Here is a 72,089-nt window from a genome sequence, read left to right as displayed (position 1 = left end):
TGCTGTCTCATATTTAAATAACACCTTTAAATGTGTCTTCCGCATCTTTTCAAATTTGCAACTGTTTTTTTCCTCCCACTCTCCCAAGTCCATGTTATGGAGCATACATGAAATGGTCTTGCAGCTCCATCTCTCCAAGGGAAGTCCAACAACTCACTGAATGGCAACTAGGAGGAAATATCAGGGGATAGTAAATTAATGAGAAGAAAGGAAAATGCCCAGAGACAAAAGTCAAAGCCAGCTTGTGCTTCCAATGGAAATCACTTAGTCCCATAGGCTCCCTGAAAATCTTACCCAAAGGAATCAATTCATACAACCATCTCTACTGGGCTTTCTCTCTAGCTTCTTTTAAGGTCCAGCCCAGCATCATGTAACATGCACAGCTTGCTACACCTGCATGGTGCTGCTCCCCATTCTGCCTTCCTGCAAAACACCAAAGAATTGACATTCTCTGTTAATTTTTTTCCAAGCAAGAACTATTATTTTAATTATAGGTTTTGATGTGATTTAATGTCACTCCTGTGCTTTCAAGCACCCTGCTGTGTGCTTTTGCAGAGCAACAGTAGTATCCAAGCAGCAATAAGATCTTTATAAACCCATTGTCCTTGCTAAACAAAGAGGACTTTGATTTTATAGTAAAATTGCATTTGGTGACTACTTTATTTGCAGACTATCCTTTCCCTTCAGCCTACTAGAAAATTCTACCACTGACCTTCAAAGGCTTTGGAATTCCTGTCTAGCAAAGTATTTGCAAGGTAAGCACCTGATTTTCAACCTGTTTGTCAGACCTGCCATTGCTGGCCCCACCTCAGCATGTAACCTTCAGCTGTGGAGTCCAAGCTTGCAGTCAGCACTTTTACCACCTGAGCTCTTTTAAATGCCTTTCAACTGTGTTGCAAATAGTAATACTGGTGATAGAGAGAGATTAAAGGCCAATGGGGGATGTCATAGGAACTACAGTATCTCTCTGCCAATATTTTCCAGGAGTCTATTTCCTCTTATATCAGGATATACTTTTTTTATTCTTGTTTTTAATTGATCCGCCTTATGCAAATACTTCTTATCAGCAGATAAATGCACCTGCACCACCAGGTATATGTGATTAAGGAGCCTGGGCTGAGGTGATACAGGGGTGGCACATGATACTGTGCAGAACATATGGACTCATTCCATCTAAAAAGTTATTTGTACAAACTATAAGGAATGAACTACTAAACACAAATTACCCACCTAGCAGCTTTATAGAGCACCATTGAGTGGACCCTTCAGTGTGCCAGATCAGGACTGGGGCAGGGGGCAAATGTAGCTTAATCCCTTAAACTTCTGAGGTGAACAAAATAATAGGAATGTATATAATATAAAACTTCATGTCTATGATCCAAGGTGCTATTATGTCACCCAGGAGGTCACAAGCAATGCTTCCTTTCTCCTCAGTACAGTAATTTGGGGACCAGTTTCCAAGGCTGTGAATGTTTTTTCTCAATGAAACCATGTCCAGGATTTGGACATCACTGGAAATCTTCCCATTGACTACAGCTGCCACTGAATTAGCCCCTCATTTCTGTGGATGCCAAAGGAACAAGGATACATAGTGCTCTGCAGCAGTGTTTTCTAATAAGTATTTGGATCACCCTTCCCTCTGGCAACCTTTAGTTTAGCAGATTAATCATCACGCAGGAGCAAGAGTAGCTGAAAGATCTTCCACCTTCCTGCAATGAGTTAATTTTCTCCCCTGCTGTATCCACCGTCATACATCTATATATATTGTCATTAGTTTCTTACCCTCCTCCAGATCAGAGAGCTGCTTAATCACCGCTTGTCAACTCCTGCCTTGCCATATTTCTGCCTGCTCATTTAAAATGTTATTCACTCCCTGGGCAGCCAGTAGTAAACCAGAGAGGCAATCAATAAACGTCCTTAACTGGAGCTCAGGCTGCAAGCGGAAGTGTTGTCTAAAACAACAGGGGGAGGACAAATCCTTGTTTCCTTCCCCTGGCACTGCTGACTGCACGTATGCACTGATTCACTTGTCAGCTTGCCATTAGCAGATGTGCTCTCTGGCCCAAAGCTTGTAAAGGAAGAGAGAGGAAAATCATGAACCTGGGCAAGCTGAACCTCCCCTCCAGGCAGGTCTCGGGACATCCTAAGCCTAGGGAGGGTTTGAGTGCCTGCAGTCTGTCCCCTTCCCCAGCACTGAGGAAGGCCCAGCACTGGCTGGCATGTCATGGTGCTGCAGCATCCCACAGGCAGGCTGTCACAGTGTCCCTGCTAAGGGCTGAGCCTTGTGATTGTCCTGCTCAGTGCTGAGTTCACCTCTGGTTTTTGCTGGTGCACTTCCCCACCAGCCCCTTAGAAACTGGTGCAGAGCAGCTGGGTCTTCCAAGCCAAAGCAGGTGCAGCAGACAGAGGAGCTGGGCAGGGAACATTCTTTGGCAAGTGGTGGGCAAAAGGCACAGATGTCTAAGCAGGGGCAAGGGGACAATTTCATGGACACTGTTGTAGAGTGTCTTGCCGAAGACAGAGTGAACTGAAACCAGGGTGGCCACAGCTGGCCATGAACACATGCTCATCAAAGCTGCTGTTCCTTCAGAAGCAGAGAGGAGCTGGTCTCCTTTCTATCATGACAGCCTACGTCATGTGTCCCATCTCTCCCCACCTCTTACCTGCTGTGTAGCTCATAAGCAAGAGCCAGAGATTTCCTGCTGGCCTTGCAAGGCAGTGCCTTCATGCCCATATTATTGTCAGAGTTTCAAATGCTGCTCAGATGCAATCAATGTCCCTCTTCTCCTCATGCTCTCCCAGGCCCTCTCTATTGGCATTTTCTGGATGCAAACAAACATCATTACACTCCCACTAGCCATCCTTTTGGAATTTTAGAGATTATTCTCACCAGAACTTGGACAACGCCACAAGACTAACACCACAAGACTAACACAAAACAGAAGCAAAATCGGTTCCGAGTGTTGCCTGCTGTAGTGAAACTCAAAGGCTTTGTCCAGACTGAGAAGTTCCCTTCTGTTGTAACTTGCTGATTAAGTTGAGGCATCAAATAGCTCTTCAAACGTCAGCCTAAACAAGGGTTGTTAATTCCCCTGGTAACACAACCAGTAACTGATTTGGAAAAGGGTTGATGGGTGTAGGTGATTCTGACTCATCTCTGAAGCTCCCAGCAGTCAGTGTGTGGGTCACCATGCTCTCATCAGACTTGAGCTCTTGAGCTGATACTTCCATGCCATTTAATACCATGAGGCACATCATAAAGGCATAAACCTGGGATTATGTGAGCACTGAAGACATAAATCAGAAACAGGAGGTACCCCTTCTGGGGCTGGTGAGCTGCTGGAGAGGTTTGCTGGGGTCAGGGTTGTGTGTTCAGAGATGTAAGCATCCAAGCAGCAACCTGAAACCAGGTGTTTCTGCATATCCTTGGCATGTTAAGCAAAACTGGCAAAGAAAGGTGCTGCCCAACCACAGCAAAGGGGTGAGAACCACCATGGCAACAGCCAGTCTTTGTAGGCTTGAGCCCCGTATTTAAGTGGCTACAAATGCTTCATTTTGATGTCTTGTTAAATACAGTAAAAAGGCATCCAGCCATGTGGAATAGGCTTGCATAACAGCTGTTTTATCCCAGAGGCATTTCAATAACCACTGCATTAATTGTGTCCCAGTTTGAACATTTTAGCACAGCAAAACTAAAAGCAGTATCTGTCTTATGCACTTGCATTTTAAGGCCACTTAAGCATACAATGCCACAAGAGGTGTTTTTCTTTCCTGCCCTCTCTGCCTGGGGTCCTGTGTGTGTCTACAAGTGTTTCCATGTCTTCCACTTATCACAATATTTTCTTGATACAGTAGGATAGTGAACATATTTGTTATATTTAATGCCAATCTGTAGGATGCATCTTCTCCAGTTTTATCCTCGTCTGTCTCTGTAGGCCCTCAAAAATCCATGTTCAAAACTTATTAGATGTTCCCAAGTTTCCCTATAGAGAAAAGTTAGGCAAATTAACATCATGGAATGATGTTTTCCTTATAGACACACCTTTTAGGGAAAATTTAAATTAGAAATCATCTATTATCAAACAAGCAGTATACTTCCTTTGAGTACAACAGGCACTCCATACTAGGAGCTGGGAGAGTGACAGAATTTGGGAACTGGAAAATACAGCAGGTTTTCACTCCTGATTATTCATGGAGATGGTTTAGTGGTGGACTTGGGAATGTTAGGTTTACAGTTGGACTTCATGATCTTCAAGGTATTTTCCAACCTAAATGATTCTATGGCTGCACTTCATCACAATAGCTGAAATGGCTTGGTTGCTTGGTGGGCTCTGCTTGCTTCAGTAGCCTAGTTTGTTCAGTGTTGAACTTTCTAGATGCAGATGCCACTTAGTTATTATGACTTTATTTTTAGTTTATCTCTTGTACTCTGACCATTGTTGCTGGCCCAACCTTAGCATGACAATTCTCCTACAAGCCACAGAGACAGACAAGAAGTCACTTCCAAAGAGACTCAACTGTAGAAATGTGATCCAACAGCTGCAAGAAATGGAAGAAGGGAGTATTGTAGGAAAAGAGTAAAGGAAATGGATGATTACACAGATTGCTCAAAACATGCTTTCATTCTGGCCAGGTATTAGTCTTGTCTCCAATGATTATGTGTCTTCTACTAAAGCAGCCCTAAGAAACATGGTTCTCTGTCCTCCTTCTCCAAATGTGATCTAACATCTTCTAACTTGCCACTGGAAGCTGGGAAGAGGCACCAATGCTGTCAGATTTGCAGCTGCCTAGGTGGAGAGAAAAAAAAAATAATCAAGCAATCCAAGCTGATCCATTCCTGTCTCACCATCATCATCTGTTAGCAGAGAGACACTGATTGTCAACATTGCCCTGTCCTACACACCCTGAAAGCAGAGAGCTGCACACACAGATGAATCTGGACCACACTTTTAACAAAATTTTCCTGCTGCTTCCATCCTTTCTTGCAACAAATCAGCTCCCTGGATGGCTCATGCTGCAGAAATACTCCACTGCAACAGCAACTAGATGCAACCATAGTTTGAGAGACGCTACCACAGTACTAGCTGGAAGAAAATACGTCTTCTCAACTCCATTCTCAGATGACAATGTGTCACATGAATCTTTGTCATCCCAGCCAGAGAGCACTCAGTGTCAAGGAGAATAATAAAAAAGATAAGGAGTTCAGAAGAGCATGTGCAGCCCACTCTAATTACTCCCATCTCTAACAAGTCAATGAAAAAAGTGTGAAGCTGAAGAAAGCACACTTCATTCCCTGACACAGCAAGAGGAAGGCTGTATCAGCAAAACAAAGCTTTGAAAACAGTATGAAAAGTTGAGTCTGAAGCCATGGTGGCCACACTGCACCCTTGAGTGACTTTGGATAAAGCAAATCTCTCTTCTGCAACATAGGTGTGGTGCCTCCTTTCATGTACTTTTGCCCATCTGGATTTGGTGTTGTTCAAAGTTCTGCTGGTAGATGACTGTGCTCTGCTCACTGCAGCAGAGCTCCCACCTCTAGGCAGAAATCCCCAAAACCTGAATTGCAATCTGCATGGACTATGCTGCCCTTTATTAAATGCAGCGGGAAGAAGACAAGAGGCTCTGTAGCAGGCTGGAGACTACTAGAGGTACTCTCTAGGATCAGGAGATACCTGTTAGGAGATTGAAAGTGTCCTGTTTAGTGCCCTTTCTCCAATACAATCATCACTCCTGTTCAAGAATACCACTTTTTCTATTCTTCCTTCTTGTGTCCACTTTGAAGGGCCTGTGACATTACAGCAAACTGGTAGAGAATGAGAGCATCCAGGCAGTTTTAAGTCAAACCATGCAGTTAGGGTCATTCCCCTCTCATTCTGTCAGTCAGGCATACTTATGACCATGTTCTGTTAATGCCTTCTGCTGTGGAGCAAAAGTATCATCTCAGACCCTGATTCAGGCCCTCCATGTCTGGGAAGGAAGAGGTATTTCACAGCCTGATTCAGAATCCCCTGATGCACAGGACTATGGCTTGATCCACTACTGAATCACACTGTTGGGATCTGATTCAAATTCTCCTGGTCCAGCAGGGAAGTGGGACCACGACTCATATGTTGTTCAGAGCAGGATGATTCAGGACTCCTGTGGACTACAGCTGGGGTGACTTCTCCACCTCTGCTTCTCTGCTACCTACTGGGGGACATGGCTACATGATCTGTTCTGAGATGCACCTTAAACCAGAGCAAATCAAAGAAGCTGTATATTCAGACAAGAGTAGGGCATGAGAATATTTGGGCTGAAGTTGTCTCGTGGATAGATGGATGCTAATGCACCTCTGATGATCACTGCACTTTCAACCTGTTGCAAGAACTTGCCTGGCATGGCCCCTCTTTCTGAGCTGTTACCAGGTCTTGTTCTGCAGACGCTGCTGGATAGATGCCCTTTGCATCCTCCCTTGAAGAATTCAATGAGCTTTTTCGGCATCAGCAGCTCAGGGCTGCTGGGTTTTGTACCTCGTGCTTACACTTATGGGACCTGACAGTGGCTCTTTAATTCTTAATCCCTCTGAGAAGCAGACTCTGTGTTCCTTCCAACTTGGATCAGCCTAGACCTCATTAGCTTTTCTTACCCGGATATGCCTAGACTAGGTGGCAGACATACAGACCTGGGAAAGGTTGCGGTCCTCCACTATAGTGTTACTGCATTCAAGGCCTGTGAATTTTACACTAAATTGGAACTGAACTCCTTGGTTAAACCTCTTTGGCTTCCTTGGCATTTCTGATTTCCCTTGGTATGTTTTCCTTTTTTTGTCCTTTCAGATTTCCATTTATGTTCAGCATGAAGGTTGCGGTGGACCACAGGGCTGTCCAAGGGCCCTTACTCTCAGCACTTGGGGGTGTTGACTGGGCCCCAATCCTCCATCTGGGGAGGAGCAACATGTTTCTCATCTGTATGTGCTGAGATAGAGCTGGACCACCCTTCTCTTGTGATCTCAAATCTGCAAGCCACATTTAGTTGCCCAAATATCGGGGCAAAAGATAAAACTAATTTTGTTTTAGGATTTAAAAGATGAAAAGAAAGGAAAGGGCAAAGGCAGGGGCAAAGACAAGAAGGAAAAAAAATAAAAAGAAAAGAAAAAGGAAAAAGAAAAGAAAAAAGAAAAGAAAAAAGAAAAGAAAAGAAAAAAGAAAAGGAAAGGAAAAAAAAGAAAAAAGAAAAAAAAAGAGAAAGGAGAAGAAAAGAAAAGAAAAAATATAAAAGAAAAAAAAGAAAAGAAAATAAAAGAGAAAAGAAAAGAAAAAAAAAGAGAAAGAAAAGAAAAGAAAAAGGAAAAAGAGAAAAGAAAAAAAGAAAAGACAAGAAAAGAAGAAAAAAGAAAAGAAGACAAAATAAAAGAAAATCCTTTCCTGCAGAAAGATTTCTAATTAATTTTGCAGAAAGTATTGGATCAGGGTGAGGTGGACCATGAACTTTGGGACTAATCTGGGACTATTGGGACCAGCTGGTACCAACACTCACTGTAGCTGCTGTTTGGGCTTATGGAAACTGTTAGCTAGACAGTTTCTCTAATAGAACCAATACTGATCAAACCCAAACACTCATATGACAGTCACTAAACATAGTGGCATTTGAACATTCCCCAGAAGCCTGAGAGTCAAAGAAGAGTAGGATGGATGCCTCTAGCATTGGCTGGCTCTCACTGATGGCACAGGAAAGAGTGAGGGAGTCAGCTCTCCATCTTGAAAACTTTACATCACTGACGGTGCAACCTCCTGCAAGAAGAATTGTGGCTTCGGAAGCCCAGTTCATAGCAGACACCAAGATGCAGTGAGACTGGTAAGCACTTTCAATGTGGAACTTTATACCAAGAAACGCAGTTTCCTTCTGCTGTTTAAGTTTGGTTCTATAGAGTAGTTTCTAGTGCAGAAAGGGAAAAAATGCTTGGCATGCCTGAGCACTCATCATGGAAAGAGGCAGGACCTTTCCTGGGCACCAAGGCCCTGTGATTGTTTGCCTTACTAAATGAAGTGATCCTAACTGGTTTTAACTCTGAAATCCCTGGTGTTTTCCACAGTGCACATCAGAGCAGTCTCAGAGAGCCAAAGCTGAACACTCCGCATGTTGACTGCTGGCTCAGTGGGAACAACATACTTGCTGTCTCCCAGTGTGGACAGCAGTATTCCCAGCTTAGGAAGAGAAAAATCTCAACTCTGTGGGCAACAGAAAACAGGCAGGGCCATTTGTCACAGGGATATGGGATGGGCTTTTCAAAGGAACAGGTATGGACTGGAGCCACATTCCACCAGCATCACTTCTTAAAAATCCACCTTCATTGAGATTTGAGAAACATTTCACTGCTATTTGCTAGCTTTTTCTTGGTCTTGTTATACTAAGCATGGCAGGGTCAAAGAGGAGGGGAAAGATGTTTTAAGGAGTTGAGTATGTTTTCACACCTTATCTTGGGGATCCTGCACTTATGTTACTTATACTGTGGGATTTCGAAATGCACCAGTCTTGGAGACTTAGCGCCAGCCTCCCAACAGTTAATGAAAACCAAAACTGAACCATGGTTAAGTAATTCTTTGTCACATGATGCAGCTACAATTTGTCTTTCATTTTCACTAAAGCAAAAGAAGCTGGAATATAACTGTTTTAGTTAAATCAGGACAGAGCTAAGTGACCAATAATTCCACTGCTATGTCAACCCTCAATGTTTATTTTTTTCCAGAGGCAGATTCAGGCTGAGATATTTGCATTTGCTCCCTCACTCTCATGTGATCAGCACTGCCTCACTCCCCCAGTTTTCATGGAGAGGTATGTCTGCAGATAAGCAATCTCTGCACTTAGATTACCATTCTCCTTGCTGAAGAGCAGCCTGAGCACTGCAACAGATCACTAGCACAGCCAGAGTGCAGAATCCACACCTCCACGCTGCAGCAACAGCAGAGCTAACAGCCTGACTTTGCAGTGTTGGCTCCCTCCTTCCAGGTATGTTCGGCACCCTTGGGCAACTTTGCTAACACTTCAGGTAAGGCACACCATCTACCTGAGCAACATTTAAGCCAAATGTAAGCATATGGTGGTCTGAGTCCCATGCTACTTGAGTGAGAGTGAGGTATCTCCATGTTGCCCTTTTTATAGTAAAATATTTAATGGACCATTTTTCCATCAGGGCAAAATGAGTGCATCAGACAGAACAGAAGAGAAGGATCAAGGGTGACCTCATTGCCCCCTACAACTACCTGAAGGGTGGTTGTAGCCAGGAAGGGGCTGGTCTCTTCTCCCAGGCGACCAGTACCAGAACAAGGGGACACAGTCTCAAGCTGTGCCAGGGGAGGTTTAGACTCGAAGTGAGGAAAAGTTCTTCACTGAGCGAGTCATTTGTCATTGGAATGGGCTGCCCAGGGAGGTGGTGGAGTCACCATCCCTGGAGGTGTTCAAGAGGAGATTGGACGTGGCACTTGGTGCCATGGTCTAGTCGTGAGGTCTGTGGAGACAGGTTGTACTGAATGATCCTTGGGGTCTCTTCCAACCTTAGTTATACTGTGATACTGTAATTGAGATAAGTGCAGTCCATCTGAACACAGCCAAACAAGTCACTGGTCATGGGGTTCATGCTGAATCAATAACCTGGGCGTCAGCTGATACATGAGTGTAGCTCCACTGGTTTCCATGCCCTCTGCCTGTACATGTGAACTTTATTTTTGGCCGTGCACCCAAGGCCATTTTGTTGAAAGGATGCAGCACATCACCTCTCCAACACTACTGCACCTGCACCCTGCCCTTTTCACAACCTCAACTTGAGCACAAGCCTGCTGATGCCAAGGGGCTTTGCACACTGCAGGGGCCTGCTGGCCATGAAGCCACCCAAGATCTCTTCTTTTTTAAGTTCAGAAATCAAAAGGAAATACATTCATCAGAGAAGTTACAGTTTTAGATTATTCACTGCTCATCTCTGGAAGGCGAAGTTACAAGAAAAATGCTGTTTGTGAAATAAATAATGATGTCATCATAGATTTTAGCTGGAAGAGGTTCATATTTTTGTTCCTGAATTGGAGGAATCCCATCTTGGTTATTAAAGTCATAATTATCTTCCTTCACTTCTGATTTTTTGGGTCTGATACATGCACAAGTTTCCAGTCCCTGCTTTTGCCTGACCTTTACTGAATAACCCTTTTTAGACCCAGCTATTCAGTATCATGCTGCCAGGCTTCACCTTCCTTCAGCAGCTGCATGGGAGCTGATTTACTTGCCCTTTAAAAAAAAATCACCTTCCCCTAGACATTTCTTCTTCTAATTACCCAAACCTTTGTTTCCTTTCTGCTGCCTGATAAGTGCTATTTATATCCACAGCTGCTGAAGTATCATCTTCCCGACAGCAGGTGAAGAAGATTCTTATCACAGCATATGCTCTAAAAGTCTTAATCTGCTTTTTAAAGTCATTTGATGCTACCTGTCTTTTGCCTTGTGGAAACTGCCTCTCTGTATTTTGATGGCATGCACAAAATGACAGGAATGTCCCTGTCAGGGGGGCAAAGCAATGAAAGTTAAAAGAAAGCACCAGAACAATACAGCTGACTGCAGACCTGAAAATGGTGATCCCACTTCCTCTCCCCTACAATGAAACACTCCAGCTTTGTGGAGAAACCTGCCAGCTACCCTCTTTTTCCTTGTGGGATTAGTTTTCTAATTGTCCATGTCCTTGAACCCAACTCACTCCAGTGGCATAAGAGGAAAAGTGGAATCCAGGGGAGAAGGTGGTAGAAGAAACACTTCTTCCAGCAAAAGCTATCCTATAAATCACTACAAGTATGCCTGGGTTCGCAGATCTCTGTCTTGGGGTAGTTAACTTGGTATAGTTTTAAGTCTGCCCCAGACTCAGAGGAGAGAAGTAGAATCATAGAATCAACCAGGTTGGAAGAGACCTCCCAAGATCATCTAGTCCAACCTATCACCCAGCCCTATCCAATCAACTAGACCATGGCAGTGCCTTATCCAGTCTTTTCTTGAAGATCTCTAGGGACAGCAACTCCACCATCTCCCTGGGCAGCCCATTCCAATAGCTGTGAAGAGATTCTTCCTAAGGATCCAGCCTGAACCTCCCCTGGCACAGCTTGAGACTGTGTCCCCTCATTCTGTTGCTGGTTGCCTGGGAGAACAGACCAACCCCCACCTGGCTACAACCTCCCTTCAGGTAGATGTAGAGAGCAATGAGGTCTCCCTTGAGCCTCCTCCAGGCTAAGCAACCCCAGCTCACTCAGCCTCTCCTCATAGGGCTTGTGCTCCAGGCCCCTCACCAGTTTCATCACCTTTCTCTGGACACCTTCCAGCAACTCAACATCTCTCTTGAATTGAGGGGCCCAGACCTGGCACAGGACTCAAGGTGTGGCCTAACCAGTGCTGAGTACAGGGGAAGAATAACCTCACTTGTCCTGTTGGCCACACTATTCCTGATACAGGCCAGGATGCCATTGGCATTCCTGGTCCCCTGGGCACACTGCTGGCTCATGTTCAGCCTACTACCTACCAGCACCCCCAGGTCCCTTTCTGCCTGGCTGCTCTTCAGCCACTCTGTCCCCAGCCTATAGAGCTGCTTGGGGTTGTTGTGGCCAAAGTGTAGAGCCCTGCACTTACCCTGGTTAAGTCTCATCCCATTGGCCACTGCCCACCCATCCAGCCTGTCAAGGTTGCTCTGCAGGGCCCTCCTATCCTCCAACAGATTGAGACCTGCTCCTAACTTGGTGTCATCTGCAAACTTACTGATGATGGACTCAATCCCCTTGTCCAGATCATCAATAAAGATATTGAACAGGATAGGGCCCAGCACTGATCCCTGGGGGACACCAATAGTGACTGGCTGCCAGCTGGATGTGGCACCATTCACCACCACTCTCTAGGTCCAGCCCTCCAGCCAGTTCTTGACCCATTTCAGAGTGAATCTGTCCAAGCCACGAGCTGCCAGCTTTTCCAGGAGTTTGTTGTGGCAGACGGTGTCAAAGACTTTGCTGAAGTCCAGGCCATCCTGTAAGTGCTGTGTGATTGCACTCAAGATGACCTGTTCCATAACCTTGCCTGGCACTGAGGTCAGGCTGACAGGTCTGTAATTTCCTGGTTCCTCCTTCTGGCCCTTCTTGTGGATGGACATTACGTTGGCCAGCTTCCAGTCATCTGGGACCTCTCCAGTGAGCCAGGCCTGTTGATAAATAATGGAGAGTGTCTTGGCCAGCTCATCTGCCAGCCTCTCAGCACCCTAGGATGGATCCCATCTGGTCCCATGAACTTGTGAAGATCCAAGTGTCTCAGCAGGTCGCTTACTGCTTCCTCCTGGATTACAGGGGTACTATACTGGTCCCTGGCTCCATCTGCCAGTTCAGAAGGCCACTTGTCCTGAAGACAACCTGTCCCACTATTGAAGATTGAGACAAAGAAGCTATTAAGTACCTCTGTCTTCTCCTCATCTTTTGTTACTATATTCCCCTCTGCATCCAATAAAGAGTGGAGGTTGTCCTTGCCTCTTCTTTTGCCACTAATATATTTATAGAAACATTTTTTATTCTCCTTTACAGCAATGGCCAGTCTAAGTTCTAAATGGGCTTTTGCCTCTCTAATTTTTTTCCTGCATGACCTAGCAACATCCTTAAACTCTTCCTGGGATATCTCCCTTTTTACTCAAAGGTGATATGCCCTCTTTTTTTCCCTTAATTCCTTTAGAAGCTCCTTGCCCATCCAGTCTGGCTGTCTCCCTCATTGGCTTGTCTTCTGGCACATTGGGACACCCTGTTCCTGTGCCTTCAAGAGTTCTTTGTTGAAGTAGGTCCAGCCTTCCTGAACCCCTTTGTTTTTAAGGGCTGTTTCCCAAGGAACTTTCTGAGGTAGTTCCTTAAATAAGCCAAAGTCTGCCCTTTGGAAGTCCAGGTAGAACAGTTGTACAGGAGGTTAGTTGTTTCTGGTCTTGTAGCCTGTGCTGAAAACCTCATCCTATGCTGCAAACAAACCTCAGGCCATGCTGCAAACCAGTACACACATCTACCTCCAGGCAATCAATCCCAGAGTCAGCAACACCTGCACTATCAAAGTCCAGCGTCAGTTTTTCAGCTTCTTCCCTGTGGTATCAAGAGAACCAAACCTGGGAATTTTGAGCTCTGCCATTTGGTTTTCCCACCACAGAGCAGAATTAACCCTGAACTCAAATGGGCTTTGTTCCCTTTTGTGTCTGTCAGGTTTCAAAGCAAATGTGGCTAAAACTGAAGCTTGTGTTAAAACCGATTCTGATATTATCAATTTCACTGCAACTATTGAGAACCTTTTCCATTTGACCCGGCACAACAGAGCCTTCATGACTAGTGGTTAAAATGAAATAGTCCATCCTGGACAAATGAAGAACAGTAGTATTGAATTGGTGGAGAAAGGGGAGCAAGACAAACTCTGTAGCTTACAGGATGGATTTTGCCATATGGAAATTTGCAAACCAAAGGCAGAGGCTATGCTAAAACCTACCCACTGCAGCTATACATCAGGCAACACAACTGTTATGGACTCAGTCCCACAGGTACCTCCGCAATATGCATCCAAGAGAGCCGTTGCAGGATTCAGCTTTCAAAATCTATGCTAATCACACTCTTTGGAGTGAACTGATATGCAGCAGTCTTCAGTCTTCAAAAGGTTTGCAATTGTCCTTGTGCTGGAAGAATGAACCAACCACAGCTCTGTCCAGAGAGAGGTAGTAAATTGCACCCCGGCAAATTGCCAATCTGACAATGGTCTCTGCTGGTTTCAGCTTTATTAGGCTCATTCCAGGCACCAGTGTGATACAGCAATTAGTTCTAATTCAAGCACCATCACCTTGTGCTGGAGTTTAATGTACCTGCATCTCATGTGAGACTGACAAGATATGTCACCACTGCGGGACCTTTCTTAGTAACAATCTACTGCCAAATATTTTAATGGCTGTCAATGCTAAGGAGTTGCTCTATTTGCACCAGAAGCAATTTGGTGGACCCACTGTAACATGCATGTGGGCAACACCCAAAATAATCATGAAAAGTACAGAATGTGTGATGATGTGTCACATGAAAACAAAAAGCAGACACGGCTGAGATCTCTGAGCAGTCTGCTGCAAAGAGGGACAGTAACTCCATATAAAAAGGGCTACAAAGTTATCCATGAAGGGCAAAGGGGAGGAAGTAAAAACAGAACCATGAGAAGAACTTCCTGTAAGAAACTAAGAAAAAGTCTTTGGAGTGAAATGAGCCATCACGAGCAGATCAACTCCTGTAAGGGAGCTTCAACAGCACAGCAAGAGCATTGAATAGGCTGCAACATGGCCATCTGCATCTGGACTTTGAGGGGAAAAAATGCCATCTTTTTGTCAACACCTCTACCAAGACACATTTCTTGTGGTTTTTACCTGCATGCCAGGCCAGCATGCCAGTCCCCATGCATCCCTGTCTGACATCAATTAGGCGGCTGCTGTAAAATGCTGTGCCCTGGAAATGCTGTAAACAGGCAAGCCCTCACTTGTGCTTTGGTGATGAGGAAATATCTAGTGATACTTTGTGTGTTACTTGGATCTAGTAACTTTTGCTTACGAAAGTCAGTCCAGGTTTGGACCTCTCTTCCTTGGGAAACCAAGCATAGCACACAGAGAAATGTCTTGAGAAACCACCTGGTAAAAAAAAAAACAAACCACAATCCTTGCTGTAGTTGCACTGGGCTCCTGGGAACAGGGATGCTGAGATCCACCAGCCTCATTCCCCAGTAAGCACCATGGGAGCCAGGACAAAGGATGACTCTCTCTGCAGCAGAGTCCCTCTGCCCTATGGGCTGAAAATGGCAAGGGTGAGAAAATGCCCTTTGCATTCGCCAGGATCTGTTGCCCTCCTCAGTGCAATGTCAGGGCCATTATTCACATACACTTTGTAAACAGAAGTGTTTGCTGCAGTGTGTTCCCAACTGGGCTGGTTGGAGCTGCCCTGGCAGGGCAAGAGGGAGTGGAGCACTTGACTTTCTTGCACAGCAGGATGTGTCTGGTGGCATAACACCAGCAGCAGCCCTGCCACAGGGTTAGAAGCTCTTTGTTATTCCTGGGTAAAGGTCCAAGTTCTCGAGGCAGGGCTGCAAGGGATCCCTGTCTACCCTTGCAGCCTCCATGCACATCACAGCATTACAGAATTGTCAGGGTTGGAAGGGACCTCAAAGATCATCCAGTTCCAACCCCCCTGCCACAATCACACTAGATCAGGTTGCTCAGAGCCCCATCCAGCCTGGCCTTAAAAACTTCCAGGGATGAGGCTTATACCACCTCCCTGGGCAACCTATTCCAGTGTCTCACCACCCTCATGGTGAAGAACTTCTTCCTAACCATCCAATCTGAATCTGCCCCCTTCCAGTTTTCCCTCTAGTCCTATCACTACCTGACACCCTATCAAGTCTCTCACCAGCTTTCTTCTCGGCCCCCTTAAGATATTGGAAGGCCACAATAAGGTCTCCTTGGAGCCTTCTCCAGAATGAACAGCCCCAACAGCCCTGGAAAGGTTCTCCAGCCCTCTGATCATCCTCATGGCCCTTCTCTGGACACATTCCAGCACATACATATCTTTCCTGTAATAGGGGCTCCAGAACTGGATGCAGTACTCCAAGTGGGGTCTCACCAGAGTGGAGTAGAGGGGGAGAATCACCTCCCTCAACCTGTTGGCCACCCTTCTCTTGATGCAGCCCAGGATACGGTTTGCTTTCTGGGCTGCAGGTGCACACTGGTGGCTCATGCTGGACTTCTCATCCACCAGCATCCCCAAGTCTTTTTCTTCAGGGCTGCTCTCATGCACATTAATTTGTGCTCTGAGCTCCCATGCTGGCACCTATCAACTGTGTGCTTCCCCTTCCTCTTCAAAAAATCTAATATTCACTCAAATAACCTGACCTTGTCCCAAAGGTGGCACACACAGAGACCCATGGCTGTGCCAAAGAGCCTCTGACTGGGTCCAGCCAGTGATTCTTGCCTCCCCCAGCTGCAACAGCCCTGTGCTGGGTACAAGAACCTCCCTTCCCAGGGCAGATTTGCATATTGGGTCAGGCAAGTGTTTCCAGCCACTTACTTCCAGGCCATAATATTATTCATTAAGCTATTTGCAGCCCCCAAATCCTTGGTTGCTGTTTGCTTCTTTCTTACTCCTTCTTCCCTGCTTTGTACTCCCCATTGGCTGTTTGCTAAAAAAAAGTTTCTCTTGGCTGTACTTTCAGTAGGACATTTCAAAGTCAGGCTGAGATAGTATTAAATGAGGATAGATGCCAGGTTCCTTTTCACTAAATCCAAAACTACTAGAATAGCACTGAAAGCTGTAAATTAGGTCAGCTTTGCACGAGAGTTTCCAGAGCCTTTGCTGGGAGCACAGCCTTCCGGTGACTATCACTTTAAACAGATCTGGTGCAGCTTGTCTTGGGGGACTGGTATGATGCAGTGAGACTTCTCCCAGGGCTGCCCCCTCCCCTATATAGACACAGTTTGGGACCCAGACTGGCTCCTCTGAGGGTGCACAGTCAGGAGGAGGCACAGGAACTCCATGGCACCCCATGGCTGGGGCCTGGTAGCTGAAGAGGATAGTGTGTGTGAATATGGGGCAAGATCTCAGCCTGCAGAGAGGCTGTGCACAGAAAAGATCAGCAGCAGCACCTCTTGGATGAGCAGCAACAGGCTGAGCAGCAATGCTGAGGACTGATTGCCTGGAAGAGCTTCCCATCAAGTCCTGTGTATCTTCCAGCCGGTGGCTATAGAGGCTCAGAAACACCTTTTTGGATACAGCCAGCGAACCAGGAGGATTGCTGGTGCCCAGACGATGCATCCTGTGCCTGCAGGCAGAAGAACAGGCAGCTGCCTGCCTGCGCTCTCTTGCCAGTTAAGCCACTGCCACCTTAGTACAGCATGTACAAGGTGAAGCCATTTCCTTGTTCCCTGCAGCAGAAGATTATTAGCTCGCTGGGTTTGGAAATCCGGATATGGGCAGTCTTATATTCAGAGAAATTCCTGTGGAAAAGAATGAATGGTCTTGCACAACTTTCATGACTTTGCAAGAGCACTTGCTGGTGCAACACAGGGAGGAGCAAAGAAATATGCTCCTTCCCCAGAATACTCACTCAGCTTCCTCTGCCTTACAGCTGAGGGACATCTTATTTAGGGATAATGCCTGTGTGTTTAATAGCCCTGGGCGTATTTGCCTGTGGTGAGTTTGTCTAATTGCTTTTTGAACCTGTGTAACCTTGGGGCAATGTGTTTGTCTCACCCTTCACATGTGGCACAGGCTGTCTCAGCTCACTGGGGACTTCTGCCCCATCCCATGTGGCACTCTCAGTGCTGGATCCTTGCCCAGGGCAGGACCACTTCCTCAGCCAGGGACAGGTATACTAGGAGGAGAGAAAGAGAGAGGAAAGGGTCCAAGACTTCAGCCATTAGTGGAAACACAGGAGCACGAGGAATGCAATTAGTGACTTGGCAATGTGCTTGGGAAAGTCAGAGGCACATCAGAGGGGGGAGGAGAAAGGGATCACAGGATAAGCTGGAGAGCAGAGATCATGAAAGCAGAAAGCAAAACACAGGTCCAGCATTATTAGGCTCCTGAAGCACAAAGTTGTCCTGGCTTGGGCAGCTATACTGCTCCTCTCCTGGTGGCTTCAGGCACCTACAGGGATACTGGGGGTGTAGGCAACAAAGCTGGTTATGTGAAAAGCTTCTTCAAGGACCTGCAATCCTTTTTAAACCCTTTCTAACCTGAATGCCGCTTCTGTGGTTTCTATGGAGATGTCATGAATGGGGGAGAGTGGAGGTCTGTATGTCCTGGGTGAAAGAGACTGGCAAGACCAGTCTCACTCTCTTGCACTTATTACAAGGCTAAGCAAGTAAATAGATACAAATTACCTGGGGAAATTGTCTCACTATCCTGAAACTTGCAGGAAACATAATGGATATTCACACATGGTGTCCCTTTGAGACCTTTGTGTGCTGGAGGCAGGCAATTTGAGGCAGAGAGCAAGGATGGAGAGCTCCTTACCACCTCCAAATAAGCTCCCCAGTGGCGACACGGTCTAAACCGAGAAAAATAACCACTTTCTACCCTAAAAGGCAATAGCAGACCTTCAGCAAAGCCTTGAGTTTGCTTATACTGCAAGAGCAAGCCACATCTCGGCTCATGGAAGCCACCTGTCCTTGCTCTCTGCTGAATGGTATGGCAGTCCTCACCAGCTGTCCTCCCCATAGCGTGGCCATTGCACCCTGGAATGGGGTGGTGGGGTGGCATTCTTCAAACAGGAAGGAGGGAAGGCTTGGGCCTTGTTTATTTGCAAGATGCTGTTGTATTTGGATAGAGCTCCAGGCAGGATGTGTCTGCAGTAAACACAGGAAAAAGGCTGACGCTGAACTGAGTGGAAGGGCTGGAACCGAGTGGAAGGTTTGGCAATAGTTTCAAGTTTTAATTAAAATGTCCCCTCATGAGGTAGCATGTGATTCCCAAAATGATGGTTGATAAAGGCAGGCAGACTGCTGAGGGCTCCCTCTTCAGGGTGCTCTGGAGGTGCCTTGGTCTTTTCAGGTTCCTTCTGGAACTGGCCCGAGGAGATGCCAGATACATCTGGGAAAGCACATATGTGAATTTAAACACTGAAATATCTCCCGATAATTCTCTTTAACTTCAAAATCAAGCGTGTGTCTCAGACAGCAAGCGTGTGTTTCAGCTGTGCAGTGCCAGTTGTGAGTAAGCCCTCTTCATTGCAAGTGCTGCTTCTCAGCCAGGGAAGGCACTCCAGGTTGCTGTGCCAGGCCCTGCAGTGTCACCTTTCCCTGGCTCAAAATGGCTGACAGCCTGCGCATGGATTTTCCATGGAGCAGTGCCCCCTGCTGTGGGCTCACCATTCCCTCACACTTCACCCTCCACCAACCCTCCTGCTAGAAATAGTCTGCAAAATAATGGTGGTCTTAGGGAATTCTGGGCCGTTCACTGCCTGTCTGCACCATGTCCTGCAGGTATCCCACAGAGCAGAGACTTCCTCAAAATGTGGGGAAGAAGAAATACCAAAAGAGCAAAAGGGAGGAAAGAGGAGTAGGGCATTGAGTCAGTGTATCTCTTTACCTCAATGAAATCTCTGGCTGATACCTGAGATCTGGGGGCATCTGGGCCTGCAGCAGCTGCAGCCCAGGCCTTTGACACCAGGGCTTACCCTGCCGTAGAGGCACATTGTGTGGCTAATGCAGCAGGTGGGGACAGATGGGACCAGTTGAGCACAGTTGCTGATGCCACTTGGGCAAGTCCACATTTACATGAAGGGCTTGAGCAATTTTACCACTCAACAGGCATGCAGGAAATACACATCTCAAAAGCATCACTTCTTTGTGTTTATATGGGTTGAACACTCAGCCATGATGCTCAGGGAGTTACAGTCCAGCACAGCAGTGGGAGAGACAGTCCAGGAAAGCACAGGCTGCTCACTGGGAGCACCTCTGTAGGAGAATTGTTCAATAAAATGCTTCTATCAACACTCACAAAGTTTTCCCAGGCAGTCAAGACATAAAACTGTACTCTGGTTTACAGCAACTGAACCCTCCCATGTGGCTATCTCACTTGTTGGTGCAGAGGAAGTCGATTTGACACAATGATGTGATTTTCACAATATAATATATTTTTTCTGAGCAATTGTAGGGTTAGTATTTAAAGTCTTCTCAACAATTTAGTCATGCTCAGACTAAGTCTGATAAATCAAAAGTCTAGTTTCTTGGTAACTTGATCTGTTGTTGAGTGAATGATCTGCCTGCAGCTGTGCTGCTGGATGGCCTCATTTTTACGGTGGATAATGTATTTCAAAGGTGCCCTCATGTACCATAGAGGTGATACTGCTCTTCTCATTTCTGGTAGATGAACAGAGTAACTAAAGACTTAGCCTTTCACCTGCTGAAGTCCATCACACTTTTGTCCTCATCTTCAGAAGGCGGTAGCAATTTTCAGTTAAAGAAGGAAAAAGGTAGAATGAAATAAACTCCAGTCAGCATCCAAGCTGGGGGAGGAAAAGCTGCAGATTTTGTAAACAGAGGACACAGAGAGGACAGAAAAGTTTGGAAACTGCATGTGTTCTAGATTAAATGAGCTTAGTGTGCATTTACTCTGAATAAACCATAAAATATATTCATGAATCTATCCTGCAGTAGATTGTAAAATATTATGTAGCAGATTAAAAAATGACTAATCAGAGAATACTTTGATTGGCAGATAAGAAGAGGTGGCTGCTGTAGTGTGATTCACAAAATGAAGCCTTGGAGCACTGCTATCTACAAAAACCAATTCCACCCACATCACAAAGGCACAGCTGCAAGGGAAGGGAGAGGAGAGTTTCTAATACAATTGTAATTGGGACCCTGTGGAAGCCGAGATGGAGATGGCTTTGGGAGGTATTTTTTTTAGCCAGGAAAAATAAGGTTTTTTGGTTGACATTCATACTGGGAAAATCTGTTGGTGTTGATGAACTGCCAAAGAGTGTGAGAACCACAGGCATTCCCTGTTGGTTTGAAAGACACAAGATTTTGTTCTGCTACCTGGCTTCTTATTTCTCACATCAGCACCTCACAGCAAAAAGCAGAAGATTCATCTTTATAGTAACAACCATGGCTAAGCTAGGAACTTAAATAGCAGGTACTGAGAAACACCTCTCCTGGCCCAGAAAAGTCACCAAGGCAATGCAGTGTAGGGTATATTTCTGCATCTACCATTTACTTTGCAAAGACTCCCTGAGAAAGCAGAAAGAAAAGGTTTGGGACTTTTTTTTTAAACACTTCTGCCTTTTATGTTATAACTCAGTGGTGCCATTAAATTAAATGTATCCATGTTAAAGGAGAGTGAATTTATGCAGAGATTAAAACAATCTGACATTACACCATTGAAAAATTACTTGGCTTGCTACTGAATGAAAGCTTAGTGCTGATCTGCACAAGTATTTCTGCCCAGGAACAAAAACAGGTCTAAAAGACAGAAATGAGAAGACAGCTGGCAGAATGAATTGAAGAAAGAGAGAATGTCAGCTGCCTCTCTGGGGACCAGGCATCTTTGAAATGAGCCAGGCCAGAGAAAATAGAAGTCCTGTTGCTGGGCTTTAGCAAAATATTAGCAAAGGCCAGATTCTGTATGCCTCAAGGCTGGGATATATCAATATAAGATAAAAGTTGTAAGTGGAGGTGGAATGTAAATGCTCCAGCTCAGCATTAATGCTCATGTCCCACTGATCTCTGCTCCTCAGTACACCCAAGAGAAGGGGAGCAAGTTTGCTGTGGCTCTAATACTGGTACCCTTCAAAGCTGAGGACAGTCTCTGCTGTGTCCCTTGTACTAACACCTGCAAAGTACCAGGGACAAGAAACTATGCCCAGTGCATCAGGAAGATGGCCAGAAGGATCCAGTATGGGTCTTCTCCTCACACTCCCATGATGATGTCTCAGGTTTAAATAGCGTTTCTCACTGACAAGCCACAGTGTTAGCTGATGTAGGTGGACTTCATATGAGCTGAGGAGCATATTGAAATATCCCACAACAAGAGAAAGGTTTTTTCTTTATCATGTTGGTGTGATTGAAATCTCAAAGTCAGAAGGGTTTTGAACTGAGGCAGGACCCCAGCAGCTCTGGCCATACTTATTTCAACATGGCTATTCAGATAGGACATGGGCAGTCTTTGTCCTACGTAATTGTTTTTGACAATGTATGGGGGGTTTATTGATATATCCAGGAAATAAGCCATGATAGGATGCTTTCTACTACTAGCCATGTGGGCCCATACTGTCACTGCCTCATAGGACAGATAAATAACAGACCTGCACATAGTTCTGTATGGATAAGAATATATATTCATTCCGGTATCTGGTAAATCCCATTTCAACCATTCTATATAGTTATATGATTACCTCCTTTAGTGCATAAAGGGTACTGGCATAACTGGTATATATGTTTTAGACAGGGAGACGTTCAATTTATGTGCAAGAGTGGCTATCCTGATACAGATGTATTTATATGAGCACATCTGTGCCAACTAAAAAGGAGTTTTGCCACATTAATTGTCTACACAGCCCAGCATAAGGACAACTTCCAGTCAGTAGAAGCTACCAATGAAAATGTGATCTACTGTAACATGTGCCCTCCTGCAAGACATGATGATCATCCTTCCTCCACCAACACAGTGGGGTGACTAATAAGCAGTGTTGAAAAAAAACTAAAGATAAGTGACCTCTAATATTGGGAGAGATTCTTCAAAGAAATTGTGTCTTTCCTCCTGTGGAGAAAGTAGAGTTGTTTACTCCTTTTTGTTGTCCAGAAGTAGTGGGTGTAATTAAAGGCAGCAAAAGCATGGCTTGATCTGTTTGGTTCACTGAGAACTTGAATTAGATGCCTTGTGCTTTGTTTGGCTGCACCAGAAGCCAGCCCATTTTGCAAGATGACATAAGGCCAGGGTATAATGAATGAATAGTCCCCATTCTAAGGAGCCAGTCTGTTTCCCCCAAGCCACCAGGCTCTTTCAGCATTTGACACTTCTGAAGTCTTTTCCCCATGGGTTTTCCATATTGCTGGTTTTGGGAGATTTCAAAAATGCAGCCTATTCAACTTCTCTCTGACTTTAAAAAAGCCTCCCAACACCACTAACCATCTAAGTGTTTGGTGCTAAATTATCCATCAGAGCTCCTTTGATACCAGAGGGAGTTGATTGCATCGTCTTTAGAGAGGATAAAAATAGTAAACCTCACAGGCAAGGGCAACAGGGAGGGCTGAGGCACAGCTAACAAAGGCAGAGGCACTTTTACTGTGACTGAAGTTGGTATCTTCACCTGCAGACAGCAGGGACTGATGAAAAAAATCTGGTTTCTGTAATTGAAAGGTAAACAGTGTCTGAATTCATGCTGATGACCTTCATTTGTTAGGCTTTCAGGAAACAAGACACTGGATACTGCAACTTTGCCTGCTGTAGCCTGAAAACTCCTATCTGCCAGACCAAAACCTCTGCCTGCTTCTTCAGCTGCCTTTGGAATACAACGCTGCCTTCCTTTTCAGCTCCAGCACTGAGCTGAGTTCCACGCCCCAGCATTTCAGGGGGCACAATGAGCTCCCCAGACTCTGACATCTCCTTGCTTTTTTTGCAGCTGTTAAATAAGTGGGGTGCTTGTCTACCCCACTCTGCCAACCCCCTATTTCCTGACTGTGCCCCTTCCAGCTGGTCTGCTCTTAATCTGGGCTCTGACATTATCACTCTGCCAAGGCCATCAGCATCATCCATGCATTGTGGCAGCTCTCTCTTCAGACTTGGCTGAGAACTGACAAACTCACTACTGTTACTTGTAGGCCATAAGCAAGGTTAACATGTAGAGGTAGGATTCACTTGCCAACAGTGTGTTCTGAAGCAGAGACGAGGTAGGATTTACCTCTTTTGGCCCAGACATATATGAACCTGTGGTCACCAGCGTGTCGCATGCCGCTTTCCCTGCTCCTTGCAATGGTCTGGCCCGGAAAGCACAGCCATCTGGCCACTCCTGACTGCAAATGATGCCACTAAAGAAATGAGGATTTCACATTCAGATTGCATTTTTTTTCAGAAGTGTCAATCAAACGTGTGCTACTTGGGTTGGGAAGACAGTTTAAGAAGTTTGCCACGATTAATAGAGCTTCATATCAGTTCAGTGGAAAAAAAAAAGGGCATATTTCCCTGCAAGTCCAGGTAATTTTGAGACCAGAATTCAACTTTCCTGGGGCTAAAGCTCTGCATGAGGATAGAAAGGATCCAGTTATCAGGAGCATTTCAGAAGACAGCAGAAGAATACAGTGCAGGAATTTCACCTAAGTACAGATCAACGTGCAGCTTTGAGTAGTGAGTTTGTATCCTTTATCTAAAGATGCAGATGTGCTCCAGCAGCAGATGAGAATCAGATCTTTTCACTGGTATGAAGGACCAGTGCCACAATTTTCAGGGATCTGAACCTACATCCTATAGTACAGTAAGAGCTGACAAAAATAGGTAGTGAATCCTTTACTGTTCCTTAGCACCTTGTAGGGCACTCTCAGAAGTCACACACTCCCACAGACAGCCCCCCCCCCCCCGCCCCCCCGTTCAGCAGGGATATACCAGGAACCATTTATTTATCTGTGATCACTTTCTTCCAATATTAAGCATTTATTAATCAGTAACTGGATACCTGTGTATCAGAAATGCTGATACTCTGCTATTTCAGCATGGTACATATATCCAATGGCAATTCTTCCTTAAAAAGCAGACAGTGAACCTAGTCCACCCACATGCTTTCTCGGAGCACCTGTGATCTGCTAGCTCAAGAAGTCTCTGTAATCACATCTTACACTTTCACAGAAAAAGCTGTGGATACTATTGGAAATCAGAGATAGTACTAAATTCCCCAGAATTTACTCAGGAAGGATTGATCCAAACCACCCTGGCGAAGTTTCAGCACTATAGGCCAGCTCCTGAGGCTGTGACTCATGTGAAAAGAGTTCCGTGGTCCTGCGTGGGTGCAAAGAAACAGGATTTGACACATGCAGACATCTGCACTCTCAGAAGGGACCCAAATGGTGAAGATCTGCCAAGTCCCTCCATCGTTCCAACAGCTCAAACATTTCCAAGGTGAGTGCTGAACTTCGAAGACCACAGGGTGGGGGAAGAAAATGCCCACACTTAGACTGAACTTAGTGCACAGAAACTATAAGAGCCTTCCTGTTTCTATGACTAACCACAAGTTATATATTCAGCCCTAGCAAAGTTTTTCAACTGATGGAGACACTAAGAGAGAAGAAACAGCCCAAAATGACCCTGTTTTGTTAGAAGTTACATCTGTAATTTATAAAGCAAATTGCCATGGTAAATAGTTACCAGTAAGGCTGAATCATCTCTCCATCTTCTGCACATTTTCACTTTGGCATTTTTTGTCCTTCTTCTGTTAAATGAGCAACTGAAATGTATTTGAAACTTACGGCAGTGCATTCTAGCAGTTGAAAAACTATTTTAAAGGGGGAAAAAAATAAAACTACTTAAAACTTAGCAGTGTAAAGAAAGTACATAGAATGATTCACCTGTGCTATTGTGCATTTTATTCTGGTCTCTAGAAAATCAGAAATAATACCTCTGAAGATGCAAAGCAATTATACCTCATTTTCTTTCTGCCTTTCACTGTCACCAGCTCCCCTAAATACTGATACACTGAGTTTCACTTGGGTGAACTAAGTTTTGATAATTCAGCTTTACATATTTTGTATATGAGATGTGCATTATATCTTGAGATATATATCTCAACCCCAAGATGTGTTATTTAGGGGAAAACTGAAATTTAAAGATGCTGTTAAAAAAAAAAAAAAAAGAAAGGAAGAAAGATGAGCATTTCTTATAGATGGGTTTTGTGAAGATAGCAATGTGATGCCTGGTTTCTGTGTTGCTAAGACTCTATTGGCCTTTTCCCAGACCATTACTAACATTAGGAAAAATGCATCTTTCTGAATAATCTTCTCATGGGTACAGTGTCTCCAAAATCTTCGCAAGAAAAGCAGCAAAGGTCTCCAGCCACTGGGTAAGGTAAGCCAAGCCACTTCAGTTTATATCCTTTCTGTGGACCAAATGGAAACAAATTGTTGCAGATTCAGGGGCAAAGTTATTGAAAGTGCAAATTAACAACTCTTCACTGACTTGAAGAACTTGTGTCAGAGTATGTCAGGATAAAATTGGACCTAAAGTCGGTCTGATGGCTTTAAGTCAAATTCCAAATTAGCAAAAGCCTTAAAGGGAAAAAAATCAATAATTTAAAAACCCAAACAAACAACAAAAAACACAAAACAACATCATGAAAAACAAACAAACCAACCCCCAAACTTTAAACCCAATTTTAATAAAATGTAATAACACAACATAAATCATTTGGGAAATCCAAACAGTCAATGGCTTTCTGCAAACAGACAGTAAAGCAGTGAAACCTGCTTTACTGGGAGCTGAACTTAGGAGTCTTGTGTAGAAAGTGCAGAGCAGCCCACATGTGTAACTGAAACTGCAATGGGACCTCAGACTTGGTGATCAGGGGCGGTTTGGAGCAACTACTTGTTTTGCAGAGAGGAGCTGTGCCATGACGCATAGAGCTGTAGGCTTAGTTATTTATGAATCCTTGGGAGATTGGTGGGGATCCTTGTCAGAAACTGCAGAGCATGTTGGAAATGCAAAAAAGGAGCTCTGCTTGTTACACAAAAATGAGGTCTGCTTGTTACCCAGTGATAGCAGGACCTCACCTGTCTAAGCCATTGATATGCTTCCCCAAACTCTATGAGGTGATGGTCAGAAATGTCATGGAGCATTGCACCAGTGCCAAATTAGGGGATTAATGTCACCTACTGAATGACCCATTCTGGTGCATAATGCAAGTTCATGGACTGAGGTCATCTCTGCACAGCCCTGGAGCACCTGGCCTGCAGGAGTTCATGAGACACTGAACCAGAGAGAGCACAGAGGCAGACAGGGATGCTAGTGGAAAAGAAATATGTTCCTTGTGACCACTGTCTCCAGCAACCAAGACAGCTGGACAACCAGGAATATCAACTCAAGGGAAACAAAAGTGAACATAAGCAAGGTTTAAGGAAGGGTAGACAAGGCATGGTATGAATCAGCTATGGCTGCTATTAAAGTGTGATTTTAAACAAGTGGATGCAATATTAATAAACAGAGTGCAAAGCTGGTAACTGCTCAGATATAGATGGTACTTTCTGTACAGGAAGCACAAGATGAGCTCAGGCAGTTATATCCTGAAGGGAGTCCTACAGGTAAGGTCTTTAAGTCCTTCCCTAGCTAGCTCCAAACACAGCCAGCATTCAGTTTCCTGAATGCCAGAGTCACATCAAACTCCTGACAGATCTTCATCTTGCCTGAAGCCTCCCTGGATGCCATGTCTTGTGGTTTCAGTGATACCTCAGGCCCCCTTGCACAGAAACAGCTGCTGCCTAATGAGGTAGAGGACTTGGCAATAATGGTACTTGAACTAACAGAATTTCCTTGAGCACTTTTGTTCCCCAAATTGCCTGTTTATTTACAAGGGGAAGAAGAACTTGCATTTCTCCTCACCTCAGGGGAACACTGTAGTCAGCTCTTAAACTGCTGAATAGGACAATCTGCTGATTATTCCCCTAACAGAGCTACTCTGGTCTAGCAGAGATACTCTACACAGTCATTTTCTCAATGCCTGAGGCCTCACACTTTTCCAGAGATATCAGTGCTGCCAATGAATTTAACCTAGGGCTTGTAGGGCTCTTTGTTATTCTTCATAACTCACAGGTATGAAATTTGTCCTCGTAACCTCCTGACATTTCAGACCAACACAAAATCAATAGAATACAATGAATCATCAGCTGGCTTAAAAAATCAACCCAGCTGCATGCATTGTTGTAACAGCAACAGAGGAGCAGCACTATTAAACACTCAGAAGTGTCATTTGTCCCTAGTCTGGTACATTGCTCAAGTCTTTGGGGTATTTCAGACTGATTCCTTTCCATCGTGTCACTTAAGTGGCAAAGGGGAATCTTTTATACGCTGATAAAGGGCCGCGGTAGCAGCTGACGTGATTTATGCTTAATAAAGGCCCTTTAGCGCCAGGAAAGAGGGGCCCTGCCAAATCTCAGGCATCTCACAAGCCACTGCCATTGTCCATGGGGCAGGAGCAGTTTTTAGGTTCCCTCTCCATCTCTGTAAACAAAAGGACAGCTGTACGCTTGGCTGGCTCCGGACGGGGCTCTTTGTGCACGATTAGTACCCTGCGCACATCATTCATGGTTCTTGAATAAAGATGACCTCTTGCAGGATGGGATGGGGGAAAAAAAGCCTCTTTATTCAGCAGAGCTTGAATTAGCATAAGGACAAGGAAATCATTCCTTGGAAGTCACAGGAAGAGCTAGATAAATAAATAAGCAAACCACAGGTTCCCTTCAAATAGTGCTCAAGAGTTGGCTCTGGGAACTGCAAAATCCAAGGGAAGTTGTCCCCACTCCCAGTCACTAACACCTGTGCCGCTTCTTGCTCTCCAGTGTGAGCTCTGTATGGCCTAGCCATACATCTGCAGCTGGGAAAATGCTTCATCACAGAGGATGTGGCCCAAAAGGAGCAGAAATGAAGCAAGAATGTGTCCAATGTGAACTAATTTCCACCACCTGATCTTTCCATCTCTCTGTCAGGTAGGATAATGCCTTGGTCAGTGGCTCTTGGAGTAGCAATAATGTTTGCCTTTATTGTCCCAGTGCTGTGCGCAGACCAGTGGGTCAGGCAGCGAGCTATGCACACAGACAATGGCATACTGAATTTTTTCACATGCTGGGTTTCACAGACGATGAAAGGCAATTCAGCAGCTTATCACCATGTATGCTGCTGCAATTAAGAGTCCTGGGAGCAATGGCAAATGAAGCTCTCCTCTCACAGCCCCCTCCACCTCCCATCCCTCCCCCATGCCCATAGGAACAGGCTGTCTCTTACCACCCACCACACTAGCACAACCAGAACCCCTATAGTTGTCGGTGAGCTCCACGAAATTCACTCTGACCTAGCAGACAGCGGCGCGGCAATAAGCACGAGGGTGCTCTCCAGACCAAACCTTCACATCAGATTAGTTTTCATCTGAAGTCCTGCTGTGTCAACTGTAATGGCCCTTCTTGTCCTGGAAGGCTTAGCAACAGCAGAGTTAGCTTGGACTTGAAATTAGCTAAAGGCAGCAAACAAGAATAAATTGGGGTTTAAGATTAAATTAAATTCCAAAGTTGTTTTTAATGCAGTGTTGCCACCACCTTTGGTTTCATCAGTGCTCACAGTAGTTGCTGGTTTTCTGCAGGTCTCACCTCCTAAGAATCATTTCGTTCCATGCTTTTTCCTGTTTAACTGCACTCTTTTTGCTGAAAAACAAAACAAAGCAAAACAAAACAAAACAGAAAATGTGTCCCAGGCTGTAGTTGGATGCTCCAAATGGAGAAGGCAAGCAAAAGAAAAAATAGATTTTAATGTATTATATATGATTTTCAAGTCAGTTTCATTACTGCTGACCCTCAGCAGCTGGCAGCACAATGAACAAGCCAGGGCCTGCACTGCCACTCGTGTAATCTGTGGAAGTTTCATGACTCTACAAAGAAGCTGTAGCAGAAAAATGCGTTAAGAACACAAAATAAGACTACTTACTAGGCTGGCATTGGAATCCTCTAGTGGTCTAGATAACTTTGGGGTGGAGATTAACACAGGTCAACTCCAGCCATAGGTAGCAATGTGGTTTGCACAGGTGGGCATTATCCCCCTCTTTCTTAAAAGCATGAGAGGCCAAGTGTCCTGCTCCGATGGTGTGGTTTGTCACTGGAGAACTGGAAAGTAGGACATTCCTGGTTTATGTAAACCATGCACCCGTGAAGAAGAACATGACATGCTGAAGACACCAAAATGCCCAGGAATGTTGTTGAAGTAAAAATTCCCTGTTGTGCATTAGTTTTTGGACTTCAAACAACAGAAAAAGTTATTTTATTATTTGAAAGTTATTTCCATGAAAACCACTTGCATGTTCCTCCCATTTATGCCTTCTTCCAGCTCCCTGCCCTGCATCTCATGTGTGTCTCATTTGTTTCTCTTCATCTCTGATGCGGAGAAAAGAGCATTTCATGTGTAATAGAGGAGGCTAGACTCAACATTTAGAACAGGTACCTCTGATATATGTGGTAACTACGCATCTACTCATTAACAGCCCTATTGAAACTGCAGCAAATCAATGAACAAGTCCGAGCATAATAAATATCTGAACAAGGCTGTAAGAAAGCTCAAGTGCATCAAAGTGAAAACAGTAAACCTGAATGAAGGGACTTCTGGGAAGAGTAGCCAGTGAGAAAAGGTTATTAAAAGAGCTTGTTACTTAAGAATATTATTAATATGAGGGAACTTCTGCCATCCTTACAAGTATTCTGCCTCTACTTGATTACACAAATGCTTCCTTCAGCTCCCATCTGTCTGGTTTTCTGCTGCAGATGAAGTTGACCCAAAGGGAATTTGTAACCACACATCTCCTACAACAAAGCAAGTCTTGCTGCAAATCAGGCAGCACAGCATGGTGAATGCCACCTAAAGAGGCTCCAACAAAGATGTGGGAACCAAGCCTCCACCATGAGAAAGATTCTCATGTGACAGTTTCTGCTTCCGTCTCATGCAGCTGGACATCTTGGCAGCAGGCAGGCGACTTGGGAGGATGATGTGATTCATGTAGGGTTTTGCTGGGAACATGATCCAACAGGACAAAAATCCTAGTGTATGGTTGAATCAGGTACTGTCCTGGATGCCTGTGGAACGTGAGAGATACATACAAACAGGATGCCTCTGCCAGAGAAATCAGGCTAAATACTGTGGGTTTCAATAAGAGAATATATATTTATCTCTCATCTTCCATCACTTTTCTATAAGCATTTGCAGATTCACCATCCAGTACAAGTGGGAGTACTCAGGCAAGCTCCATCAGTTAGTGTTAGAAAAACCTGGGGCATAAAATGTGAAGTACTAATGGCCAACAAGAAGCCATAGACAGACCTCCTTCTTGTTTTACAGAAAAAAAGAAAAACAAACAAAAAACCCCCACAAACAAACAAACAGAACAACAACAAATCAAAGTCAAACAAGAGTGGAATGAGGCTTTGCCAGCTTGAAAGAAAAAGAGAAAATATGTAAGGACAGACTTGCCAGTGAAAGAAAATCCTCATGTGAGACAGAGGGCTAAGACCCTCAATCTATAATAGAGCCAGGTTCCACATGACCATCAAATTTCAAATGTGTGGCAACTTTTAAATATGAGTGGATAAGATTAAATAAATAATTTCATGGTTTATATGGGTCATAAATCAGGGAGATGAGAGGTGCATAGGAGCTGTATGCCAGTCTTTGAATTTAACATTGAAGATTAGCATGGCACCAGGATTATCTGACAACCCCCATGCCAGGTACAGCTGAGCTGGGTCAAAGCAAGCACTTGAAATTAGTTTCTTGCCAAAAGACTCAGCCACATAATTGTCCGAGCATTACACGCCCATATGACTCAGGCTCCTACTATCTTCAGCTTTATTCCACAATAAAAAGAAACACAGATGTGAATGTCTACCACAGAAAGGCCGGCTGAGCCATGGCCAGCAGTATTTCTGAGAGTCAGTCATCCTGTATAGTGTCAGTCCAGCAGCTGATTGACGTCTTTGCACTAGTCCTCAGTTCTCCAGCTGAGGTAGCTAGCCTTTCAAAAAGGAGATGCTCAGTGTTTCTGAGAGACTTTGCTCTGGTCCCACTACTGGCATTTTGAGAAGATAAAGGCCTGGCAAAGGAAACATGGCATGTGCCTGCAAGTTGCCAGAAGTATTCCCAGCAGACGATGAGCTCAGTGCCTTCACTGGCAGAATGTCAGGTGAGCATCAGCCTGTGAGAGGTTTGGGGAAGGTTTCCTTCTGCTCCAAGTCACGCTTGCTCCAAGGCACGCTTGCTCCAGGCTCTGAAGCACCAGGAATTGAGAGAGGGTTGCAAAGGAATGGGGTTTGTTGCCTCTTCTCCAATGTGCAAATAGTTACCTATGTGCAGTGGTTATTTTTTTCATATATCCATGGAGCTGACTCCCTGCAATGCTGTCCTGCAGGGCACATACTGGAAGCTTGGAGAGTAGGAAGGAACATGGGAGGGAGTGAGACACTCAGAGGAGTCTCCATGGCACCAGTGTGACAGGTAGCCTGGAAATACAGGATTTCAAGGGTTGTTTTCGGCAGACTGGATTTATAAATCTTGAGGTTTATAATCTTGCAGTGGGAAAACTGTGGCACTTTGCCTGTCTCCTGCTGGTTTCATGTGGTCTTTCTTCAGTTTGAATTTGTAACCTGCTTCTTGCTTAAAAGCATTTGTTTTAGTGCGGGGCCATGAATTCAGTCTGGTCCATGGCATGAGCCACATGAAAAGCAATTGCAGAAACTCATATTTTCTATTAGGATGGCATTTGTGTGCCACCAGATGGAAAGAGATGTACAGGAGGCCAAGCGTCTCCTGCACTGCCCATGGCTGTGGCATGTCTAGCATGAAAACACAGCTCAAACCATACTTTTTGGAGTATAAACCATCCTCAAAAACCCCAGGAAAAAATAGTTGCTTCAAGCCTCAACACAGTCTTTAAAGCAATGAATGCTAGTTTTTCCTGTAGTATGGCAAATTGATGCAGTGTTTGCAAACATTTGCAAGCATAGCATGGTAAAACAAATGCCACCAGTCCTCTAGCAAAATGCACAATTTATTTTGTATTTCACACACAAATATTTGTTCTGTTCTTTGAGAGCAGCTGAGTGAGAGCAGTGAAGCAGCCTCTCCAACCATCTCCACCCAAGAGCTCTGGCTGTATCTGGTGTCTCCAGCTTTGTGCAAGCACAGAGATAAACTGAGTGGTCAAACTGGGACCCAGCTTGGCTCCTGCAGTGACAAATCGCTCTGTAAAAATTTGTTTTATACAGGCTGTTATCTTTCTGGATGAATAGAAGATTATTTTTATACTAGATAAAACCTAACAGGCTTTTTTTCTTTCTTTTTTATTTTTCCCTTTAAAGTAATACATAATTTATGGTCCATCCCTTTCCTGTGATGGACAGAAGTAGTAACAGATTCATGAGAATTCAATGAAAAGCTTGTAAGCATCTACTCTGAGACTATGAGAAGCCCCCAAAACAGTCCCATCTCATCCTTCTCCCACCTCCACTGCTGCCTTCAATCCTCTGAAAGGGTTACCCCAAGTAACAGGGTCATGGGCACAATGAACAGTCCCTCTGCCCCACAGCTTGCCAGCTTACAGCATAGGGAGAGAACATCAGCAAGGGAGTATTTCATTCCTCCTCCAACCCTCCCAGCACCAAAGCAGCTTACAGAGGATTGCTGGAGGAAACAGATTGCACAAACCATCAAACCACCAGCTAAAAAAAAAGTGCAGATAAATGCAAATATGATTTCCTTCCTGTCCATGCCTATTAGTACGGGGTTTTGAGCACAAGTGTATAGGGTAGGGATATAAATACGTTTACAGCTTGAGAGAATCTGCTGCATCACCTCTGCTGCTGCAAGCCTAACTGCATGCTCCTGGGCCCCAGGGAGGGCAGCTGCCCTTGCGAGGATAGAAATTATGTGAGAATATGGCTGTGGAGAGAGGTCAGCTTTACAGAGGCCTTACATCCTCACCCCAAAAAGGCAGCAGGAGAGACAGGGCAGTGGGACACCAGCACTAAAGAGCAGAAGCACAGCAAGGCCAACGCAGGTGAATGTAGCATCTGCAGGGATACCCCACACATGAGAGGGGCTCAGTTCCCTCAGCCTGGGGCAGCTCCCACAGCTTCTTAGGTTTCGTGCAGGCAATGAGGAATTTGCCTCTTTTTCTTCCCTAAAGCATTTTTCCACTCATTGTGGCTTCTGTATACATGCTCCCATTGTTTGTGCCAACAGCATGATCCCTGTCTGAGCAGTAACTGCTTGTATGTACTGACCAGAGCAAGCTCAGCTGGGAAGAGAGTCAAAGAATCATAGAATGGTCTGGGCTGGAAGGGACCTCTACGGTCATCTAGTCCAACCCTCTCTGCCCAGACCCTGCAGATCTCTGTTGCCCATGACACACTTCGGTTCAGCCCTCCCTTCCCCAGAGAGACCCAGGCAGCTCATGTTGGGAGGATCAATTAGCATACATGAGATGGTTACCTGAGATAGCCCAGGGCTGGATTCAGTGATTCAGGAGCTCCTTCTGTTTCTAATTTTTGCACAGACTTTTAAGACAGAAATGCTAAGCACTACTCATAATGTGTTTGCTGAGAGCCAGATGCCTACAACAAACAGGGATGCAGCTGGGGAAGACTTTGAATGGGCACAATGAGTAGTGAGGATGGGGTTGGAGTCTGGATGTTAGCAGGTGTAACAGTGCACATACAGGCTTTATTTGGTTCCCTGTGCAGAAGGTGTACATGGAGGGGGTTGCACTGCAGGGGCCCTCTGCAGCTGCAGGTGCAGCATCTCTGGATCCTAGAGCTGAATTCACCAGGCATTGGACCTGATGTTCCTTTTCCAGGGACCTTCCTGCAGCTACTCTCACCGTGCCACTCTGTTTCCTGCAGCAATGAGACATAAACATGGAGCTTCTCCAAGGGCAAGCAGGAGGAAAGGGGACATGACAGGGACATTGGCAAGAGAAAGGAGTGCCTGGGGGCTGCAGCAGCCCAGCACCCCAACACTAACCCCAGACAGGGATTGCTTGCCATAAAGATTGGGTCCCTTTGTCAGACACGGGTGGTTTTATTTCTTTTCCTGACTGAGCTGTGTCTAACTGCCAGCCCATATGTTGGCTCGCTGGCAGCTCTGGGCACCCGGGGTGCAGTGTGCTTCTGGTCAGATGGCTTCACTCATGTGGGGAACTGGCTCTGAGCTGCACCCTCATGTGCTGGCTCTGCTTTCCTATTGCCCATGTCACCAGCTTTCACTACAGTCCAGTCCTGGCTATGGCATTATGCCCTACCAAGTGTCACCATGGGAGCCTACTACAGCTTACAGGCCTGTCAGGATTCAGATAGTGGCCTCTTTGGAATGCTTAAAGTGAACAGAGCAGCCTGCCCCATTTTACAGAGTACTGCTGCCCTGAGACACAGTCCCACTCTTACATGTAACTGTAAGTTTGCCTTGCTTCTGTGGTGGCTTAATTTCTATTTCCATACCATGCCACCCCAACCTCCCAAGCTGAACACGCAAATATCTGTAAAACAACAACCCTTGTGCAAGCATCTATTCCACAATGTCTTATAACCCTAAATGATACTGAAATTGCCAAGCCCGGGACTGCTTTGTGGTCATTATCCAGCTGTGACTTCAAGGGGCTGAGAGAGACGCCATGCTGAAAGCCTTCCCCGCTCACTTCTCAGGAAGAAAGGAGAGTGAGCTACCAGCCCTGATTAAAAGCTGCTTGCTTTTTTTCTCCCCCGTTTCTCTAAAGCGGTCTCTGCATGCAAAGATTTGGTTCAAGGAGCATTAAAATCACTGCTGTCAGTTCAGAAAGAAGGGGCTGAAGGAAATCTGGGCCATTGGCATTGTGCGCAGGTTGCTATGGCAATCCCCGCGGAAAGGCAGCTTAATAGGCTTTCTTCCCAGGAAACTCAAAACTGCAGCTCGCGGGCTGCAAAGCGGCGCCTGCAAAAATATTTTCATGAATAGCATCTCTGTGCAAAATTTTGTTGGCTATAGACATCCTCCCTTCGGAAGCAGGGTGACGAGGAAGGTGTTTGAAGATCACCTAGTGGCGGCTGGTGACAGAAAGAGGGCACAGGCAGCGCTGCAGAGGGACCCACGGGCGGCGGCAGCGACGCAAAGGGAATGGCGAATTTCCCTGCATAAGGCAGGCATTCTGAGCCACTTAACGTACTGTGATGATCAGTATTCACACACGGAGGGATGCTTTAGTAAAAGAGACGGGACCGGCAAGCTGCATCCCTGCATTCTGTGACTCTGCAAAACGTTGTTCCTGAACGCAGCATAACACAAAATGATGCCATCTCTCTGCTCTTCCCTGTAATATTTACAGTATTCAAAAAATAATGGCATTAGCTAAAATATTCTGGCACACCTGGTGATCACATTCTACTTTTTTCAGTGGAAGCTTCAGAGAATATCAGTAATTCTAGACTTACCTGAAAAATACCTTAAATACTGTGGATTAGGGAAACATATTTTAACTTAATGGAAAGAGAGAAAGACTAGGGATTAAAACATGAGACTGTGAGAAAGGATATCTCTGGGCCCTGGCAGACCTTCATTTTGTGATGCCTGGCGAGTCACATAATCCCCCTGTGCTTCTTTTCCTTTCTGCCACCTGTAAGCCGGTAATATTACAAGCTGTTGTTTACATTCCCCTCCCCTTGTTTACAAGGTTTAATAATTTTGGTGTTCTTCTCTGTGTTGGTAATATAGCATATAATGTCAGGGAAAGAAAGGACAGTCAGTTATACATATCTGTCTTACTGGGAAAATACAAACTGCTCACCAGCCTGGCATATGAAAGATTTTCCTTTTTCTTCATCAGAAAATGCTTTGTGCTTTGGAGGAAACAAACCTGAGTATGTCTCTGCTGAAGCCAGGGAATTCCACGTTATTACATTGTTTAGCACAGAGCTAACCCACAGGTCTTAAAGGGTCACGAGTTAGGGTTAACCTGCTATACTTCTATTTTCCATTTCATCTGCCATTCTAGTGTTGTTCTTTCTTCTTAATGTAGGGATAATTAATGCATTAGTTGAATAAAACCTGCACTCATTGCAATAGCTGTGTGGCTGGGGAAAAAAAAAAAAGGAACCACAAACCAGAATTATATTATATTTTGAAATGAGTAGCAAAAATTACTTGGGTGGGATGAGTCAGGATAGAGCAACAATAGATAAGGGTCTGAATGCTCCAGTCCCCACTGAGCTTCTGTTGGTCTGCCAGAATTATGCCATTTCCCCATGTTATGTAAAGAGATTACTGCCCTCACAACATTAACAGGAGAGTCTGCACTCCTAATTTTTAGATTCAAAGTCAGGTTCAAATTATGAAACTGAAATAAGAAATGTGTGAAGACCTTAGCATCTGTGACATATTTATCGTCTCAGTTATAGGGAAGTTCTAATAAGTAATTACAAAAAAGGGGGGAAATTGCATGGACTCCTCCTACTTCTCTCCACTAATGGAGACAAGTCACGTGCAGGAAATCCCAGACAAGCTACAGCAGTCCCTTCTCTGCCACCAGTGGACTGTGATGCCAAGAATGTAAATTTTATTAGCTGAGAAAAATTATATGTAGAGGAGAAAAGCAAGTCCCCCAAATCCCACTGCAAATTGCAATCAAATGTGAGGATTTCTTGAACCTCTTCTTGAGCTCCAGAATCAAACTTCCTTCTTAACTTGATTATATAACTTAGTCAGATTATGTAATACTAAAAATTCAGAAGTTAGTCTGTTCTTTAACGTACAAGACAACAAAAAGACAGCATGGGGCTATCATTTTGTTAAGTTTTGTGCTTCTGAGACACAGCAAGAGGAGAGACTATAGACCTTTAGGGACCTCAAGCAGGTCTCTAAATTGAAAGTTACAGTGAATCCAATTTTTTAAAATGCAATTACATGTGATTGTAACTAATCTGCATAAAAGGCAGTTGTTTCACTGCTATTTTTGGCAAACTTAAGCTTCAACAAGTACTCTTCTTTGCACTTTCAAAAACTACTCATTTGCATTTCTTATTTTCTCACCTTTGTTTCCCTGAAGCCCCAAATGTCAAAGGATCAAAGGATTATGTTATTTGTTACTCTGAAGACTATGCTGGGCCCTTGCTTCCCAGAGCCTCTACTCTGTCCTGTGTTTGGAGCTGAAATACAACTGTATTATCTGAATAACCAGGGTTTCCCTGGATTCAGAAAATCTATTCTTACAGCAGATACAAGGACTTAATCCACTCAGTTTTGCTCCCTGAAAATTCAACCAAAGTGTATGCAGCACTGGCTTGTCTGAAGGCATTCAGAAATTGCCACAAAACCTCCTTTGGAGCAGCAGCTAAAGCTGCCTGGTGATTACAATGGATGAGCTCATGCTTTCCCTAGTAACAAGCTCGTCTTTGTTCAGGCCTCTGGGGATGGGAGATGTGAATGGTAGGGAATACACTGACTGTCAGGGTCAGATGATGCAGGAGTAAGAACTTAAATTGTTTTCAGAGATGGATTGGTTACAAAGGTTAAAAACTTAAGTTTTACAAATATGCTTGGCAAGAAGATAGAGTTTTGTGCAAAACCCACTCAGCTCCACTCTCTTCTGGGGGTCAGTAGTGTTTGTCCATGCACTGCAGAGCCTGATCTCTCTCCCAGTTACAAAATTCTGGCTTCAAGCAGCAAAACAGTGATTTTATGGTCTGCAGTGCTGTTCTGCGGTGCTAACGACGAGCCCTTTAATTTCACCCTTCGATTACCATAACTACATTTTTTTCCTACCAAAGCAGCAATGTAGAATCAGCACGCTAGTAATAAACTACTGCTTGTATATCAAACTAGAAGACACCCTGCTACAAAAAATTAAGTCAAGGAATGAACCAAAAAGTCACTTTAAATATGGTTTTATTTAGATTTGTCACACACACCCACCCCCCCCAAAAAAGAGATAAAAAAAGGCAAAAGCAGTCAAGTGCATTTCTTGCCACATGAAACCTCATGCAGAACAATAGCAGGGACTGCAAAAACTGTTAAATGGCTGAAAAGGTTAAGAAGGGATTTATGTTAAAAAACTGGAGACCATTAATTCAGGTTCCTATTTTGAGATCAGCTTGGTGGTAGGTGACTAAAACAAAGACAGAAACAAATTCAGAAGAGATGCCAGAATATGCTAGTTTACCAGAGAGAACAAAGAGTGGAATTACTCTGCTTTATCAAAAATATTAAGCCACACGGTACATATTTAGATCAAGAAACATCAAGAAAACATGGAGCTGCTGTACTTCTCTTCTAGGAGTCCTGTATTTTAAAACAATGCAATAAATATAGCTGGATGATTAATTTTGCAGAAATAAAAAAAGGGTGTTAACCTGAAATGAATCACAACTCATGAAGCTTATGTCATCTTACTGAACTGAAGGAATTTCCTCCAACCCAGGAACATTTGAGTGACGTCTCTGCTGAACCGCATGCTCAGACTGCCACCTGATGGCTAAGCTTTGCTTTCCTCTCACCCAGCTACCTCCGAAATTTAACAGGGCTATCCATCCTAAGCTAAGAGAAAAAGTCCTGCTTAAATTACAAATGCTTGCTTGCTCGGGAAGGGATACCTTCGCTGTTACATTCCTACCTGCTGTCATCAGTTTGATAAAGCAGGCTGGTCTGCTACGGATCTTCATCTCAGAGTGTCTATTTCAGGGACATGCTGTGGCACTCAGTGGGGCTTAGTGGGTCAGAGATTGATCTGAGATGGGGGGACACCTGTCTGGGGAGGATAGGCCTGGGAGATCATCCACTGCTTCAGATCATTCTCCAACAGGTAGAAGTTATCTCCAAGTTTCAGAGAAAAGAGGTCTATGGGCTGCAAAAGACACTTTCAAAATCCACATTTTGCAGATTAATAGAGCCACTCTCAGTTAATACTCCATTCTGCCTTCTAAAATCTCCCCATATTTGGAAATGGGGATGACTCCTTCTGGGAGTATATGTTGGAGCCAGGTAACCTCCACTGAGCTGCAGCCTGGATTCTTCTTTATGATGCTGCAGAGGAAACACGAGTTTTTTGCCTGATCTCTGCCAACACAGGAAACCCAGCCTCTTCAGCAATCCGTGTAGGAGTCAGACACGATCATGTCCTTGAATGCCTCATCCACTCTGGTGAGTACAGGGCCTTGCTCTCACCTTCCCTTGCATTCAGCTGCAGGATTTGACAGCAAGGAAGAAGAGTGTTTTATCTTCCACATGGAGGACAGCAGGCATGACCTTGTTTTATGGAGAGGGGCTGTCCAGAGGCCCCTTCCAGAGACACAATTCCAGATGACTTTTATAAGAAAAAGACCTTATTCTGTCTGATATTCATGCAGAGGGGGTCAACTTTACCATGTACCAGTACCTGTTTAGACATAATGCAGCCTGAGTTTGGCTTTCTAGCTGGAACAGATGACTGCAGAACAGCTGCAGAGGCTGTTCAAGCTGCCAGAATATAAAACAAGAATGATGAAATACTGTTTTGTGTTTCTAGGTGTCTCTGGTTCTCAAGAGAAACTGCAGGCAATACTTACATACAGCAAGTCATGCTTTTATCTTTCCCAAAAGGAACCAAGGAAGAATTTCATAATTTTTTAAAAAATAGCTATATCTAATCTTTAAAACAGTCTCTCCTATTCCTTTACCAGGGCATGAAGCTGGCAAGTATGCAAAATAAGTACTCATTAGGGTACCATTTGTAGGAAGCCAACATAAAGGACAATTTAATCTTATTTAAGGATCCTTGAGGTTAAAACACAAATTGCTCTAGAATCTCATACTCCCTAATAAAAACAGAAGCAACAGTATTCTTACAGGCTGGGTGTATCAGAGGAATACAGATACTGAACCTTATATATAATAAAAGAGTATTTCACTATGACAGTAGTGAAACACTAGAGCAGAGGCCCAGAAACAGGTGGACTTTCCATCCCTGGAGATATTGGAAGCTCAACTGGAAAATACTCTGAGCAACTTAACAAACTTCAGTGTCAGGCCTGTTCGGAGCAGGAAATTGGACTAGATGACCTCCAGGGGTCCCTTCCAACTTAAGTTATTCTCTGGCTTTCCTGACTCCATGATGCAGACAAGGTTTTGTGTCCTTTCATGGACAGGAAAACCATCCCACCCTCGCATTCTGACCATCATAAAATTATTTTAACATTGTCTCTCTTTCCATGGGAAGGCTGCATCAACAGCTAAAAAGTCACTGAGTCATGCAGTGATCATGTCAGGTCAAGTCCTGCATCACCACCTCTTAGGAAGCTCCTCTAGCAGCTGAGGTTGACCCACATTTCAGCAAACTCCCAAAGACTCCCATTACCTTTAAGCAAATGCAATACCTCAAATCCAGCTGACAAAACAGTTTGGGGACTGTACAGCACACCCTTTCCTTTTGAAAATCCCCATTAAGCCAAGGCATATTTCTTACGCATCATGCTAACTTTTCCACAAAACCTTCCTTCAATCTGTACATCAGAGCTGGCCCCCTTCTAATCATCCAAAAGCAAAGCTGCTTCATTAACAGCAACTGCCAGTTCACCCAGCTGTGCCAAGCTGTAGTATCTCTTGAGCCTGTGTGGACCTTTTCTTTGCCCAAACTGCATTTTGCTTCTGTTGCTTTTCTAAAGCCCACTTGAGACGGACAAAATACACATTCCCTGGAGACCTCTTCCCTACATTCTTCCACAGAAAACACTCCTAAAGTTTTTTACAGATCAATGTTACATTTATTATCAAACCTATTTTAGCTTTGCAATTTCATCCTATGAATGCATGATCCTGTGAACACAGTTACATCTGCACAATGGATCTCTGCTGCATGTTTTGACAAGCTTGGAAAATTCTTGACCTAACACCTCTTTCAGCTCAATTTTCACTTTCTGTTTGCCTGATTTTACAACTAGTCAGTGTTAACTGCTATGCCCTTCATGGTCTGAAAACCTTGGGGACAGCTTGTAAAGGAGCACTGAGACATGTCTGAATGGACACTCAATGTCTCCTTACAGCCAATGCTTAACTTCACAGATTGCAACATGATGGTGTAAGAGGGAGTGAGCAATCTTTTGGCAACAGGTACTCTGTGGCCAGGCACCTGCTGAAGATGGCAGGCTGGACTGCTGCTCAAATCTGTTGCTACTAGGGGTCCTCCTCAGCAAGGTCCCAGAGGATCAGAGCAGATCAAGGCTACCGGCATCTACTGACTACCCTACTGACCCTGCTTAATCTTTTTCTCATGCTGCCAGACATTATTCATAGACTATGAGCCAGGGGGCCTGTTGCAGTGTTCTGGTGTGACTCCTGCATAGCACAAGCTAGAGTCTCTGCCTACCAAAGACTAGCCCTTTGCCTGCAGCAGAGGTGAATTATTTTCCCCTTGTTCTATGAATGTGTATCTTCTAGGACTCAAGCCTGTGACATGCTGCATCATGTAGAGCTACCAGCAAGGAATATAAATGGGCTGTGTGTCATGCTCAGAGATTAATTAAATAGCTATTGAGTAGCCCAGCTTCCTTAGCTAGCAAAAATCTTTGGGAGGTACTGGGGCACATTGACCTCTGGTAATTTTTCATAGTATCCTTGGTCACCATCCTTTCTCATCAAAGTCACTGAAACATTTGGCAATACATTGGCACTTTTATATCCCCTCAGAGAAGAATGTGACCAGCAGAACCTCCAGCTGACACCTTGTTCAAAAATCTTGAGGTTCTAAGAGGGCCCTGGAGGCAAAGGATGGGAGGAAATGAGCCCATCATGCTATGCCCTGGGATTTCTGGTGGCATGTTCACTCAAACACAGACTTGCTGAGACTTTGTTTGCTCCTCATCAAAGCAATACCAGAGACAAACCTGCCAGCTGAAACATGGTGTCCTTCATGTAAGCCAAAGCAAGTACCAGCTGTACAAGGACTGACTGTAAGTGACTTTGCTTCTTTCCATGAGCTCATGCAAACAGCTGCAGGGCATCTCTGGAAGTTACAGCCCTGGCTTCGGTGGAGGTGAAAAAGAAATGGGAGAAGATCCATGCAGGACCTGGTAGTGTCAGAGGTAGCCTGCAAAAGCAATCACAGCCTGCAGGGGTATTAATGTACTGACTGAACAAGTTCATAAGTTGTTTCAACAATCCCCCTGCTAATCCTCAGTTCTGAAAGATCTGTGGTTGATATGATAACATGTACAAAGGGTTCAAAGCCAGGAGGCATGGACACTTTGTGCTACTTCTTCAAGTATCCTAAGGGCCCTAAGGAGCCCCCAGGCCAACACACAATCAGAGCAAGGTTGAGCTCACCCAGAGTTTGGGACATCTCCTTTCCATTCCAGGCTGCCAGGGCATGTGTAACTCCTGGAGCAGCTCTTCTCACCCAGTCCCAGACTGTCTGAAAGGTTTGTGGAAGGAGGTGGAAATACTGCAGGAGACAAATGCAGGTGGCTGAGGAGACCAGGGTTACAGTAGGGTGGTAACTTGCTTGGATGTAACTCTCATGAACCTAAATACCTTGATAAAATGCTACTGAAGAGCATCTGGCATATCTACCACTGATTTTGCTGTTTAATTCAAGACTTTTTTGTAGTTCCAGGGAATTGTCACAGAACCAGAGGGGACATTACATAGCTTGCATGCAGTGCTAAGGAATTGCTTCAAAGCCCTATCTTAGGGGCTTAGTAGATAGACAGCTCTTAAGGTGGAAAATACAATGGACAAAAAGTGGGCTTAACCTGAAAGACCTCAGTCTGGGCTGCCTCATGTGAAACACGGTGCAGAAAATGTCAGTAGCAGGATTCAGGGCAAACATGAATGTATTGGTGCAGCCCAGAGCACGGGATGAAACTTGTATTTTGCACAGAGCTGATGCTTCTGAGTTCCTTTTTCATTGTGAAGAATAACAAAAGGGCATCTGCCAGGGCAGCCTCTGTGGATAACACAGCTTCAGGAGAGCCAGGGCCTTGGTGCTTCAGATCACTGGAAGCCTCAGCCCTCCAGAGCATCCTCCACCTTCTGCACGCTGAAAGGTCAGCAGGCCACATCATGCTGATTTGCACCCATTGCTTCCCCTGCTAGCATCACAGTTTCCTCCTCAGAAAAGAGAGGTGATGGCAGTACCCTTGACAAAAATGAATGCAGAAGAACAAGTGAAAACTAGCAGCTGATTACTGCTGTGACCATAGCCACCACTGCTGTCCTTGAGAAGGAAGGCCATGCTGTGAGACTTGGCCTGCTGATCTGTTACCAGGTGAATTTGCAAAAAATCATGAAATACCTGGAAATGACAGGCATCAATTCCCCTTAGACAGGCATCAATTCCTATTAGTCTGTTCCTCAAAATAAGCACATAAAAAATGTAAATGCTTTCAGATTTCAGACGTGGGGATAAATCCAAGTGGAGTCTGGTTTTCCTTCCTGACCTCATCTGGTTGCACACCAGAGGGAGAGGATGAAGATGAGCCATTCTCTCCTGTCGCTCGCCAGGTCTCATCTGCTTCATCTCCACCCCAGCTACACAAACTGCTCTGTTCTCTCCATCCATAGTCTCCCTTACCTGCCACTCAGAGTTGCAAATACACAGCATGGTTACAAGCTCGCAAAATGAATGGTCCTATTGGTCAGAGCAGAAAAACCCAGAACAAAAACCCATGACAATTGCAGAGGGTGTGCAGGGAAACAAACAGACAAGTGGTTATCTGCCTGACTATGACTGCCTGCTTCCAGGCTGCATCTAACCAGAGCTCTGAAAAGTTCTATGGCTATGGAGAGAATTTTTGCTTCTCTCCTAAGCCCTGAGCTATAACCACACCAATGCCACAAGAGGAGCATGAATGTCCCCCTCTTGCCTTGCAGGCAGAGGGAACATTCTAAAGGACCTTATGTTGTTTTGCAGACAGAGGCTGTCAGGCCTGGCTGTCATTTGTCCTGCCTTGCTCCTGAGGCAGATCAGCACTGGCAAGAGCTAACAATCATTGTTTCTCCTCTCCGCTTTATATTCAGGGGTGTTAAAAAAACAACGCTTGCTGGCAAAATTTGTGGAGTTAACTACAAGAGAGCAATCGTTGCTACATTTTTATACTGTTTGAGGCTACCCGTCACAAGGATACCAGCTGCCCTTCGCTTCTGAGAAATGTCTGTGAAGAGACCGGCACTCAGCTGTTTGGCCAGATGCTTTGTACCAAATGAAAAGTCATTTGCTTCACAAGGAAATGCTCCTAAATTTGGATTCACCCCATCAAGAGATGCATCACTGCTTGCTGCAAAGGTCAGAAGAAAAATCTGATCCTCATGCATTAAATACTGATCTAGGGAGGGTGGGCACTGGTGGGGAAAGAAAAATGCAGTATCAACAAAGGGAAATTAACATTGAGCAGTGCTGGGGGGGGGGTACATGTGTGACAGCAGTGCATGCTCTGCAGTAAGCACTGTACAGCCCTATTTTTATCACTGACCCAAATACAGCAAACAACACCCAGGAGCTGTCTCCACACAGCAGGGCTGGTTCTTGAAACAATGTCCCTGCTAAAGCATCTGCACCCCTCACACCTATCAGCTTGTATTCAGCGTCTCCAGAGAAAGTGGGCAGTTTTCCAGCCTCCTGTGAAAGAGGCAGGATTTACTTCTCTCAGTGCCTGATCAGTGTCACAGAGGGATGAATGGGCAACAAGGTTCAGGGTCTTGTGGGGCAGTGGGGATGCTGTGGGGAGTAGGGACACATCATGTCTTAGCTAAGGCAACTTGGCTGGCTGGCATGACATGGCCTGAATTCACAGAGACACACCAGACATAGTAGCAGACAAAGCAGCCAGGAATGAATTAATGCACAGATAAAACACTTGCTGAAAAGAGACTTTTGGAGAAACAGAAAGTTATTTATTAAGTAACAGCCTTGGCACATCCAGGCTGGTGAAATGTGCCCATATGTCTGAAGAGAGGGTACCCTAAGAAACCCTGCACAAACCATGCCAGGGAGGACTGCCATGTAAACACAAACCTACCTGGGGGTAGATTTAGCTTCTGAAGCTAAAGGACAAATCCAGCACGAGGACAAATGTCTCTAAACTGGTGTCCTTAAGGGACAAACCCCAAAACATGCCCTCACCCAGACAATGGGCTAAGCACCTGTGAATGTGCAAACCTGGACACTGCCTGGGGTCCACATGGTCCAGGAAAACATGTGGCATGTGTAATTATCCTTGTAACACAGCTGTGAACTGTGTGTTCCCCTGCCCATGTTTGAATATGCCACATCCTATAGGTTCAGTTATCAGGTTTCTCTGTTACCAAAGGGCATTAACTGTCTTTGGACAGTATTTAAGCCAGCCGAGATGGTAGGCAGCTTGCCTTGTTCTTACTAAGGAAGCAGCAAGAGCCTAATGCTGCCAGAGTTCCAGCTGAAGAGCCTGCCCTAGCAAACAAACCACACTTGGGCCTTGCACCTGGATCAAGGCAACTAACACTCCTACAGCCCGGTGACAGAGCACAGGAGAAGAGAGAGGTCCCTTAGCCCTCTCCAAGCCAAGAGCTGCTTGAATTATAGTCACCGCATGTGGGAAGGTACCGGACAGAGGAGCAAGCTGTGAGTACCTGGGTAATCTGCTACAGAATCCCCCTTGTGGGAAACCTCAGATTGCAGCACCTTTATTTCCAGTTTAAATTGCTGTATTGGAAATTCCCAGATTTGTGCTTAAATCGTTTAACTGTCCTCACATGTGGAATGTATTACTCACAACCGAATAACAGGACCTGTAAATACTTTGCAAATAGCTTATGGCAGTGTCTGAAGATACCACTGCCAGAACTATTAAATGTAAAACATGTAAAATACATATTTTATTACAGCTGGTTGTGAGCAATCTTAGGTGAGACACTGTAAGACTGTGGCTAGCTGGGAGGTTTGAGAATGTGATGCTGGGAGCAAAAATAACCCATTTTGGGAGGTGACTGGATGAGTTTAAGGAGAGGGTTTGCACAAAGCGGTGTTCTCAATAGCTAGGGCCACCAGGCAGTGACCCACAAAGTGCCAAGCAGTGCAGCACTGTTGTGTGTTCACTCTGGTCCCTGTGAGGGCACGAGGCGGTGCCTACCCTGTGGCTAACCTCTGTGTCTGGGAATGAGCTGACACTCTGCTCCAGATGTTTTTGAGTGAAGAGGCTGCACTCATGTCTGGCAGCTGTGGAGCTGTTTACCAATGATTAGAGCAACCAAGGATCTGGAAAGCTGCCCTGGGTGTGGCCCACTGCCTATCGCAGGGAGCAAGGGCATGAAATTGCCTTAATTTGCTTAAGCTACTATAAAAACAAGATGGAAATAAATTCTTGGAAGTGCTGCCCTTCTCCATATGCTAAACCAGCAGGAATGGAAGAACAAAATCCCCAGGTCAGCACAACGGTTTTCACAAGTGCACATTGAGCACTTGGATCAAATCTTTCATTAAGAGCTCCTATGGCCTATTGCTGGTTTAGCTGTGCTTATATTCATTTTCTGTTGTTCTTGAAAGGTAAATCTTCTATTGTTTTATCATTGGTAAAGGGTATTTGGTTGGGTCTTCAGGTTATATTGACCCTGAGGTAAAACTCACAGCCCCCGCAGCATTTTCTCTTCTAAGCAAGCTGTAATGCAGTTAGCATCTTGTCATTCATGCTGTCTCCTGTGCATAGATTTGCACATACAAATCACTTTGCTGGCTAAAGTTATAGCACTTGCAATTCTGCAGCCAGAAACAACTGAGACAAAAAAAAAAAAAGAGATGACTAAGCATTAGTCTCATGATATTTTTTGAAAGGAACTCTATTAACCTAAGCCTCCTCTTGCTCACTGAGTTTTATAGTGCTTCTCCTACTATGAACTTTTGTGAAGGGCTTTAATAAAATGTCCTACATGACAGCATTTATGCTGATGGGTTGTATTTAAGAAATCTCAGTCTGAAAATGCAGATATATTCCTCTACCTTCATTTTACAGTTTCATTCTTGCAAAAATCAATCTTTTCTTCACTGGGCACTCCATGAGAGAAGACACAGTGTCCTATCCGAGCAGTTAATTAGACATCCCACAGCCTCACATCTTCAGAAATTTAACACCAGTTACTGAAGACATACCAGCATCCTATATACGTCTGCCAATGCTTTTTTGGCACTATAAGCAGGCAGGCTGTCCTCCCCCTCTGCACAGGTCAGGCTACTTGAAGTGAGCAGGGGTTGAAGATAGCTTTCCTGATAGCTTTGGAGAACCATGTGTTGCAAGATGGAAGTCAGAGCTGAGTTGTCTAGCTAAAGGATGGAGCTGAATCCTGTGCCCTACAAAGCTACCAGCAATAATCACTCTGCCTTCCTCCACCGCCAAAATGCCTTTAAACTACACTTCTTTTGTTCTTCTAGCTGTTTTGTAAAAAGCTGAAGCCAACAAGGAAGAGCAAAATTCTGCTGCATTCTGTTAGAAAAGTGACAAGTCAGGTTAGCCAAAAAAGGCCTCTCAAAAGCTAAGGAACTCTGTTTTCCTACTCCACACCCCATGACAATACAGTAGCCACTAAGTACTGCAGCTTATTTTAGGAAGTGTGTCGTGCACTCCAGTTATATATAGAAAACAGCAGATTAGGTGGTGTCCTGTTTCTTTCAAGACCCTCATGAGATTTAGGGGACTAGGTACAAGTCTGGCACCCAAGCACAGGAGCACATCAGACAAAATCAGTACGTAGAGAATGGAGAAAAATTAATTTCTCACACTCTACAAGGTGGCAGCTGTGCATGGCAGGGAGTAAGGATCTGGAGCAGTCTTCAGGAACAGAAAGCTGGTACTGTCCCACACCCTTCCTTCCCAGATGAAACTTATTTCTATCACACTGCAACCCTAAAATTAAAGGAGCAAGTTGCTTTAGGCTTCAAAGCCTCTTGGTGAGATTAAAAAGTCACAGCAAGTATCAAATCAGAAAGAAAATCAAGGAGTGGAATGAGACACTGCTAGGTGTTTCCAGAGGTGCTTTTTCCACCCACAGGGAGGAGGACCATTGAGACCACCTTCAGCAGAGAGTGATCTGCTATCTTTAATGAAAGAACAAATGGTCCACAAAGACTACAAACATTTCCAACACACCCAGCATCTTATACAATGGCAGGAAATATCTGAGTGCCTGTTGCAAAGAAATGAAGTGTTTAACCCTTTGACATGAGAAAGGGGTAGCTTTATCCATAAGAGTTGCCCAAACAGCTGCGATTGTCTTATACCTGTGTGTTAGCTGGTTCCCCCAGTTGGGTCAGTGGTCTTACACCCCCATGGGAGGTGGGGACCCACCAGGGAAGGAGCTTTGCCCTAAAGGGTGACTTCATCTGAGAGAGAGGCTGAGTTTAAGCTAAGGTTGACAATCACAAGCAGAGATTGTGGTGCAGGTGTTTGTACAGAAGGGTGATCATCTCATGGAAAGGCCTTGGAGAAAGCAAAAGTAACATCTCAATATTTATATTAAAAAATCATATTAAATAGAGTCAGTAACCTGCAAACTGCTTTACTCTTTGGGAAGGTTACTCTGCTGTTGGTTGTGGTGACTTACCTTTGCAGTGCTTCCATCCAGATGCACCTAGGGTTGGAGCCACGGTGAACCACTGAAGTCAGCTCATGAGTTCAGACTGAGATAGGTACTCAAGTCATGCACAGCCATCTAGCCTACTCTCCACTGTCACCAGTCTAACTCCTCACTGTGCTGGGAATTGAACCAATACATAGAAAGATCTAATCACTAACCCAGGAATCGGCAACTCAAGGGTCAGACATCAAAACAAGATTTTTTCAGGCCTGTGGTATTAGTTGCCACCCACATGTATCTCCTTACTTTGAAATATTATTCCCTTCCATGCCAGTACACAGATCAGAAATACCACACAGAGAAAGCTTCACCTTAAAACACAGCCTCTCAGACACTAATGTGAGTGATGCAATGCATTGTCCACCTTAATCCAGGTTATGTGGAATAGAATATGTTCATTGTCAGTGAGCTACACAAGCCTATAAAAGAGCACACAAGGAGACTATAAAGCAGACAGCACTCCTATTTTCAGCAGCTGAACATGTAAGGAAAGGTGTGTGAATCATGAGAATGCTCAGCAACATGAAAAGAACCAAGATTTTAATGTGTTTTATTGAGCATGGAGATCTTTTTAAGTGCTCTATTAGAACCTTCCAAGCAGTACTTTGTCTTCACAAATATCAGGGAACTTTCTCTGAATGATGCCTCTTCTGGAGGTTTCAGACTGAGTAGCTCATATATGCCTCCTGCTCTGGTTAAAGACTTTCCCCTCAGTTGCCAGTCTTGATAATTCAGGGAAGAGAAGTTTCAGTCTGCATCTTTTCTGCCTGCTGAACTTTCAGAAGATCACAGGATCAGAAGAGGAACAAGAAAGGATCTGGGTGCTTTTCAAGCATCCATGAAGTTAATGCCTGGCTGTGCAGGAGCCATTTGGCACCTTCATTCACATGATGTGGCAGCATGCACAGTTCCAGGATGCAATAGATGCAGTCATCTTCTCAGGGGGCTGCTTGGCAGTTGGCACAGCCATGGTCAGTGAATCACAGACAGTAGCAATCAGCCATGGCTGACACGTGGAGCCATGGTGCAGGCAGGAGGTTCTGCTCAGCGCAGTAAACAGGAGCTCTCACCCTAGCTGCAGGCAGGCTGGAGGCAGAAGTCAGTGACAGGTCCAGGCTTATGCAGGATGATACACTGAACATGAGTCAATCGTGTGATGCTCTTGCAAGGAAGGTGTTCTTGCCTGTACTTATAGGACTGTAATAGCTAAAATATGAAAGGCAATTATACCATGCTACTAATAGCTAATGACTCTCTAGCTGTAGTGTTGTGTCCATTCTTGGGAACAGTACTTCAAGAAATAGGCCCATGGTGAACATCTTTGGGAGCAACAGAAATTTAAATAACATGTGATGTTGCTCTGTGATGGAATACTGAAGCTGTTCAGGTGATTAATCTATAAAAGAAAATGCTAAAGGGCTAGCAGAGGAAACAGCTATTTTATATGAATAATATTTATTACTAATTATTACTTAATTACACTCTAGATTCATGACAATAGAGCAAGAAAACAATAAAATAATCAATGTTATTTAAATCTTTAGATGAAACATCAAGTTGTTAGGGAAAACTTGCTAATTATAGAAGTAGTAAAGACCTAGAATAGGCTACCTGCAGAGCATGTGGATTCTCTGAGAAGGTTACACATGTATTGATCATTAATAATCTATTGATATTAATCCTCTCTAAATGCAAAAGTTTTATGAGACGATCCCCTTCAATTCTTTCCAGGCTGATTCTGTGACTTAGTGTCTGCCAGACATCTGCTTTCTGTGCTTCCTATTAAAAAATGTCTTAATTTGGTGGCCAGGGGCACCTGAAAAGTGTGCTCCCAGACAGGCAGTGAAGGTATGATAGAGGTGCCCATCTAAATTTTAACAGCCTGTGTACTGAATATAGTGCAGCCTCACACCAAGCGGTGTCCAAAGCCAGTTAGGAACAAGGAACAGTAACACAATCTGAGCTCTTGGATGCTCTGAAATCAAACTCAGTGAAATCTGATGAGATTGTGATAAAATAAGAAATCAGATAGTCAGAGCAGGATTTACATCATTATTTGCAGGAAATAAAATAAATGTGAACCCAAACATTGAACATGGAGTTTAAAAAGAAAGATTGAATAACTTTTCATTCATTGTTGAAAAACCAGTAATGATGGCCTGTGCATGGGACAGCTGAATTAAAGTGCATGTTCCAAGTTAAACTGCACTTCCTAAGTTTTGAGGGCACTTTAAGGGCTTTACTTAAGCACATGACCATCATAGCATAGCTGCTTGTCTATAAGAAAGTAAGAGAACCTTACAGCTACTCTAAAGTGGATGTTGCACTGACTTCCAAGGAAGAGTTAGCTAAACAGAAATATGTGGCATACTAGCATATCCAACAGAAATGTTATGCAAGGCCTCAAAGGTATCTTTGGGGTAATCAAGTCAAGGCAACAGCTCATACAGTTTCCTTCAGAAACTGTCTTTTCATTCCTAGGCTGGCTAATTTATATCCATTTGTATTTCTGCCCACACTATCTATTAGCTGAAGTAATTGCTTTTTCATCTTTGATAATACCCTGCTATTTAGAGACAGAAATCGTGTTTTTTTTCTCTCAGCTTTCATTTTGCTAAGCTACAAAACCCAGCTTTTCTAATATCTTCCACTAAAGCAGGCTCTTCATTCTCCTAGTCTGTTTTGTACCTCTAGTAGTCACTTAGCCTCCCTCAGTGGACCAGAAGTGCCTATGATATTTCAAAGGGGATTTCCCCACTGCCCTGTGCAATGACAGTAATGTTTCCCTTTCTGCACTGGAGATAATGTCTGTGGTGCATTGTAGGAACATCTTCATTTTCTCTGTAGCCATATCACAGGGATAGATGTGCAGAAATACTCCAGAAAGCTCTCTGTGAGATCATGCCAAAACTGAAAATCATACCGCAGTGACCACTCAAATATCCACATGAAGTTCTGTGCAGCTTCTGTGAGTCAAGATAACTAACCTTGCACTAAATATTGCATCTGCTAGTATTCAGTCATATAGCATCATCCTATATAGCATCATCACATAGTAAGCAAGTGGGAATGCAATTGTGTCATAAACTGGTGAATGTGCTGGTATGTGTCTATTTTTGAATCATATGGTCAGGAAATGCAGTTACGGGAAGTCCAGACCTTTACCATACTCAGGTCTCTGAGATGTTCAGCAACTGAGTTTGCTGAACAGCTCACTGAATTTATAGGAATGCAGCCTTAGGAGCTGAAATCAAAAGCAAATTTCCCATGATTTTTCCTTTTGTTGACTTGGTCCCTGATTTTTTGCATTACCAACTCTTCAGTGATGCTTAGCTGCTTAATAATTGATAGCAAAACTCATCTAAACCATCATCATGTTTGACTATTATCAACCTTGATTATTTGAACTGTCTGATTGGGTCCTTGACCCCAGTCTGCTGGCTGAGTTCCTGGCTCAGCCTCAGACCTGCCTCATCATCAGACTTGTAGAGTGATCTGGACTCCTGGCAGAGCCTGAATATTCATAGTATCATAGTATCAGTCAGGGTTGGAAGGGACCACAAGGATCATCTAGTTCCAACCCCTCTGCCATGGGCAGGGACACCCCACACTAGATCAGGCTGGCCAGAGCCTCATCCAGCCTGGTCTTAAACACCTCCAGGGATGGGGCCTCAACCATCTCTCTGGACAACCCATTCCAGGGCTTCACCACTCTCATGGTGAAGAACTTCCTCCTCACATCCAGCCTGAATCTCCCCACCTCCAGCTTCATTCCATTCCCCCTAGTCCTATCACTACCTGATATCCTGAGAAGCCCCTCCCCAGCCTTCTTGTAGGCCCCCTTCAGATACTGGAAGGCCACAATTAGGTCACCTTGGAGCCTTCTCTTCTCCAGACTGAACAGCCCCAACTCCTTCAATCTGTCCTGCCCTGCTGTCATTCTGGCTTCCAGAGCCACATCCTGTGGTAATGGTTGCAATAAGCAGTGTGAGCATCTGGCAGTGTAAGCCTACAGCCTGACATGGTGGTAGGCCATGTCCAGCATGGGTGCAGAAGTAGCTAGCAGCATAGCAGAACAGTGCTGTGCCTGCACCGTGTAACCAAAGCAGGACACCGGTAGCTATAAACACAGAGAGTTATCTCAGAATAACAGGACACACACGTGCATCAACAATCTTGTGTGTTATTACTGGTTTAACCAATAATCTATAGTAATAGTGTGTGGTCACTCATGAGGGGCCAATGAAGCCATGCCAGCAATGCCCTCCTAGTTGATATAAGTTCTAAGGGTTTTCTTACTGCGCACTTTCCTCCATGCTTTTCTCACTAGCCTGTCAGCTCTACTGTCTGCTCTGTACCATGCTTTCACCATAGGCCTGAGCCATAGGCCTGCAATACCGAAGCAATAAAGGACAATACTAGATCACATTGATCAGATGTATTGACTCCATTCTCCGTCGTCGCTAAATACATCCCATTCCTCATCTTGTCCTCCAACTTCTTCTACAAGTTGAGTATATCAGCAGCAGTGTTTTTGGTTCACTGTGTTGGCTATTCTATCCTCTCCTGGATTTTATTCCGTTGTTGTAACCTCCTAACATCCTCTTTTACTGTACCAGAAATGAAGCTAATAAAATCCCTTCCAGGTGTCTTGTATCTAAATCTAAACAGCTTCTTCACAACTACCAGAGCCTTGGGTCCACAAGTGCATGACACAGGAGCTTGTGTGGCATCCACGTAGGTTTTGCAGGTCCCCAGGTCTGACCAAGTGAATAAAATTAATTTCTGCCAAAGCAAGTAACAAAATGCATCCTGAACATGAGCTTTAAGGTTACCACCAGGGCAGAGAAAGAATTCAGCCACTGGTGGTGGAAATGGTGTCCACAATACAATTAGTAACTTGGGACGCAGCTTGTGCTTGGGAAGAACAAGACAGAACAGAAACAGAAATTAAGAAATTTACCACAAAACTTACCTAAAGGTTTATAACAAAAGGCAGAGACTAAATCCATCAGAAACACAATAGCTCTGTAGAAATAAAAGAGACAATAAATTGGCTTCTGCTCTGGAAACTGATATGCTGAGAAATATTCTAAGACACTGTGTTGGAATGAGGCTTTGTAAAGCAGCCTCTGGGTTTACTGCATTTCAGTATTATTTTTTCTTTTAATATTATTTGCTCTTGTTGCTCTAAAATTATTAAACTTCTTTAACCCTTTCAGGAATCCACCTTAAAACTTGCATTCTGCAGACTGGCAAGGATCCCTGGCAGCTCCTGGCAAATCCCTGGCTCTCAAAAGGCAACTACTTTCAGTTACTCTAATCTGCCATATGTATTTTTCTGAGTTTATAATTTGAAGGTGGTTGGAAACCACAGCACATGCACCATGTGAATGTTTGTTTGTGTATAGATGTTCAGAGAGACATTTTGTAGGCTATTAGATACTTTTTATTGAGTTTAGTACTCTAATAAGTAAAAATTCAAAGCACATGTATATGTTGTATCAATGTAAACTGCCCCTTTGCACTAAGGCCACAAGCAGTCTGCTGTTTTAACTGATGATTTCAAAGACCTTTGCCATGAACTGGGGTGGACTTTCTCTGGAGAAGCTTTTAATGTAATTTGGATACTATTGCATTTGCCTAAATTAACTCATCCTTCCAGCCAAGCAAAATGATCAGTTAATAATTTCTGATTTAAAAAACATTCACAGGTCATTCCTTCAAACTACACACATTGTTGATGCAAAAAAACCCAAACGAGCAGAGGTTGAAAACTTTTCCAAACAGCAAAGCAGGCTGGGCATCAAGATGATACCATAAAGTATTAAGAATACATAGTTCAACTGTCTACAATTGCATTTCTACAGATGTGATATTAATTTTTTTAGACTTCCTTTGAAACAAAGCATCAGACAATGTACCCAAATCTCTACTTCAGGCTAGAAAGTTTAGCCTTAAATGGATTTGGTACTGGAAAAACTCCTGGAAAAAAAAAGTACTATTAAGGATTTGCTTTGGGTTCAGAGAGTAGAGATCTTCAAAGGAGCTCAGCTTATTTGTGTGTATTTGCTCATTAGCCAAGCAAAACAGGAGCTGAGAGACAGTTCAACTATGGCTTGAAAGCATAAACATATTCTAGACTACAGGCTAGCAGAGAAGAAAAGCTTCTCATGAATGTTTATGCAGGAAATTAGAAGGTTACACAATCCTCACAGCACTGATGCTTTGGAACAACCTATTACTGTAGGAATGAGGCAAAGCCATCTCAAGTTATAGTTTAATTAGCTGCAAGGCTGATCCCATGGTTGTCTGTGACAAGTAATGACAGGATGTGTGGGTCTGAGGACGGGCTCCTTTCCATGGCATGGCCTTACTTGTCACAGCTGGAACTTTGGGATGCTGAATATTCTGGAAAATCTGGCTTGTACTAGATGTCTGAAAGTGAGCAGGGGCCAATCATTAATAACCATAGGTGGCAGAGCACTTCAAACCTCCTTTTCATGTAGTATTAACAGGGGGCACCTGGAAGATAAGAAGTTGGCATTTTGTCATGTCTTACCCTAGAGATGGATGGCTCTTGCCCAAAGGCACACCAAGGCTAATCCCCCATCAGTAGGAGGTTGCACTGTGCCCAGGAGGAATACTTAGGGTGGAGAACAATGTTGAACTACAGGGTATAAGCTTGCTTCAAGCAAAAGAGAGCTTTGCTTTGTTAGTTTTTCTTATGCCATAAAACTAAAAGTCAGTCAAACAACACTTGACAACTTCACTATTTTGTTTTGGTTTATTTTCCTCCAGCCTTTCTTGTCTACTTCTCTGAGGTTTTGATTTGGCTTATCGACCTCTCAATAGTCATGATCACAAATTGGGTTTTGGGTTATCAGTTCCAGAGCTGATACAATTGGGGAGCTAAGTAAGATAGGACCTTAAGGACAAGGTCCTGCATCATTGTGTTTCTTCCCTCATGAGATGCTTTTGATTAGCGGCCTGAAATACAGGTTCCACAAGGAACTCCTGTGGGGCAGAAGTTTGTCTGGCAAAACTAATTGCAGAGAAATGGCCCAATTAGGAAACTCATTGTACTTTTCCATTTCTAATGGCAAGCTGCTACAATTTATGTCCTGTAGGAAGAGTTTGCAGACATAGAAAGGGTTTCTCATTATTTTTGAGCTGGCAGGCAGCGCAACTCATGCATTCATCTGGCAGTCACCAGAACCAAATGCTGCAGAAAGAAAGGGTAAGTGCTGTGCAAAGTCCTCACAAAAGCACACCTCATCCTCGGCTTCTTCAGTTAAGAAACAGCTTTCAGATGATACATAGATGCCTACTAATATAACTGAAAGCATAATGTAAATAATTGTTTTACGTAGCAAAATAGAATGATATGCAGACCAGCCAACAACTAGTACATGCCCCACTGTGGCTCAGCAAAAGCTTTTAACATAATTTCTCAGCTTCATCTAAAACAGAGCCTGACTGTATTTCAGGGAATTCCCCCAAGAATCCACTTTCTCAAGGAAAGCTCATTAGCAACAGGGACATAGGTGCAGAGCTCACTGAAGATGTCAGCTCTGAAACATTTGGTTGTGACTCTAGCAGGAATGCTTTTCCCAGATCCTACCATTTAAATGTGTCCTGCTGGCAGACAGCTTAACTGCCACCCCTCCCCAGGCCTTCAATCCACAAGTTCACTCCTTCTATTCTTTCAAATTCTCAGCTGAGAATTCTCCCAAGGAGAGGATACACCTATATGGAAATAAAATACAGTTTTTCCAGTTCACACGCCAAAATCTGCCTGTCCCAAATACACACAAAAAAATTCTCACCAAGGCAGAATCTCTCCCTTGACAGCTGATCAAGACAAACAGGTCAGCAACTGGCTGAGCAACATCTAGGGCCACTGCCCAAATGATTTACTGGTCTTTGAAGAAGGCATTTCCTTCAAATAAGCTATATTGTTAAAAGAGAGAGAAGGAAGATAGAGTGAATTTGTTACCCCTAGAACAGTCAGCCTTTATAGGCCTTACTTCTTATCTGATGTTTCTGGGTGAGACTTTTCCAGATTCTCAACATGACTACTTTCTTTTAATTTATTGAATGCACACTTACTACGTAACGTAACAGAGCAAGTGACAACAGCTGGTTTACTTTCCATACACAATTTATTTGCAGTGCCTTCACTACATCCCATTACTAAAGCAGCGAATTCCTACTTGTCTGTAGGAGTTGTTTTTCCTTCAGACATTTAACTATGTGGAAGGGTTGAGCTTGTGAATTACTACTACTGAGAATCTTTTAACATTTGTTCCCTAACCCAGGGCTGCAAGACCCACCCATTCATTTTGCTGTAGCTTTAGTGCACATGTCTTTCTACAAGGCAGTTTGAGTCACCAAACCCACAGAAACTCCCTCCTCCGTGCCTGTTATATTTGCTTTCTCTGCCATTGTATCGCGTTCAATCAGAACACGGGAGCTGGCCCAGCAGCAGAAATTGCTCAAAGGCAGCAGCTTTCTGGGCAGAAATAAAGTTTCTGATTTCCATCAGCAGTGAGCACTTGGCTCACTTGATCTCGAGAAAACACAGAGCCATCAGAGCACTCATGTCAACATGCCTCCTCCACAGTTTGAAACGAGATTACCTTAACTCCCACTAAAGGTTCTTTAATGCACAGTGACTTTGCACAGGAAGACTTCCTACCATCCATTTTGTAAGCTCATCTATTAAGGCAGCACAGTTCACTGAAAAGTGGCAAGCCCCTTTGAACTGCCCCAGCTGAAGAATGAAAGCAACAACTGATGTAATGTTTGTAATGCAATGTAGAATGTACAGAAAACCAACAGGCACCAGATTTGGCAAGTAGAGGTAGGCGTGGTTTCCACACAACTTTATTTTCATAAATACAGCAGTGAAAAAAGCAAAGTTTTACAGGAGGGGAAAAGAAAAGAGAGAGAGCTTTATGTCTATATGCTTAATAAAAACACTTTCTTCAAGACAAAAATCATTTACATTCTGATAACTCACATTCAAAACTAAAGAGAGAAAGGCAGCAGGGCATAACATTCAAATGAATACCTAGTAAAAGGTGCTGATGTGTTTTTATTAATAATCAAGACTAAACCACTGCAATATTTAATCTTGAATTTTTACATGAATGCCTTATCCTACACAGCAATAAATCAAGACATATACACGATAAAGAATATGTACACTAATTTCCCTTAAAATGAAAAAGTAGGAATCGGATGTAACAAACATTTCCTCCAAACTGGTAAGAAGGAGAAACCACTTTAAGTGGAGAGCAACAAACTCAAATCAAATAAAGAAAACTAGTTTAACACACCCCTTACACCCTCCTGCAATTAGCAAACAGGAATGAAGATGTAGGATTACCTCTTCCCCAAATATCCAACCACTTCTTTTGCTCGAAGGTAGATTACACAGAATACATAGAATACATAGAATAAACCAGGTTGGAAGAGACCTTCAAGATCATTGCGTCCAACCCATCAACCAATCCAACACCACCCAGACATCTAACCCATGGCACCAAGCACCCCATCAAGTCTTCTGAAAACCTCCAATGATGGTGACTCCACCACCTCCCCAGGCAGTCCATTCCAATGGGCAATCACTCTTTCTGTATAGAACTTTTTCCTAACATCTAGCCTGAACCTCCCCTGGTGCAGCCTGAGACTGTGTCCTCTTGTTCTGGTACTGGCTGCCTGGGAGAAGAGACCAATATCTGTCTGTCTACAACCTCCCTTCAGGTAGTTGTAGAGAGTAATAAGGTCACCCCCGAGCCTCCTCTTCTCCAGGCTACAGCAAGCACACAGAAAAGTTATTATACTTCAGTATAGTACTAAATTGCAGGCTTTTGCAATTTGGTCCATTTAGATTTTTCTGATTATTTTAGCTTGCCATTATTGGAAAGAGAAGTTGAGTGTCCCCAAGTCTTTGGATATTAAAAACAGAAAATTACATTCTTCAGCAGAAAAGTAAGATTTTGATAAATCTGTGCATTATATTTTGGTTAAGTATATTTCATCACTTTAAATCATGCAACACCTCTGACTTAATCCCATTCCAGATTAGGATTTTAACATAAAATCCAAATGGTCAATTTATTAGACTAAGGAACAATGTGGGGGGGGGAAGCTTAATCTACATAATAGCTTGCCACTGAACTCTACTCAATACTACACTGACTTACACATTTGCCTTCTTAGAGACACAGGCCTAACAGTTCATTCAAAAAAAATCTAAAACACATACAAATTTAAAATAGAACAGATCTGAAACTATGCTTACTCATCTTTGTGTGACAGGTTCAAACATTCATAACGCTTCAGGTAACCTCCAAAGAACATGGACACTAAACTGCTAAACAAAATACAAGTTACCACTGCAAACCTGACAGTAATACTAAAGAAAGATTAATAATATCATGACATTATCAAATTCTCTATTTCCTAAAAATGTAAGTGCAAATCAGAAGTTGCAGTTCAAATGTGTAGAAAGCTTGAAATGAGTAAAATCATTCAGGTGTATAACATTATTAATATTCTGTGTTAGAATATTAGCATCTAAATATTAACATCTAAATATAGAACGGAATCTTAACTAGGGGAAATGATTTTTCGAGATAAGGAGAGAGAAACCCAGTGGGGTTATTATCTCTGAAGGAGCAGAGAATCCTCCAACAAATGTTGTGTCAGTGCCAAATGGTGCTTTAGGCACTGTACTTGATTGACAAAATGGATCAGTTTTTGCAAAGCAATCACCTGTACAATCACAAAATTTATTCACACTCAGAAGTTACACAGCCTTCCATTGACATCTCAGAGCATGTTATGAAGAAAACATCCTCTCTTTCTAGTAGCAATAGGCACAGAGGACTTGCCCCAAATCTCCCATGTCCACATCAATGCATTCCTTTTTTAAGATGAATCCCTGTTTCCCAAGTTCAATACTCAGAGTCCATAGAACACTTGTCACCTATCATTTTAAGGTAATTCGACATTTATTACAGTAGGATTATATATACATGTGAGAAATCCAGTTTGCAGAGATTACAAATCGAGCTGCCAATAAACAGTTCCTATGTCTCCATACTATGGTGTAAGTTGATGGTGTCATAAAGGCACTTGTCTCTCACAGATAGTATTGTCTTCCCAAGGCAGTCAAAAATAGATCTAAAAATATTTAACATCCCAAATAGTTTTTACTCTTTGAAGTGGTGCAAATCATCATCTAAAGAACAGGAATCATTAATTCAACATGAAAGAGCTAAGTGCAAAGTATCCATAATTGTATTTTTATAATGAATTGACTTTAATGTCATGCTTTCCAAACAAAAAAAACAAAAAGCCAACCCAACAAACATGCCATAGCAGAAATGTGATTGGCACTAGCAGCCACAAATAAAAAGGTAGGTGCACACAATAGTACCAGCAAGATTATTTACGAAGTCACTGTAACAACAAAGTGGTGAGTTGTGAGACATTTGCCACAAGTCTTTTCCAAGACATGCTTGAAGCCACCAGAAATATCTAGCACTCACTTGCATCGTTAGAGACATCTTTACAGCCGGCTACCTAATTTTACAAAAATAATTCCAAAATGCTCATCCACTTCAAAGTGAATTCTGTTCACCAAATGTGAAGACAAGTCAATTCAGGCCTAACAAGAGTTTAAAAAGACACACAAGCAGCCACTAAATAAAGTTCAGTGCAGTTTTTACAGGTTTATGGATGGCAGTGTGAAATCCTCAAAATCCCAATTATCTGGTTACTACCTACACACAGGTTTTCCTCCCCAACTCTCACTATCTTAAAGCGGTAATTTCAGAGTTTCCACCAACAAAAGACCTGTTTTTGCAAAAAGGGCTCAGTTATTATGAAAAACAGACATAACTGGCTCTGCCTACATAAATGCTGATTTGCAGCTGTCACTATGGCCCCATTTGCTCACAAATCTGAACACTCCTCAGAAAGTGTGAGGGATGGAATAAAACAAGTACAACCCAAAAGCCAACAGGTTTTTTGCCCTTAATGCTTTGTCATAACAGCACATTAAAGAGTATATCCAGACTGCTGTGAAGTTGCCGGATGGAGCCTCATGCCTGAATACTAATTTTCATGTCCAAACTTCTTTAAATAGACTTGCCAGCACTGTACCATAAGGAAGCTTCTGCATCTTTGAAAAACCTGCATTCACTGAACAAGTGTATTAAAACAGAAAGGAAAAAAAAAAAAAGAAGCCATTTGATCAAGTATTTAACTACTCTTTCAGAGAATCACATTTCTTTGCTTATAGCAATGACCAGAATTGCTGATGGTGTACTGACAGTTGCCATGGCAAGTGGATGACTGCGTGGGATAGCAGACATATACCCAAGTCAACTGCTTATGCAATCTCCATGATTTAAGCAAGCACAGAACACTCCACTTTTACTGTGTGCTAATGATCTGGATAAAGTGCCAAAGGAAGAAATGTTATTCTGTGTTAGGCCATGGCTGTTTCAGTATTCCCATTCATCTGTTTTCATGTCCAGGTAGTAAAGAATATTCTGTGCGAGTTTTACTGCTTGCTTCCTGGCAGCCTTACACCTCTCATCACCTTGTGGATCAACAGCATCAAGTGCTAGAAGCTGTTTTGTAAGAAGTTCTTCCAGTCTCATGTAGTTTTTATCCATTCTGTTTCCATCAAATGAAATGACCTCCTGCTGAATTTGGGACAAGTTTCCAAGAACATTCCAAACTGCTTTATGAGACTGATGTTCAGCAGCAGTTTGCTCAGCATACATTTGCCTTTTTTCGAGTGCTTCCTTCAAATCAATATACGTTATAAGAGTTTGAATTTCTATTACTGCTCTTCTTCTGGCTTCTCTAATACAGGGGTTTTTTCCAGGACTCACCTCATCTAAGCGGGAAATTAATCCTTGCAGCTCTGCTTTGGATCCCAAATACAAATCAGAAGCATTCTCTGTTTTTAGAAGTAAAGAGTTGACTTCCTTCATTTTCTTGCGGATCTCCTCTATTTTCAGAATGGACTGATTTTGTGCCAAATCATAAGCATGAGTAGAATTTCCTTCTTCTTCCAAGTCTAGGTACTTCTGCAATTTATTGATCTCTTCCACCACTTCCTTTCTGTAATTTCTTATTTCTGTGCGGCCACAGACATCTAAAGCATCCAGATCAGCAATGAGGCCGGTAAGCACACAGGATAGGTGCCTGCAGGTATCATTACTACTCACTCCCATTAGAAGCGCAATAAGAGTCCCTCTTGCTTTGTTCACATCACACATTACAGAGTTAATTTTGGAGACAGAAGGATGCACATCATTAGAGAGTGGCAGGGATAGCTGCTGCTTCACACAGCTTTCTATAATCTCCTGAACAGCACATACTTTTGTCAGAGTGCGGTATCTCGCTTTACGCAAAGAAACTTTCCCTCCAGTTTTCACCTGGGTAAGCCTCAATATAATGTCTTGGATACCTTCTTCAAATTCATCACTTATACTGTTACCTCCTTTGTAAAAAGGTGTAATCTCACGCTCCACAAGTGACTGTGCCTCCTTGAATATAGCCTCTATTTCCAGCCTGCGTGGATGATTTGCATTTTGTTCCAGTTCCTTAAGCAGCCTCTCGGTTTCCTGAGCAGCCCGCTTTCTGGCTTGCTGAATATCCCCCTTTCCTTCAGTGTCTACAGAATCTATTTCAAAAAGTTGTTTTGTGAGACTCCTTTCTAATTTCTTGTAATCTTGATCAGTAGACAGACCACTGAAGACAGCCACTTGCTGTTCAATCTCTTTGACTTCTTTCTGTATTTCATGCAACCGTTTTATGGATGGGTGTTGGTTACCCATATCCATTCTCTTCTTTCTCCCAGTTTCAGAGGAACTACAAGGAAAGTGTTAACAAGACTTGCAATTAATTAAGTGCTATGCAAGCACGTCACAATTTTCAAGGTATCCTGAAGCACTTCAGACTGCAGCTATTTTAAGTATCACTAGCAATAGGAATAAATCCACTGGCTAGTATTTCATAGCTATTCCTCTACTGTTTCACACCTTTCTACCGCTCAGTCTGCAGAGGTGTTGCTTTAGTTATCCCACGACCAGCTCAGCGTTTGCTTACAACCTTCAGCCCTCCCTTCCCCACCTGCTCTGCAGCTGAAGGCATCGCAGAACAAACCGCACACCCACGGCCCAGCGGAAAAACAGCGGCAGAACCCGGCCGCCCTTGGAGTGCTACAGCCCCAGGGCTGGGCTGCTTCCCCGACACAGGCCCCGAAGCCGACGCTTCCTCTTCATCACTCGCCTCCCGCGGCGGCTCCCCCCGGCGACTTCAAGGCAGCAACGCCCTGTCCTCCCTGCCACGGACACGGGGCGCCAACGAAGCTCGGAGGTCACACCCTGGGGCAGCCCGGTAGCACCCAACGAGAGACCCACCCCCAGCAGCTTCCTTCGGCCCTCACCCGTAATGCTTCTATCCAGCCCGCCCTGCTGCGACTGCCTTACCTGCCGGCCACCGCGGCTGAGGGATCCGCTGGCCGGCCCGGCGCAGCGTTGCGCCACGGGCCGAGCAGCCGCGAACCCGGGAAGCCCCGCCCCGCGGCCGGTCAGTGGCGGAGGGAGGCGCGGCCCAGGGACGCGGCCCCTTTCTCAGCACCGCCCACGATCGCGCCGTGGCGCTGCGCTGCGAAGGGCCCCGCCTTCGTGACGCGCTCATAAAGCGCTAGGCGTTGCCAGGGGCCGGCCATGGCGGCGACGCGGGTGCTGCGGGGGGGCTGCTACTGCCATCGCCGCCTCCTCTCCTCAGCTAGCAGCGGCCGCCCCACGGTTGAGCGCGGGGAGCGGCAGGAGAGCCCGGTAATCCAGACGGGAAAGGGAGGCAGGCAGCTCCTGCGTCCCGGAGCTGGCCTGCCGCGGGGAGACCTTGGGGCCTTCAAGGTCCTGTGGAAGCGTGGGCGGGGGGAGGCTGCCCCGGCTGCTCCCGCGGTCACTGTCAGCGTTGCTGTGCGGCTGTGTCCCGATAAAAGCTTGCCTTTCCCGCGGCTTCTCCTTGTTTGTGCATTTTCTGGTGTCCTCGGTGTTCATAAAGACCCCGTGGGCCTTCCCGCGCTCTGCGGGTGGGCGCCGAGTGACAGGGAAAGCAAAACGCCTTTGCAAACGGAGTGCTTTTTGCGTCTTCCTGACGCGAAAACGCTACACGCTTGTGTGTTTGTAAGGCTGCACGAAGAAAGGAGGGCGTAGGAGGGGTTACGCGCTTGCGAGGCCTTGCTGCCTTGTATTTTAATAGTGTGGAATATCTGTCGTACAGGAATGGTGGGGGAAAGTTACTTAAAAAAAAAGTTAATTTTCCTTGGAAAAGATTCTTACGGTGTTTTCTCTCTAATAACATTTCTCAGTACAAGTAAATTTTAAAGGTATCCCATGGTTTTCTGTCGGGGTATTTGAACGTGCATAATTTATGAACTTGCTGTGCTCAGGTGGCTTAAGGTCATGTGGAGTTTTGGAATTTATTTCAAATGGGGATGTACTTCATAAAGTGCTAGTGTTGGTAATGAGTTCTGCCTGTGTTTTCAAGGGCCTGGGGTTCAGTCCGCCTGCACACTCCCGCAGTGACTGGATCGGCCCCCCCGACAAGCACTCCAACCTGCGGCCGGTCATCTTCTACGTGCCCCCCGAGGAGTCGGCCCTGGAGCGCCGGCTGCGGGAGGCGCGACAGGAGGCCCAGGCCTGCGACCAGCACTTCTGGGCACGGCACAACCGTGCCTTCAGCCAGGTGAGCCCTCTGGCACACCCGGGGCTACTCGGCTCCTGCCTGCCCGCCAGTAATCTGCAGGAGTTTGGTGTCTGAGGTAGGGTCAGTGCTGCCCACCATTACTGTCTGGCAGTCAATACTGTTTCTTTTGATATGCACGGTGTCTTCCTGCAAACTATTTTTTTTTTTTTTAATTAAATCATTCCTTTCTTTAGGATTATGTACAAATCTAAAGAGCCTGTGTGTTTATTATTGGCTATTATTGGCATATAATGATACTTGTCTTTTTCCACTCTTACATTGAAAATAAGTTGCTGTAGCCACCTTAGTCAGATGCTGTAGTCACAGTTGAAAATGATTCTGCATTTCCTCTTGATCTGTCATAAGAGAAATAAGGTACAATCACCAAGTGGAAATGAGGGACATGCCTTGTTTCATTGGCAGTGTGCCCCAAAATGACCAAAAGTGAGGAATTTTCAGTTGTGGTATCTCTCTTTTCTGATAGCAGCATTGTTTAGCAGACACTTAATTTTGCTGGAAAACCAGTAACTACTTAGCAGTTCACCATAATTTGTGATGATCTTTGATTATTGTATCTTCCCCAGATTTGCAAAGATATCAGTGAAATGATGAATTTTGTTTTTTAGTTCCATAGAACAGATTTTTAAGTTTCAAAGACTTACATATAAATAATTATTCTGTTTCCATCTAAGTAATATCAGGGGTTTTAAGGCTGTATATGTTTTTCAGTTACACAGTGCCGCATGTCTTCATAGTTTCCCTTACAGACTGAAGGTTTGGAACCTATCAAACAATACTCAGTTCTAACTTTACTCCATAAATAAGTTTTATATGTTTCAATAGAACAGAATTAACCAGGTTGGAAAAGACCTTTGAGATCGAGTCCAACCTATCGTACAACACTATCTAATCAACTAAACCATGGCACCAAGCACCCCATCAAGTCTCTTCCTAAACACCTCCAGTGATGGTGACTCTACCACCTTCCTGGACAGCCTATTCCAATGGCCAATCATTCTTTCTGTGAAGAACTTCTTCCTAACATCCAGCCTAAACCTCCCCTGGCACAGCTTGAGATTGTGTCCTCTTGTTCTAGTGGTGGTTGCCTGGGAGAAGAGACCAACCCTCGCCCCCGGGCTACAGCCTCCCTTCAGGTAGTTGTAGACAGCAATAAGGTCTGCCCTGAGCCTCCTCTTCTCTAGGCTAAGCAACCCCAGCTCCCTTAGCCTCTCCTCATAGGGCTTGTGTTCTAAACCCCTCACCAGCTTTGTTGCCCTTTTCTGGACACAGTACTCAAGGTGTGGCCTAACCAATGCTGCGAACAGGGGTTGAATGTCCTTCCTGCTCCTGCTGGCCACACTATTTCTGATACAGGCCAGGATGCCATTGGTCTTCTTGGCCGCCTGGGCACACTGATGGCTCATGTTCAGCTTACTATGGACCAGTACCCCCAGGTCACTTTCTGCCTGGCCACTCTCCTGCCACTCTGAACCCAGCCTGTAGCACTGCATGGGGTTGTTGTGGCCAATGTGTAGAACCTGGCACTTAGATGCATTAAATCTCATGCCATTAGACTCTGCCCATCTGTCCAGCCTGTCAAGGTCCTTCTGCAGAGCTCTCCTACCCTCTAACAGATGAAGACCTGCCCCCTTCCAGCTTGGTGTGATCTGCAAACTTACTGATGATGGACTCAAACCCCTTGTCCAGGTCATTGATAAAGCTATTGAAGAGCGTGGGGCCCAGCACTGATCCCTGGGGGAAAATGCTTGCATGAATTAAGTGATGCATACAGATAGCATGATCTAAGCGACAAAGCTACCTGTTGTAATGTGCTAGATTTGGGAAAATGTTGTATTGACATTTACAAGTACAGTGAGCGTTGTTGGTTTTTTCACACTGTTATTAAAAACAATGGCTAACTTCAATAACTGAGTACATCAAATTCTATTGTGGAAAAACATTTTAGGAAAAAGAAGAATTTATTTTCTCAAGACTGAAAGCCAAGGGTCTGGAAATGAGAGATGAAACAGGTTAGTGAGATACTTGTTTATAGCTTGATGCTTTCTGAGCTCTGTTTGACTTTGAATTTTGTTAGTTTACACTCTCTTCTGTCACAGTAAATCTTGGTCATCAGTGTTTTTGGGATCATGATAGAGGAGGAGCTCTTCAGAGATGTGCTTGTGAGGGGCAGTTCATCTGTTGCACTCTTCTTCCTCTAATGCCTTCCCTGCAGCTGATAGGAAAGTACTGAAATTCTAACCAAGTAATGTAATGATCCTGTAGCCTAAGGAGGAAGGGGCTGTTTCCTTTCACACCTAATTCAGTGAATTGCCTCAAGTGCGTGTTATGATTGGGTAGAGATAAATTCACACTCTTTGGCTTCAGGTCCATAGTGTATACAATACATAAAATATTTTACCTTGAGGGAGAATAAGACACCACCTGGGGAGACAGCAACTGCTATCTGCCTATCTTTGCCTGAGCACAGTTGTTGTAAAATAGCTGCCTCTCTAATTCATTATGTGAAACCGAAGACAAGATGCTTTCGTAACATCAGTGAATTGGTCATTGTACTATGAGGTTGAACAGTTTGCTCATAGAATAATGAGCTGTTCAGTTTAGAAAAGCATCTGCTCTGATCTTCTGTATATTACAGACCATTATTTTTTTCCCTGTTTGTATCTTGGTGATCAGTGTGCAATTGAGGAATTATTTTAATTAAGTTCTGTGTTGCTTAGAAATGTCATTTTGGTGTGGGTTTTTTGGGGGTTGTTTTTCATACCCTAGAAATAAAAGCAAAAATAATAAACATGTACATCCTGTAGAAATAAAACTATGTTGGCTGCTTGTGTTTATGAAGGCTATTTTATAATACAGCTGCATGTGTATATAAATAGAAGAACAATAACAATAAACATGAACAGTTGGAACAAAACCTGCTCTTCCAAGTGAATCAGTTCTGCTGATACCAGTATGAAGAAATTAACTTTAGGTGTTAAGTCAGTAGCCTTCAAATAATCCTAGAGTAAATTCCTCTGGTTGTATGCTAATCTATTGTAATATATTAGATTTGTAAATAATGACAAATAGAATTGATCAATAATTTGCATTTCTGTGATCAGTATCAGAAGCTTTAAAATGCATTTTGGAACAGCAACAAGTTGACTATCACAATTCCCTCTTCCCCCTCATATCCATGTGCCCTGAGACATAGCAATTTGACCCTTATTTTAGAAACTTTCTAAGTGCCAGAAATTTTGTATAGGAATTACCTGTTAGGGTTGAGAATATTTGCTGGTCTTGGGTTTCTACATCTGTGCTGTAGCTGTAGGTTTTCCTTTTGAGCTCTGTGAAGAGAACCTGTCTCCTCTTGCTCATATTCAGTGTCATCTCCTGTACTTGCTTCTTCAGAAAATAATTGCCTACTATATTAATAAATCTGAAAATCTTGGAACATATTTTCCCTTTATATGTTACTTGAAATTTATCAACAGTGACAGAAAAAAATGTCCTTTTGAAAATGTCAGTCATGGATAGCGTTCTTTATTTATTGACTTGCTTTAGGGGGCAAATATGTTACTAAATGACCTTACTTGTGTTATTTTCGACCTCAGCCCCTGAGAGATTAATTTGACTCAAAACATAGATACTCCTAGCTTTTTGCACTTTTTTCACAGGGGTCTAGTAGTTCCCTAAATAGTCTAAGAATTGATAAACAGGTAAATAAAGGCTTAAAAGTTATGCCAACTTCCAGATGACCTGTATTTTTCATTTGGTCTGCTCCATGCATAACTTTTTAAAAGCTGGAAGATAAAAGCATACAAACTTGTGCAGGAGTCAGACCTAACTCTCTGCATCTGAGCCCAGTGTTTTAATCCAAAGTATTATCTTGACATTGTTATGCCAAAACTTATTTTCAGGTCAAAAAGCAACACTGAATGCAGAAGAAATGGCTGACTTCTACAAGGACTTTCTAAGTAAAAACTTCAGAAAGCATATGCAGTATAACAGGTATGTAGAAGGTATTCTGTCAAGTATTATGTATTACAGTGTAAATCAAAGGCATAAAATCAAATTTAAAATTTGCCCCCCATAGTTGGTATAGCAACACCTAAAACTGTTTAGAAAATGATATTTTAATGCCCATTGGATATGACACCACAACTTCAGTTTCTTCTCTGTATTGGATTGAAAGATTGTTGACCTCTGAGTTTTCCGGTGTTACTGGGATCCTAATGTTGTAATGCTAGTGAGAATTCTACCATTACCAGACCTGATCTATTACAAATGGTGGTTTAGGTTTAGTATGTGCATATACCATAATGGACTATACTGTAAGAACAATTTTACTCTAACAGATTTTTAAAACAGATACTCACATCTTGTCTTGCCCATGGCAGGAGGTGGTGTGGGAGGAAACCTCACCATAAATCTAAGCAATAGCATAAAAAGATGGACAAGTTAAAAAAAAAAAATCTTTTTAATAAGAGGATTGTTTTTCAAGCAGCTTTTAACTGATGAGGCAGCAATTAGTTTATCTTAGAACTGGTCATCAGACGCCATTATTATAGTGACCTCAGGATAGTGTTACATATTCACGGTAAGAGTTAAGGCTTTGGGTCTAAACATGATCTTCCTTCTTGTTCTCCTGTGAAATCAGGCTGCATCAGCTGTTTCATTGTAGTTTCAAAGTGCATAACTGTGAAAGCAGTGGAGCTTTTTACATGCACTCTGATTTTTAGGGGTCAGATCTATAAAAATCTGTTTGCATTCAGCTGTAAGTTCTTTTGCAGTGTGGCCAGTTGGCCTGAAAACTTTGGCCATTGAAGTGTTGCAGCTTCTAAAACTGAGTTAAAAGAAAAGCAATGACTGCTCATAGATGCTATGAATATTTACTTCAGGATACTTAAACTGGAAATACAGTCTGGTTTAGGGGAAAAAATATCCGAAAGATATAGGAAATGAGACATGAAAGGGGAAGAGAAACAGTTGCCATGTTAGCATGACATTTTGATTTAACATGACACTTGAGGGAGTGGCTCAGTGCTGCTTGTCAGTGTGATTTTGGTTACTGTCCCTATTGAGAGGTTAGTATTTCAGGTTTATGTTAAATCTGTACATAGAAGGTTTCTCACAGATCTCAAGAGAAGACCTAAATCCCAGTGTTTAATGTTCCCTGATAATTCTACAGGAAGTACATTCTCTTGTTTCTTGTGCAGCAGTTTGAAAAACTGGACTGGGATCCTTGTTAGAAACTAGAAAGTATATTTATTTTGTAACAAGGGCAAGAATTTGAAGCAAATTATCAGGGGTTAAAAAGAGCTGATACTGACTATCTTATCTATATCTTGAATTGGTTCCAGAAGCCATGCATACTTCATAAAAGCTATCTGAAGATATAAAGACATACTTTGGCAATATTAAAGACACTCTCTAATTCAGTACCTTTTAAAGATGTATTTCCTGTAAAGGTACTGCATTAGAAACTTAATGTTTCTTATGTTGGGTTATACAAATCATCCTTGAAGTGTGATAGTTACTACTTTTATTTTTTTCCCCACCCTTACATGTGCCCAGCTGTGGTCTTTCCAACACATCTTCATATATGCACAAACAAATCTTATGCCTAGCACAGCACTGGCAGGAAATTGGTCTGGATAGCTTGATGATCAGATTTACTTCTGAAACATGAGATGTTTACAATTATATTATCTTGCCTGATTTAAAATACAATTGGTCATAAAGCTACCCATCCCTTAACTTTTTTACAGTTAAGCTTTCAATGTTTGTAGCCCCATAGTCTGAATGGAATGTGTTCATGGATGCATATATTTGCATAAACCTTTAAATATGTTACCTGACTCTCATTAGGCAGAAAGTGTTGCCACAAAACAGAAAAGGCAGGTCATGATTGAATTGTCATTTGTCAATGCCAAAGGATATCTTAATATAATTGTATCCCTTTTTCCTTTTTTTTTCCTTTGTCATGTGTGCTGATGATTTTCCTGGCTTTGGAACCCTAGAGATTGGTATAAACGAAACTTTACTATCACATTCCTCATGGGACAAGTAGCACTAGTGAGAGCTCTGAGGTGGCTTCGTTGGAAAAAGAGAAATGTTGGAAGTTAATCACAGCTCCATGAAGAATGCAACATTAACTAGGTCTGCTATAAAATTATTGTTTATAGAGGTGTTCAGAACTTGTATAACTAATGTAATAATTACTTGGATCCGTTTGTTAAATTATGTAAATAAAAGTTGCCATTGGTCTTAATTTATACCCTCTATGTAGATTTCCTTTACCTTTTATTCCAAGAATATCTAAAGTACTTTCCAATCGAAACACAACCAAGAAAACTTTAAAAGCTGTTCCTTGTTTATGTTAAATTGAATGTATCAGAAGGGTCATTTTTTAACCACAAAGCCATAGTTCCTAAATACCATGTGACTCAGTGTGCTGTACCTGAACTTGGGTCAGAGAAAGATGTTCCCACCAACCCTATTAATACTCACAGACAAAAATGTCTCATTTTGCAGCAGTTTTCGGTCTGTGGCAGTAGTTATCCGTAAGTAGTACAGCGTGGCTGAAGGAACAAGTCTGGTGAGTATATATAAAATCAACTCAAAAATCCTCTTTTCACTGTGATTGTTTATTTTCAATAAAGATTTAAGGCATGTTTTCCTATACATTGCTAGTGCAATAGGATCTTTGTAAATAATTTTAATTAAAAGAAATCTGCTGCCCTGGGAGAAGAGTTCCTCTAACCTATGATTAGTAAACGCTGAGCAGTAAAGCAGAAGCATTGCCAGTCTCATCAGAAAATGAAACACGTGGCTGTATGGAGAAGAGAAACATTAGTACTAATACACACTGCTTTCTGTGGGTTCATTTCTTGCACCAAATGTGCCATTCTCAACAGTATCTCTGAGGCACTCCAAACAACTTGCCTAGAGTGAGATCTTTTTGTACACTTTTTTTTTTTGCTGTCAGGTATGCATCATCAGTTGGAAGGAGGCTGGTTTCAGTGAAGTTTCAAAATGTCATACATCCGTAATTTAAAAGAATTTTCATTCCTCAGAATGCTCTCCCTGTCCATTTATACAGTTCATTTTTTTTGTTGCCAATTTTTAATATTTTTTAAAATAATGGTTGGGGTTTTCTGCTACAGTATGTAGTAAGAGGTTTCAGTCAGAAAGAATATGTCTTGTCAGCTGAAGCGTGTTTTCCTAAAGCTATGCTGCAGGGAGGATTCTGCTTTTGGAAATGTCAGCTCAGTAGCTATTGACCTGTTTTTCATATCTAAATGTGGCATCATTTATTCACAGGCTTTTGCAGCTGGAGCAAAAAGCTTTGTCAGTATCAACTGTAATAATTCCTTTGCAAGATGAACTACTAATGGTACAGTACTGGACCACACTTTGACATGCTATCATTGGGCCTAAAACAGTCACTGA

At 43.6% G+C, this 72,089-nt stretch overlaps 2 protein-coding genes across 2 annotated transcripts; one reads left to right on the top strand and one right to left on the bottom strand.

The window, feature by feature from the left end:
• Window positions 1-58,995: 58,995 nt before the first annotated feature.
• On the bottom strand, window positions 58,996-63,480 carry BAG5 (BAG cochaperone 5). Its single transcript, XM_054161790.1, has 2 exons — window positions 63,368-63,480; window positions 58,996-62,747 (listed from the first exon to the last, which is right to left on the bottom strand). Exon 2 carries the CDS (start codon window positions 62,717-62,719, stop codon window positions 61,367-61,369), a length of 1,353 nt encoding a protein of 450 aa, XP_054017765.1. The 5' UTR covers window positions 62,720-62,747; window positions 63,368-63,480; the 3' UTR covers window positions 58,996-61,366.
• Window positions 63,481-63,593: 113 nt separating this feature from the next.
• LOC104304584 (cytochrome c oxidase assembly factor 8) lies at window positions 63,594-71,130 on the top strand. Its single transcript, XM_054161789.1, has 5 exons — window positions 63,594-63,718; window positions 64,437-64,634; window positions 66,601-66,664; window positions 68,555-68,645; window positions 70,658-71,130. The coding sequence occupies exons 1-5, from the start codon at window positions 63,608-63,610 to the stop codon at window positions 70,761-70,763; spliced, it is 570 nt and encodes a 189-aa protein (XP_054017764.1). The 5' UTR covers window positions 63,594-63,607; the 3' UTR covers window positions 70,764-71,130.
• Window positions 71,131-72,089: the final 959 nt, after the last annotated feature.

The sequence above is a fragment of the Dryobates pubescens genome, chromosome 5 (assembly GCF_014839835.1).
Source record: "Dryobates pubescens isolate bDryPub1 chromosome 5, bDryPub1.pri, whole genome shotgun sequence".
NCBI classification, from domain to species: Eukaryota; Metazoa; Chordata; class Aves; order Piciformes; family Picidae; genus Dryobates; species Dryobates pubescens.
The sequence above is the reverse complement of the archived record's forward strand: the minus strand, read 5'-3'. Positions and strand labels throughout refer to the sequence as shown.

Coding starts and splice junctions, on each gene's coding strand:
- LOC104304584 (XM_054161789.1), top strand. CDS start 63,608: ATGGCGGCGACGCGGGTGCTGCGGGGGGGCTGCTACTGCCATCGCCGC. Junction 64,635..66,600: donor ACAACCGTGCCTTCAGCCAG/GTGAGCCCTCTG, acceptor AAAACATTTTAG/GAAAAAGAAGAATTTATTTT. Junction 68,646..70,657: donor AAGCATATGCAGTATAACAG/GTATGTAGAAGG, acceptor TTGGAACCCTAG/AGATTGGTATAAACGAAACT.
- BAG5 (XM_054161790.1), bottom strand. CDS start 62,719: ATGGATATGGGTAACCAACACCCATCCATAAAACGGTTGCATGAAATA.